At 40.1% G+C, this 72,089-nt stretch overlaps 1 protein-coding gene across 1 annotated transcript; it reads right to left on the bottom strand.

The window, feature by feature from the left end:
* Positions 1–13,936: 13,936 nt before the first annotated feature.
* LOC107076002 (zinc finger protein 391-like) lies at positions 13,937–26,688 on the bottom strand. The gene is made up of 2 exons (XM_015339279.2): positions 26,083–26,688; positions 13,937–15,617 (listed from the first exon to the last, which is right to left on the bottom strand). The coding sequence occupies exons 1-2, from the start codon at positions 26,456–26,458 to the stop codon at positions 14,311–14,313; spliced, it is 1,683 nt and encodes a 560-aa protein (XP_015194765.2). The 5' UTR covers positions 26,459–26,688; the 3' UTR covers positions 13,937–14,310.
* Positions 26,689–72,089: the final 45,401 nt, after the last annotated feature.

Below are 72,089 nucleotides of genomic sequence, written 5' to 3'. Positions count from 1 at the left end.
ACAGAATTAAGCGTTGGTATGCTCCTAAAGGAGGCCCCATCTCACCCTCCATCTCTGTGGTGCAGCCACAGAGAAAGAATTCATGCAGGCTGATTTAAGATGTTTTCGTTTGATAAGAAACAAGCTCCCAGACGGGGATGCAATTAGCTAAGCCTGGCTATCATGATCAATGGTGATCCATTGGCGCCTATCAGTCTAGGGAGTGCCGAATGGACATCTGGACTGCATTCCTAAGTGTCAAGAGTAAGTGACTTATATCTCACCTTGACCAACCAATCAGGGACTGGCAGGGCGTGGTAATACCACGTGGGTCTCCAATGCCCGCCAAACTCTCAATCAATCAGCACACATCTGGGTCTTGATCAAAAAGGGAGCGCAAGCTCAGTTCTGGGCTCTCCTTGGCCATTTTCGCACATCCTCAGAGACAATCACGTGACAACTGCTGTTGTCTGCAAAAGGACTTGGACTTTGTTCTAAGCGCGAGGCCGAGGATCCCGTACGTACTCAGAATTCTACCAACGTGAATGCTCCGCTTGATCAACGGCAGCCTACAGTTGGACCCTCGTCGACAACCTGAATAGCTTATTCAGAAGCAGTGCTGGACCGGGAACGAACCAGCTTCTTCCCAGGCAAAAGAGTGACTTGTGAGGACTCGCGGTCACACTCTGTGCATAGAGACTTTCTACTAGCCAGCCGGACTGCTGGTAGATCCCCTCGGAGCAACGACTGCCCTCCACGCCGCAGTTAGATTCCCCCGCCTGTCCTACTCCAAGCTGCACCTGGACTGGTTGGCCGGTAGCCAGAGGACGCCAACACAACGCCCATTGGACAACCGCTGGAACAGAGGCTGCAACAGAGCCTATCAGCTGGTTTGGTGTTCGTGCCGGGAAATTCCAAATCCAAATACAGTGGATAAGTAAACCCCATGTTCTACATTGCGTCTCGAGAATTTAATTGTACCTCAACACAAGTTGTTATCAATTTAATTCATGAGTAATGTATTTACTTCCGATCTTAGAGTAACAGTGGGTAATAACACTGATTAGCGATTTGGTAACTGAACGATATATATTGACATATATTCTCTGTTGTGTATCTCTTTGTGTTTGCATCTCTTTGAGATTATATACCTTGTATATTGATAACCCTCACAGTAAGGTCTGCCGCTCGTATCCAGGCAGACTAGTATATGTTTGGTGCACAGTTTATATTAATAAATGTATCCCGTGTATTGAACCCGTGTGTGTGCGTTGTTAGTTGTTCTGACGATTGATTTTCTAAAAGCCCCAACGAACAACCTCGTGATTACTGCTACAATTAATAATTGTCTCAGTAAACCCATCAAACCACTACAGTGTTATTATTTATGCATAAAAAAAACATTCTGTAACATGATAAGAACCCCCTAGCACCACCTAGTTAGGAGAAGTGAATAGCCATCGAGCTACATGTTCTGATTTACCTTCAGCTATAAATTCATTTCCCTTTAAAACCTAAAAAACTGTGTACATTATTCTCAAATTAATTCCAAATTGAACATAGTTTGAAGATGTTACATAACAGTACCCACCTATAACCAGACAGAACTACAGGAAGTGATAGCAAGAAACATGGCAGACACAGGAAGTAGTTTTTTAATAATCCATTTCCAATAAAATATTTGTACCGTAACATTTCAGTCCCTTTCTTTTGAAGTGATTACAAAAACTGCACATTTTTATGTTTAAAAACATTACCTTGAGCAGAAAAAAAACTCTCCAAAGAAATTATCTTTGCAGGAAAAACTGTGCAGAGGCCCCATGTAAGTGATGTGAATGAACAGCAATGGAGTGCATTTCAATCAGAGAACAGGAGAGACTTGTTTATGCCAAGAGTGGTGTGGAACAATCTGCCCAGGCCTGTTGCTGGGGTCGATATTCTGGCTTCTTTAGGAGATCCTGGTCTCACTAAGAGGCTCCCGGTGGTTTGCAATCTTTCTGTTGCTCTTTTGAGCTGCTTTGTAGTCGACAAAAAGCTCATCTTGGTCTCTCTGCACAGCCAAATTGCAAACAATCAGCTCAGTGTACAGAAGGAACAGAAGGTTCATTTGGTACAAGATGCCATGAAGGCACTAAAAACACATTAGAAACAAATGGTCTGTCTCTATGGACCTTTATGCAGTAGAGATGCTGTCTCAGCGAGGCGGTAGGACCCTATATGGTAGGAACGGAGCAAATGAGAGGGTCCGTCTGGGCTCAAGATCATGGGAGGAGTCGGAGTGAGACATAAGCTCTCAGGTAGCGGATGTGGGGTGACCTGGTAAGGTGAGCCTCTCGACAACCCATCCCAATGCTGAGCAAGGAAGAAGGAGAGACCTGGAAATATAAAGCCCCAGACACAAGACACACCGGAAGTACAAGGAAAGTCCAGGGAATCTAGGAACAGGAAAGAGCAGAAGCACCGTCCGGCTGTGGAGGGCTTGACAGATACATTTTCGTAAAAATGCAGTTGTGTTGGATGACATAGTCCAGCTGCTCACAGCTCCGGGGCAGGAAAGGCAGCCTCAGATGTGTCCACAGCCATGCCGGCTCGAAGTGGGGGAAGCTTTTTCCCCAAACTATCTCCGAGACTGGCGCCCTGAACTGTTCTGCCACAATCAGCCTGTGGAACACGCTGATTGGGGCACCCCAGGAGGCTCCCCCCACAGTCCCCCCACTTCACTGTCAACACCGGCCAGGCTGGGCCTGCTGTTTCATGCACCGGTCACAGCTTCCCCAGCCAGCTGTCCAGGAGGCTGAGCTTGAGCTGCTCAAAGTTCTGGCGGATCTAACTGCCAGACAACTCATCGTCAACCTCCCACACGGTGTTGACAATAGCTTGAACAAGCAGAAAGTCGTCCTTTGTTTCGTAAAGAAGATCCCCAAACTTAGACAATCCAGCCTCATAGAAATGTCTATTCCATCGAATCCTGACCATGGTGGGTGAGGATCAGAGGCTGCTCCAGCAGCTGGGCCCTTGTCTTCAGCATGTAGGAGACATGCTGAGACATGAACTCCCCCCCATGCCAGCAAGACTTTCCTGTAAAAGTGGGGCAGATGTTTCACCAGCCCTGCAGTCACCCTCAACAGGAGAGCCTTCCACCCCACGCCCCCGCAGGTTTTGAGGTGACGCCCCATCCAGATCTTCCAGACGCTATGATTATCCATGTCAAGGAAGCTCTTCAGCTTCAGGCCAGCATCAGACAGCCCCAGCCCCTTGAGACTTCTCCAATAAGAGTGTCGTAGGCTACCTGCTGAGGTGCCCCCCACACACATGAAGCCCACCACCAGCTGCTTAATCTCTCTTTCAATTCTCTCGGGATGAGGCGTCACAGATAGAGTGTACCACAGGAGGGACAGGCACAGGGTGTTGACACAACAGGACCCTTCCCTTCGAGGTCGGACCTGCGTCTCCACCTGCAAAGTCTCCAAGGACCTTAAGGTGACCAGTCTCCACCTTGAAGGGGTAGACAAGGAGCGGGGCAGGGTCTGCCCTCCCCACCGGCATGATCTCGGACTTCTCCAGGTTTACTCTGGTGCCCGAGGTAGCGCAGTAGGCCTGCACCACCTCCTAGATGGCCGGAATCTCCGCCACCCCTGTCAACGTCAGTGTGGTGTCATTGGTATACTGATAGATCAGTGAGCTGGTGGCGCCCCCAGGCAAGGTGACCCCATGCACCCCCTTCTTTCCTGCAGATCACCAGTTCCAACGGCTCGGCCACCAAGGAGTAGAGGAGAGCCAACAGAGGCCAGCCCTGCCACACTGACGGGATCGTTAGGGAACCGTTCACCCTGACACAGCTGTTCAAGTACAGGAACAACAATGAAAAAACACAAATTAAACACAGTTTTAAATTGGAACACATAGCAAGTACTGAAATCAACTAGGATGGGATTCTAACCCATTCATGCAGAGTACAATGGATTAGCAATCATCACCTTAACCACTCAACCATCTTGTCAGGACACTGCCACCGGATCAGATATGAGATGGCACGCTCAAGATGATCATCTTCCCCATACTAGAGGGCCATTTTCCTCTTCTGTGAATTTCCTCGCCTGTGATTTCAACATTGGTCCAAGTGCTTGTAGAAAAAAAGTCCAACCAATTTCTTTTCTTTTTCCTCTTTGCTAAAAGAGGTGAGAGTATAGTGGAGAGATGCAGAGTGAAGTGTGAAAGATCTGTATAATGTAACAGCGGGATTCTTTACTGGAGACTGAACTGTTTTGTCCGGTTATGGTGCTATCAACACCTCATTCATATTCAACAATTGTTTCACTGAATCAGTGTGTAATCCGACGTCATTAGGAAACAAAATGTATATATATTGTACATTGTATTGGTTTAGATTTTTATATACTAATGATTGTGCATATAAAAATTATTTTAATCGGTTTAAGTATTACAGTCCTCCAGGGTCTGTGTCTGTATTCATTCCTCTGGAATATTAATCAGGTAAGTGTGTCTGTATTAACCCCTCTTTCAGTGCAGTATTAATGTACTGTAGTGCCCAGTCAGTCAGTGTGTCTGTGTTAACCCCTCTCTCTCAGTGCAGTGTTAATGTGCAATAGTGTACAGTCAGTGTGTCTGTATTTACCCTTTCTCTCTCAGTGCAGGGTTTATGTACTGTTGTATCCAGCCAGTCAGTGGGTCTGTACTAACCCCTCTATCAGTACAATGTTAATGTACTGTAGTGTCCAGTCAGTCAGTGTGTCTGTATTAACCCCTCTCTCATTGCATTGTTAATGTGCTATAGTGTACAGTCAGTGTGTCTGTGTTAACCCCTCTCTCAGTGCAGTGTTAATGTACTGTAGTGTCCAGTCAGTCTGTCTGTATTCACCCCTCTCTCTCAGTGCCATGTTAATGTAATTGTAATGTACTTGTGATATTATTACAGTAGACTTACTTTTTTACATGGTTTCTGAAAAATCAGAACACCCACTTATTCCGCTATGCTTGTATAACCCGAATTTATTGGGTGTGTACTGGTACGTGTGTATGTGGTTCAAAACTTTTAAGATTACATGGTCTCAACTATCACTACTATGCTGATGGTACTCAAATATACATCCATACCAGACCTGACACTAATGTGGCTCTCTATTCTAATTGCATCTCCAACATAAAAACTTGGATGACTCAAAATTTCCTTCATCTTAACTGTGACAAGACAGAAGTCTTGCTTATTGGCACCACCCATCAAATTTCTAAAACAAATGCTGTAACCCTATCTGTAGATGGTCCTGTACTTGAGCTTCAGTCTAAAGTTAAAGACTTGGGGATGATATTTGACATTCAACCCACATGTGCAGCATGTTGTGAAAACACTTTTCATTCACCTCAGAAATATTGCTCAGCTACGTCCTATATTATCTCTAACTGTGGCTGAAAACTTTTGTCTTCTCCTGAATTGACTACTGTAATGCTCTACTCTTTGGGGCTTCTAAATCCACATTGAAAAAACTCCAGTATGTCCACAATTCGGCAGCCAGAATCCTGACCAGGTGTAGTACAAGTGTGTTCACATTACTCCTATCCTGGAGTCATTGCACTGGCTTCCTGTCAAGTTTTGTGTCAACTTTAAAATCCTCCTGCTCACCTATAAGGCTCTCCATGCCTTGGCACCTCAGTCTGAGTTATCGCCCTACTCCCCACCATGCAATCTTTGCCCTTCTGGTCTCCTTTTTTGAGTCACAGTCTGTCTACACTCTATGGGTGACAAGGCCTTCTCCTGTAATGCTCTAAGCTCTTGAACTCTCTCCCCAAGGATATCAGAGTCACTTTCTCTAAACTCCTTCAAATCTAGACTCAAAACCTTCTTCTTTAGAACAGCCTTTATTCAACTGTTCTTTACCCCTCTGCCCCTACTGTACTTAGTACCACCATCTACTGTCTCCTCTAACTCTGTATTTTCATCGTGCTTAAATTGTGTATTTTTTGTTTTTGGCATTCTGTAAAGTGATTTGAGAAGCCAACTTTTAAAGGCGCTACTAAAATAAAATGTATTATTATTATAAAGGTCTTGTTTTCTTGTCCTGTGTTTACAGGCTCAGAGGCCAGTGCTCTCCCTGATGCTGGGGAAAGGGCTCCTGGACTTTGCCCATGATGAAGACAGAACCTGAGAGTGAGACACCTGGGCATTTAGTTTGTGATGATTTTACAGAGAAGATTAATAAGCTGGACACAAACAATATTATACAAGGTTGTAATGAACTGGGCTGTGTCTCTGTACAAGAGCACAAAGAAGAATTGGGTGAGTTTAATCTTACAGAGCAGGACATGGAGCCTCAGTTGATTGACCCTGCAGAGCAGCAGACTGATGTACCTGGTGAAGAGAACAGTACTGAGTCACAGCATACAGAGAAGAGTCAGGACAGGGAGGAAAAACAACACCTCGATAATAATTAGGCCTTGTTTTGTTCAGGTGGAGAGACTTTCATGGCAGAGTCTAAAACAGTCATACGATTCCTTAGTATCTGATGACTTTACACACAGGTTTAATAATCTGGTTACTGAGAAAAGTGCTGAAAGTTTGAATGAACTGGAGAACACGTCTGTTCTTCGGCACAGAGAGGAACAACTGAATGTACTAGATGGTTTTAGTCTCAGAGAGCTGGAGAAAGAGCCCCAGATGATTCACACTGCTAAGCAGCACACTGAAGGATACGGTGGAGAAAACAAATCTCAGTTTCAGCACACAGAGCAAGACCATTCCATGGAGCATTTGCAGAATAAGAGACCCCAGCACGATCAGGGGATGAGGAAGAATCACTCAAGGCCTTGCTCAGACGGAGTGGACAAAATGCCATTACGGCACAGAAAGACACAGGGTTTCTGTCAGTCAAGCATTTCAAAACCCTACCAGCAACTTCACAAAGGAGAAAGACCATTCAGCTGCAGTCGGTGTGGGAAGAATTTTATTCAATTATACCACTTAAAACAACACCAGCGCATTCACACAGCACAGAGACCGTTCAGCTTTTAACTTATCATGTTAAGCAAGAAATGTGTATAAATGTCTTTGTTGCACAATCTAAAGTGTATTTATGCCCAGAGAGGATATATATCAAATACAAGAAATATTTATGTAATAAAGGGTAAATAATAAAGAATAAGATATTGTATGAATCTCTTTTAATAAGAAAATCTATTTTGGCACCATTAGTAATAATTGTTTTTTTTCAATGAAACTATTTTTTTAAACAAGACAGGACAGCAATATAAACAGTGCCTTCAGAAAGTATTCATGCCCCATTTATTTCTTGTTCTGCTGTGTTGCAAAGTCAAATTAAATCATGTTTAAGTGTTTTTTTCCCACTCCCGTAGAAGTAATTCTCTATAATGTTAAAATGAAATTAAGTATTTAGATGTCTTCAGAATTATATTAAAAATAAAAATGGAAAATTACTTAATTGATAAGTATTCACCTCTTTTGTTTTAACAACCTGAGGTATTCAATTATCTTGAGAGATCACACTCAGTACGTTAACAAGATACACCTGTGTTAATTTCAAATCCACCTGTGTTCAGTTGTTTGATTGCACAATAAAAATCACTGACTGTAAGGTCTCACATCTAAAACAGCAGATCAGATCAGTCCTGCTGTCATTAAGACCAAGGAGCTGCCTATGGAAGATGTTAGGAGGAAAAAAGTTATAAAAATGTTGGCAAAGCTTTGAACCTTCCTAGCAGCATTGTAAAGTCCATTGTAACAAAATGGAAAAAACATGGCACAACCCAGACACTTCTAAGATCAGGCCCTCCTGCCAAATTGAGCAACCGGACAAGAAGGGCAATTGTCAGAAAAGTGACCAAGAGAGCAGCTACAACACTGACAGAGTTGCAGAACTCGATGGCTGAAATAGGAGAAACTTCTGAGAAAGGCCAACATTACAAAGTCATGCTTTGAGTTTGCTAGAAGCCTTGTGACAAAACCTGAAAACTTGTGAAAAGAAAAGCTTGTGGTCTGATGAGACTAAAGTTGAGCTCTTTGACCTGAAAGCAAAGCACTATGTTTGGTGCAAACCAAATACAGCCCAACACCCAGGTAACACCATCCCTACCATCAGCCATAGTGGTGGCAGCATCATGCTCTGGGGTTGCTTTTCAGCAGGAGGAACAGGAAAGCTTGTTGCCATCAAGGGCAACGGATGGAGCCAAATACAGGCAAATCTTTGAGGAGAACCTGTTTCAGTCATCCAGAGATCTTCATTTAGGGCAAAGATTCATTTTCCAGCACGACAATGACCCAAAGCACACAGCAAAAACTATCAAGGAATGGCCTGAAAAAAAGAAGGTTAGTATTCTGGAATGGCCGAGCCAGAGCCCAGACTTGAATCCAATTAAAAATCTATGGTATGACCTGAAAACTGCTGTCCACTGACGCTCTCCGTCTAATTTGGCAGAGGTGGAGTAAATTCACATTGATGAATGGGCAAAAATTCCAAAATCTAAATGTGCAAAGCTCATACAGACATACCCAAGAAGACTCACGGCTGTAATTGGTACTAAAGGACTATGTACAAAGTATTGACTCGGGGGGTGAATACTTTTGTAAATGAGAAATGTAAGTCTTTCATTCTGGAGAAATGAATGTTCTCGAATAAAAAATATTTTTTGATTCATAAATGTGTCCACAAACAGCATTCTCACATACGAGTTCTTAGTGTCCAGGTGTTCCAAGGCTGTATGCAGAGCCAGGGAGACAGCATCATCCACTGATCTGTTGTTCTGGTAGGTGAACTGCAAGGGGTCCAGGGACTCTGTGATGGAGGAGTTGGTGTGTGACAACACCAGCTTCTCCAGGCATTTCATCACCACAGATGTTAATGCTACTGGGCGGTAATCATTCAGGCATGTCACTTTTGTCTTTTTGGGGGTTGGAACAATAGTGTTTTTTTTAAAGCAGGGGGGGACCATGGACTGTGACAGGGAGGAGTTAAAGATGTCTGTAAACACTGTGGTCAGCTGGGCTGCACATGTCCATAGGACGAGAGGCGGTATCCCATCAGGCCCTGCAGCCAGCAGGGTGGATTTTCACCCTGCTCAGAGTCTTCTGCATGTCCTGCTCTGAGAGTTTCAGAACAAACTCGCCCTGCACACTTGGGGTCTTCTCAGCATTGCCCGTGTTCAGAGCATCAAAGTGGGCATAGAAGTGGTTCAGCTCGTCAGGCAGGGATGCGTTGTTCGTGTCAATCTCCTGGCTGCAGCCCTTGTAGCCTATGATTGACTGTAATCCCTGCCACAGCCTCTGGGTGTCAGCGCACTGCGTTTCAAGCCGCACTCTGTAGCTCCTTTTGGCGCATTTTATGGCTTCCTCTAATGTATACCGTGATTTATTGTACAGCTCTTTGTCCCCCGATTTGAACGCGGTGGATCTATCTTTTATTTTGTCTGGTCGTACAGATTTTATCATTATGGAAAGCAACATACAGTTTGATTTAGTTTAATGCAAGTATTCATTTCCTTTCTGGATTTTTTTTTCTCAAGAAATTCATTCAACTTGCGAAAGATAAAATACAAATCTTGCTGATCAATGCAGAAGAAATATTGTCGGTTGGCAAGAAAATACCAGCTATTTTATCTTTCTTTAAACAAAAACCTGCAGATTGAGAAGCCCGACGCGTGGAAGTCTCTGTCTCACAATCAGTTAGCATGTTTAGCAAAATATTTAATGCTCTTGAGAGTTGCAGGAAATATGTGAACAACCACAACAAGTAAATAAATAAGTTCAGTCGTCACCAGGATTGCCAAGTAATGATCAACATTGGCATCTTCTAAAAAAAAATCATACTTACCCATGCCATTTGATCTTCGAATGGGTCATGAGAGAATTCATTTCTACGCACATTGCATCCTCAGCTGAAACATTTTAAAATTACGACGCAGATTTGTTTGGGAATTTGACATGCAAAAACGACAGACTGCTGATATTGTTAAGTTGGGATTAAAGAGTTCCATTTCAATATTTTTAATAGTTCCATTATAAATTTACCTGAGTTTGAATATGAATTCATGAATGTTGTTAAGTATATGGTAATATTGTTATATTTTTTGTATGCATCACTGATTAAATTGAAAGTAACCCAAGAGCAAATTTCTTTCCTTGTTTGAATAGATGAATCAAAAACTCTCCATTCAACATATTTACAACAGGCACTCTGACGCAGATAAACCCAGAGAAAGTCTTCCCGCATTTTAATCTGTAACTGCAAGAGTAAACAAATTAATTATCTCAACCATAAGTTTCAAACTTTACTTACAATTTCTCTGCTTTGGACAACATTTGATTCCGACACCCCGCAACACTGTACCGGACTATGTAGTTACTGAAACTCAGCTATTAAACCTTTACAAGGTAATGATAACACCCACCAGCCAGCACTCGACTGGCTCAGTCATTGGAGCAAGAGGCTCTGCATCTCAGGGATATGGATTTGAGCCCAAGTTGAGCAGTGGGCATCTTATTTACAGTACATTTACATACAACACATTAATGATTCCTGGCACTACATCACAAGACACAGACTGTGCAAGACTCTGTAAACAATAAATACACAACAGGTGCGTGGACACTGAAAAACACAGTGAAAATCTTCCCTTGTAAAAACATGTTACTGTGTGAGAGAACTGAGCTTTTATTTTTCTGCTTTCAGTAATCAACAAAGAAAACCACACAATTGAAAGACAGCTAGCATACCTTTTTCAAATTGACATCAGCAGGGACTAATAAACTCTTCAGTGAGTGCCAGACTAGCTCACTCAGTAGAGTATGAGTCTCTTAATCTCACAGTTGTGGGTTCAAGCTCTATGTTGGCTGATACAGATTTTTCTTATTAACGAAGTTTCCTGTTCATTCTTGACCATCTTTCACCTTGATGGTACCCAGCACTAAATTACAATGCACATATTTTGATCATATTGATAAAAAAGAACTCTAGCTCAAAGATTCCATTGATAACCTATTTGCGCCAGGCACTTGGACGGAATTAAGAGCTACAGCTATCAAAAATAGTATTTAAAATAATAATAGCCCGTCTATTTACAGTATAATTTACACTAGCGTTTCCTTAAAAAATGCTTGTAAGAATGCTAAGAAATTTCAAAGGTTTTCTAATAAAATAAATATTATGAATCTTTTCACCATAAGGGTTTCACTGTGACTTTTCAGGTAAAATAATGTTTTGAATGCGATCAATAACCACACCAAAATAATATCAGAAAGAAATGGTGAAAATCAAGAAAATAGTCTCTTCAACATGTGGAAATATATTCCTGAGAGGGGGTCCTTTTCTCAAAGGTCAGCACTCTCTAAGAGTCACTTCTCCCAACTCAGGACCACAGCTTTCCATAGTGTGCCTGGAAAGAGCAATTCATTTGAGACAGGCACACGTCCCGGTTTTATTTAACAAAGCCATATACACATTTTCTAATGCAGCCAATATTACAATAGACAGTTTATTTCTCGAAAGCTTATGTAAAAAATAAAAAAAATAAAACATGGATGACAATCTTTCAAAGCTGAAGATTTTACTTTTGAGAAATGGACATTTTATGTATCTAGATGCTTTATAAGCTCTGGTTTTAGAACTTCCAGCATCATTTTCAGCCTTACAAACTGGTTATCGAGTTGCTGATCACTTTGTAAAGTGGGTCCTCCAACTGATAGGCTGGAGCTGTTTAGGCTGCTCTTGCTATTTCCTTTAATAAGACGCTCTAAACATGTTTTTTTGTTTTCAAGTCTTGCATTAGGTTTGTTTTTTTCTAGCTTTTAAATCAGATACATGAAAATACTAAATAAGTGCTTAGACCCTATTAAGTCACCGCTTTACAAACTAGAATATTGAGGAAACACCCATACAAGCTGTGCGATGGGGAAGAAATCAAAATTCTTGTCTGTTCTGTGAAGGAGATTCTTAAATGCTTCCATCATATTGCTTTCACGCTAGGACATGAGTGCGCATATGTGTTTGGTTTTCGTTTTACTGATTCTCATTGAAGATTTGGAGATTTAAAATTAAAGAATGAGTAGGCTAGGAAAGTTAAACTGCAGGACTTGAGGTTTTTTTTCCATCGCATTTGTAAGGGCATAAAGCAAATCAAAGGCAATTCCTGCCTCTAACATGACTATAAATTATATTCAAAATACAACAGCTTCCGAACGCTTATCCACATTTCCCCGTGGTTGATTTTTTTTCTAACAAAGTTCCATTTTTATTTTCAAACAGGGAGACTTTATCATTCCAACTTTAAACCACCCTTAAATCCTCTGAAGCCTCCATCTGTTAGCATGTATTTTGTAAAAGTTTTTTTTAAATGGAAAGCGATTTTGAAACGTATTTCCGCCACCACCTCACATTCCATGTTAGATTTTAGCAAGATAGCAGCACTTGCTGTACACATGATCAAGTGTTTAATGTGATGAACTAGAAATCCCTTGGGGTCTCCCTGTGCAGGTCTGAATCCTGCTAACTACAGCAACCTTCTCATGGTGTTGTGTGCCTGCACAAAAAAAGCGCCCTTTCTCTTTTTCTTGTACTTTGAAAACGCTAAATTACTTTGACTCGCTGCATAAGAAAACAGAGCCTATGAACAAAATTTCACAGCTGGAAGTAGATAACAACGCTTTTTGCATGTACTTCCAGCCTTTGAAATTTATTTAATTAATAAATATGAAAGCACAGACTCCGTAGGTGTTCACACTGCACTGCACTCAGTGAGGATGGCACGGATGAAAACTTATTTTCTTCTATTAAAATAAAAGCCAAAACCGAAACAGTAGTAGTTGTAAGAGGAAATGCCTCCTAGCAGCAAGCAAGTGCTCCTTGTTAGTACAGTGGCAAGTATCCACACCTGACATGGGAGACCAGGGTTTTGATGCTCTGATAAGGGAAAGGGTAGCTTTTCTCCAATCACATTCCCATCTCTCATGTAAGAGCTTATGTAGTTTTTCTTTCCCGTCATTTTCTGATGACTGTTCCAAAGGGGAACCCTGTCAACTGTTAAATACTTTCAAAAATCTGCCTGTGTGTTTGATTACTGTTTTTTTTTCCCAAAAAGTTAAATATTGATCTCCAGCAAACAAAAAGGGGTTAAACATGCAAGGCATTTTTGAAGCACAGCTGAGCTACACGGGTATCTTTTCTGTGGTGGTCAGGATATATTGGTATTAGAAACCAGGAGGAATCGCTTCACTCCTATAAAGCATGAGCTGAAATAGAAAAGGAATGGGACATTTTATGTGTTCTTGTCAACGCATTACCTGTATCATAATGCCTTTCTCATTTGCATGCTACTAGAAAGACCATAGAGCAAGCTCTTTTTCATGAGTGGAATTCGAACCCACACCTCCAGTGTGACATCAGTATTGAAATACTGAAAAAGGTGGAAAATGTGTCAGCATTTATAATCCGTCTTCTTTAAGGTGTGAATGTTCTATTGCAAACTGCAAATCATATTCATACAAGGTAATCAGAAAATAATATATACTTACATTTAGTTATGTAGCTGTTAAATAATATGTACTGCTTCTCCTGTCTGTGGAAGTGTGGAATATGGAATTATTAGAAATGATGTATTGATTCATACAATATCTCTGATTCTTTATTATTTACCCTTTATTGCATATTTGTTGTATTTGATATTTATCCTCTTAAGGGATAAACACGCTTTAGATTGTACAACAAAGACTTTGAGCTTTTAGTAGAATTGAATTAGATTGATTTTTTTTTCTTATAGTGACAACTAAGGATCCTAACCGGTTTTATACACATTTCCTGCTTTACATGGTAAGTTAAAACCGTTACATAATTAAAAGCCTTTCCAATGAGAAGTCTTAATTGTAAATTAAACAGGGATAAACATAACATTTCAGGACTATAAAGAAATAAACTAAAGAAATAATTCAATCTAGACTGAATAAAACTAAAACCTTTATTCATTTGATTATACACCTAAATTTAACTGCATGACTAATTCAGTTTTAGTCAACCATAAGAAAGAGTAATTATAGTCAAAATTTAGTGGACTAGACTAAATCAAAAGTGGGTGACTACAAAGTGACTATGACTAATAAACATTTAAGGAACAAATAAAGGTTTATCCTGTGCTGAAAAGAGAAGAAAGGAAACACAATGTTTTGGCTGTGAAGCATTTTGCAGGTGTTACATGCTGACTCAGCTACCTACTTGAACCAATAGACATTTTAGTTGACTTGACTAAGACTATGATTAAATAAAAAACTGGTGACTAAATTGGTGTTTTTAAGTCACCTGACTGCACAAAACACTTCCCTCAGTGACTGCAGGTGAATGGTGTCTCCCTTGTGCTAATGCGCTGGTGAGCTCTTAAGGTACTTAGCCATCTAAAGCTCTTCCCACACTGACTACAGCTGAATGGTCTCTCTCCTGTGTGAATACGATGGTGGGCTATCAAGGTACTTAAGCGTCTAAAATTCTTCCCACACTGACTGCAGCTGAATGGTTTCTCTCCCGTGTGAATGCTCTGGTGGGCTCTTAAGGTACTTAAACCTCTAAAACTCTTCCCACACTGACTGCAGCTGAATGGTCTCTCTTCTGTGTGAGTGCGCTGGTGATTTCTTAAGGTACTTAAGTCAATAAAACTCCTCCCACACTTATTGCAGCAGAACGGTCTCTCTCCTGTGTGAGTGCGCTGGTGAGTTCTTAAGGTACTTGAGTCACTAAAACTCTTCCCACACTGACTACAGCTAAATGGTCTCTCTCCTGTGTGAATGCGCTGGTGTCTTTTTAAGTACTGCGAGTAACTAAAACTCTTCCCACACTGACTGCAGCTGAAGGGTCTCTCTCCTGTGTGAATGTGCTGGTGTCTTTTTAAATGGTGTAAGAGACTAAAACTCTTCCCACACTGACTGCAGCTAAATGGCCTCTCTCCTGTGTGAAGTGGCTTGTTGGTTTTTGGAATCTGAGACTGACAGAAACACTGTTCCTGTCTGTGCTGTAATGGCAGTTTGTTCATTTGCAAATTCTCCATGGAATGGGCTTGCTCAGATCCTAAGGGATCATATGACTGTGTTAAACACTTCTGCAATGACAGTCCTTCTACTTTAACAGAACAAGGCCTAATTGTTATAAAGTCCTGTTGCAGTTCCTGTTGTTCTTCTTTGTACTGCCTCTTGCCTGTGTGCTGTAACTCAGCACTGTTCTCTTCACCAGGTACATCAGTCTGCTGCTCTGCAGAGTTAATCAACTGAGGCTCCATCTTCTGCTCTGTAAGATTGAAATCACCTGGTTCTTCTTTGAAATCTTGTACAGAGACACAGTCTATTTCATTACAACCCTGTGCAATACTGTTTGTGCCCGGATTAATAATCTTCTTTGTAAAATCATCAGTTACTAGGAACCCAGGTGTCAGGCTGTCAGCCTCTGTCTTCAACATGGGCACAGAATCCAGATCCTCAACACTCTGTCTGCTCTCTCTGTGCTGCTCACTGAGTGTCTCTTTCCCTTCTGCAGCAGTGAGCTCTGTCTCCTGCATCAAACTGGAGCCCCACTCCTCCTCCCTGTGCTGCTGTTCAAGAGGAGCCCTTTCCCCAGCACCAGGGAGAGCAATGGCCTCCGACCCTGAAAATACAGGAAAAAAGGACAAGACCTCTAACATGGGCTGAGTAGAATTTAAAAAGCAAATAACACCATGGAGATACAAGAAAACAAACTTAAAAATATAGGGATTTTTAGCATCTAGACAGACCACCACAGAAAACTAAAACACTGCAATGTTCACTTTATCCTTTCATAGCACACATTTAGTCAACAGTGTTAATTTGGTCGACAAAACTTGACATAATGTTTTGTCAGCAACCCATTTTGCATTTTAGTTAAAGAAAATATAACATAAAAATAATCCACAATGATAATGACAAAGACTTGATTGACCTGCATTTCTGTTTCAGGGCACTAAGATGAGACAAAATGACCTACTGGAGTAAAACTCATATAAGAAATTAATTTCACAACACCATCTGTGTATCTACTTTGTCTGACAAATAGCAGGCTGGCCTTAACGGGTAGAATCCTAAGTCTGACGCTGTATGTGGACTGCGCGGTCGCAGTTATGTAATTATCAGGACGAGCCATTTTTCATCTTTTTCTATTTTCCAGCAGTCTCCCATTTGTGGATGGTCTTTTCAACACCTCATGTCATGAATTCTTACTGTCTGTTACAATGAGATGTATACACTAGGCTAATCAGATTAAAGAAAAATAAAAGCTGTAGAGAAGAAAGACATGCTTGTAGTGCTCCATGCTTTCAGCTGGAAGAAAAAGATCTGGATTCAGAAAGTATTTCATTAATAATCAAACCAGGAAAAACAGTACAACATTACTGAAGATAAACAGAACTCAGCCACATTATGAGTTGAAATCTACAATAAATCTGAAGCACCTTCTGAGCTGCAGTACCCAGATGCTTGCATTAAGATATCTCTTTTTTACATTGTAGCTAGAAATCAAATTAACTGGTAAACTGAGCAGGATTAAACTGTTCTACAGCTTGGAAATATAGAAATTACAATTTCTTGTCTTGTATAGAGATTATCGTGTAAGAAATAAGATACACTTTTAAAATCTGAGAGTATGTCGAACACGCTATATTTACTGCATTTCAGCTTCATAATGGTGCTCTGTCAGAAATGTTATTTTGGTTCAGATTTTATTTTCAAAATGTTAGTGACTCTGTAAAATGCCTTTTTGTGTACTGTACATTTCACAGCATGTAACAGCAAGTAGAAAAATTCAAAAGAATCAGTTTGTGTAGGTGGCTGGGTATTTAGCTAACAAAGAAAAAATTTTGTAGCACCAACATCATATAGCAGAGTAAAAATATCCTTGCAAAAATTCAAGGTCAAAATTCTTCAATGCGTAGGGTACCTTTAAGGCGGAGATGACTACACCAAACATTTTGGGCACTTCCTCTCTCTAAAGCCCTGGTCAAATACGAAGACAGTTTGAACAGTTCAAATTCAAACTGAATTTAAAACTACACATTCCTGTTAATGTGGCAGTGCATGTGATCCTTGCTTTTAAACAACTAAACAGGGCAAAAAATCAGTTACATGACTTTGGAGCTTTTGAGTTTTGAAAGCTATATGCAAGTGAACGTAGCCTATACAAAACAAAATATTGCTCTTTTTGCAGTATTCCTCTATTTAAGAATATGGCTGAGCATTTCATAAAAGAAAATGTATTCAAGATAATAATAAGGTCAAACTTTTTAGGTCATTTTTGGAAATGTAACTATATTGCACAAAATGAATTGAAATAAATAAAAAACACAAATAAGCATAGGTCTACATCACAAACTGTTAGCCTACTGGTGCTTTGCCAAGCCAGAAACCTGAGCTCTTTTCTCTGATGCAAGAAAGTCTAATCTTGGCATAGAATCCTGAAAGGCAACGAACGGCAAGTGAATACGCAATTAATTCGATTGCTTTCTCTGAAAGCTGTTCTTGTAGATCGTTAGCAATCTCATCCACTGGAGTAGCCATTGTATTTCTAGTGAGTGATGTTTGCAAGAGCAGACCCTGTCTCTGGACACACTACTTCATTGACTTTTAATAGGCACCACTTTAGAAAATCGCCTTGACAGTATGGTCTCTCTGATTTAGCCATTTCTTCAGCCACGATAAAACTTGCCTTCACCACAGTTATGTGTTACTAGCAAGATGATAGTGTTTTTTCTACTACTAGATTCACAGTGATATCTGTGTAAACGTAGCCAAGGGCTATGCCAAGGGCTCATGGGAACTGGAGTTCCTGCCGCCGCGGAACTCGTACAATAGACCGGGAAAAGTCTTGCAAGGGCCGGATTAAAGTGGCTTGCGGGCTGAATGTGGCCCGTGGGCCACGAGTTTGACGCATGCGGTTTCAACAGTGGAATTTCAGCTGCAAAAGATTGCACCAGAGACAGCACTAGGTCTGCTTGTCATACACATTCAGGAAAGGATGAATAGAGCAATAATTAGGTGATCAGTAATGACCGTTTAAAATGTGCATAGAGTAATATATAAATGCTGGGAACTTCACAATTAAAGAGCTCTGAAGGACAAGAGACAAAAGATAGAGAAACGTTGAGCTTTTTAAGGCTGAAACTAAAATTCAGTCTAAAAAATTGAGGCAAATGAAATGTAAAATGTTAGTGTTAGAGATGTAAATAAATGTAAAAATATAAAAATGAAAATGAGCAAAAAGTTAATAAATGGAGTAGGTGTTACTTTGAAATAAGCAAACAGAAAAACAAACATGACCACACAGTCAGAAGAGGGATGCAGGAACACTTGCAAAAGCTTAGGTAAACAAAAAAAAAATCACAGAAAGGTGTGTTACAAAAGAACATGAAAACATAAAATAGATTTGGTAGAGAGTGAGGGGCTTGAATAATCAGGTGCATTCCTGGCAGTATGAAGAGTATGAAGGTTTGATAGGATAGAAAGCAAGAAAATCAGCTCATATGACAAACAGAGCAATTTGGTCAGAGAGCCTTGTATGAATTATTGGCAAACATGGTTTCATGAAAGGCTTCTAAATCAGCTGGGCATTGAGGTATATTGCCATGGTAAAGAATTTATAAACAGATTTTGTTAAAGCAAGTCAGGTGTTTTTGCAACACATAAAACGGTTTTCCAAGCAACAAAGAGACATTTTTCCAAGAAAGTAATTTAGCCTTTGTCACTAATGGAACCAATAAATAAAGACATAAATATAGAATCTAAAGATTTTTAATTCAATGCTGGTAGCAGGATAAACTTAGGACTCGGCAGCTGTCAGGTTGTGTTCAGTGTATATTTTGTCACTGAGTTAGAGCAAGATGAAATCGGTGAAATCAGGTATTTAGAAATGACTTATTCCAAGAAGGAGATTTTCAGAATAATTATAAATCTAGCAGGATAGAGAAAGCACAGGATAAAGGTAGTTAGATCGATCAGATTATTATACAAAGCCATTTAGCAAAGTATACTTTAGATCTTTTTTCTGAACCAGGGAAAACCTGATCATGTTTCACTATAACAAAGTTTCGATTACTTAATATAACACCTTTAAAATTAGCATCTTAAAGCAATACAGTAGGTCTAAAAAGAGTTATAAGGACCACAAATTACAAAGCACATATAAGGTATAAGTATATATAAGAAAGACAAGCAGTTAGAAGTGCCACTGTAATTAGAAAATTAAGACGATACAGACACTAAATAAAAGCCTTTTATACGTTTTGAAATTAAATTTAAATGCGCTCAGGGTAGGTGACTCAGATATCACTAGGGATACAAATTTAGAGCTCTGGGGTGCAGCTAAAGAAGGCCCCATCACCCACAGAATGTAGAATATCCTGAACACCAGAGTCAGATGAACAAAGGTTGTAAGGGGGGAAGTAGATAGATAAACCAGATAAGTACTGAATGAGGATGAGGATATTGAAGTTGACTTGAAACCTGATAGGAAGCCAGTGGAAGGACTTGAAGACAGGCGTAATGTGATTGCTTGCTAGCAACCCGGTCAGGATTCTGGCTGCCAAATTCTGAATGTATTGGAGATTGCTCAGTGAGGATTTAATTACCCCAGTGAACAGGATGTGCATTTATTTATTCTAGAAAAAAAACCCTCTTAATTTCTCTAGTTCCCTTTAAAAGAAAAGGAATCAGTGTGATATTCCACAATGCAGAGTGCTACATGGCTGGTATTTACATATGATATTTAACAAATTAATACAAGTAGTTTGTGAGGATTTAAGTATAGGCCTAGTTATTGCATGATGCAAAACTAAAGATGTACATAAGAAAAAGATAATTTTGGGAAAGTTGAAGAATACACTGATAACAAGAACACTTCCTAAAATTTTGGACATACTGCAGTTTGTTCAAAGTAGATTTAGATACCCCAGCGCGTAGAACATTACAGTAGTCAATTCGAGAGAACACAAATGTGTTGATCAGCTTTTCAGCCACAGTTAATTAAGGCATAGGGCGTAGTCTAGCGATATTTCTGAGGTGAAAAAAATAATGTTTGCCAATATGCTGCACATGTGGGTCAAATGTTAAACCAGAATCCGTTTATCACTACTCCCCTACTCCCCACCTCGCAACCTTCGCTCTACTAACTCTGGACTCCTTACTGTCCCCCAAGGCATACTTTTGACAAATTGACAGGAGATGTTATAGACTGCACCAGCGGCCATGTCACCCTCCAGCTCTCAACTGGCTACCCACTGAAGCTGAACAGGTTTGAGCCTGATCAGTATGGATGAGAGACCTACTGGAAAGCTATGGATGCTGCTGGGAGTGGTGTTAATGGGACAAGCGGGGGGTACCCACTCTGCAGTCTGTGTGGGTCCTAATGCCCCCGTATAATGGCAGGGACACTATAATGTAGTGGGCGCCGTCGTTCGGATGAGACGTTTAGCCGAGGTCCTGACTCTCAGTGGTCATTAAAGATCCCCAGGCATTTCTCGAGAAGAGTAAGGAGTTACCCCAGTGTCCGGGCCCAATTTCCCCCCTTGACCTTTACTGTGTCCGCATGTATAATTTAATTGTTTTTGTCCTGCGATGGACTAGCACACCATTCAAGGTGTACCCTGCCTTGCGCTCGCTGCTTGCCTTTGCTAGGCTCCAGCTCTTCCCAAAACCCTGAATGGGATAATTTGGTTCGGTGAATGGATGGATGTTATAGACTGCAGAGGAAGATGATGAAGTTAACAGACTGGATGTTTACACAGCTACTGAAAAAACATACAAAAAGCAAACAGTTAACATTGATTAATCATTCAATTCAATTTCATAAAGCCAGTCCTGTAACCCTATCTGTAGATGAATCTATACTTGAGAAATTGAAAAACCTTGGGGTTATATTCGATTCTGGTTTAACATTTGACCCACATGTGCAGCATATTGGCAAACATTATTTTTTTCACCTCAGAAATATCGCTAGACTACGCCCTATGCTATCATTAACTGTGGCTGAAAAGCTGATCAACACATTTGTGTTCTCTCGAATTGACTACTGTAATGTTCTACGCGCTGGGGTATCTAAATCTACTTTGAACAAACTGCAGTATGTCCAAAAATCTGCAGCCAGAATCCTGACCCGGTCTAGTTTAAATGATCACATTACTCCTATCCTGGAGTCCTTGCACTGGCTTCCGGTCAAATTCTGTGAAGACTTTAAAATCCTTATGCTCACCTATAAGGCTCTGCATGCCTTGGCACCTCAGTACCTGTCTGAACTATTATCGCCCTACTCCCCACCTCGCAACCTTCGCTCTACTAACTCTGGACTCCTTACTGTCCCCCAAGCCTGTCTACATTATGTGGGTGACAGGGCCTTCTCCTGTTATGCCCCCAAGCTCTGGAACTCTCTCCCCAAGTATATCAGAGAGTCACTTTCTCTAAACTCCTTCAAATCCAGGCTCAAAGCCTTATTTTTTAGAAAAGCCTTTACTTAACTTTTCCATTCTTCACCCCTCTACTTTTCTTTTTAGCACCATCCACGGTCTCCTCTGTATATTGTAATTGTGTTTTATCTTGTGTATTCTTTTTATTTATTGTTGTTGTCATTCTGTAAAGCGCTTTGAGAACCCTCCTTTAAAGGCTCTATATAAAATAAAGTTTATTATTATTATTCATCAGGAAGTACAATAACCTTCTACAAAAATAAATGTAAATGGTGACAAATCTGTGATTAATGATTAGGGACTTAGAAGTCAAAGAAAATTTAAATTGTTTAATTGTAAACACTAAGTCATATATGCAGAAGCCATTGGCACTTTGCGCTATAGAATGTTCATTCTGTACTGCTGAGCCCCGCACCTCTTCTCTCTTTTGGTACTGCCCCCCTCTCTGAGAGCATGCAGAGGGCGGTGCTCTATTTTCCCAGCCTTTGATTTGAAAAAAAAGACCTGATGATCTGCTTCACACCACAGGAAGAGAGGAGAACTTGATTTTTTCTGTACGAAACGTGTGTTGCATTTATGAAATTCAAGTTTCGTAAATGTTTAGTTAAGAAGTAAAAACCCTACAGCATACACAAATTTTCTAAGCTGATCATAAAGAAGAAAAATCACCCATTGTTTGAACATACAAAGTGTTTTTTAATCTAAACCCAGTTATTTGTAGCTTTTAAAGTCATGCAATGTTTAAGTTAGGCAGGAACACATCATTTTATCTTATTTTTTATTTTAAAAATTGTTTGCCTAGCATGGTAAAGAGCACTGTGATAGACTGAAACACAGGCCTGTCATAATACTTATACTTAACATAATACTTATGTTATCATAATACTAGCACAACATGATTAACACTTACACCATTCAGACTATGGTAGGTTTTCAACTGAATTATTATGGCATCAAAAGACCCAGTTATTAATAATATCAGTGAGATAAAGAATGTGTATATTAATTTTCCTGTTCTGTGGTAATATTTTAAGTAACTCATTCAGTAATTACCCTACAGTTATTACAAATTGAGTACTGGTGGAAGCCTCTACTGAATAAACTTGTTGCTTTGAAACTTTGAAAAAACTTCCTTTGAAAACAATTTCAACACAACTTATAGAAAAATACAGAATTATTAACAGTTGTTAATAATAGATGTTATAAATAGATCTTTTTATTAGGAAAGATTCATTCGATGTCCCCTCTATGAGATTATTTATTACTAATCAAAAATAAATTACTTATTGTATCGATATTTGACATTTCTGTGGATCAATACTCTTTAGACTGAGCAACAAAAACTTGTGCTTTTTGACAAAATCTTATAAAATGTGTTAAATATTTTCTTAGCCATACATTTTATTATTTATTACAATTTAGTACTGATTATACCTTTATACATTTTATTATACAAATAAATTTAAAAAATGTGATTAAAACTAATGTAGTTTTAATCAGTTTAATTAATTTAATTAAGACTAATCATAGTGAAGATTGGGTTGAATGGACTAAATTAAAAATGGATGACTAGAAGGTGGCTATGACTAACAGACACTTTCTTTGACTTGACTAAGACTATGACTAAATCAAAATCTGGAGACTAAATTAACACTGCAAACAAGTACACAGAAAAATAACACTCAGAATAAACAACTTTTCTAAACACACATTACATTTGTTGGTTTCATATATCTCTATTGGCAGCAACAATCAGCATCGACCAGCAAAGTCTCTTAATAACCACATCAAGGTTTAAATGTGAAAATAGCATGGTGATTGGTTGAAGCCCAAGCACAGTCCTCAGAGTGATGTTTAAGGTTGAACTCTAGAAGCTGTGAATGGCTTAGACAGTGAATTCAGAGGGAAACAGTCTGATACAGAACTGTTTAATTACAGAGAGGCTCCCAGCTGAATCAGAAAGAGGCGAGCTGGTGATTCAGAAAATAAACCAAAAAGGGGGAAAAAGGCAAAAAGGCACAGAGATAACCAGTGGTTATATAATGCTAACACGAGTGCAAGACTCTCATTAACAACAACAGTGGATTGAATCATAATACTATATAGAAAACGTTATTTTATATAGCCCCTTTAAAAGGGGCTTCTCAAAGCGCTTTACAGATGGAAAAAAGTAACACAGTGGGAGGAGGCAGCAGAATTAAACCAGTACAGTGAGGGTTTGGAAGGGGCAATAAGGAGTTTGATTAAATTGATTGAGATTCTTACTGAAAAACTGGCAGTTTGAGAGAAAGGTGCCCCAATCTGTTTGAATGGCAGGGTGAGAATGTGAGAATGTTTGTGTTGCCCCTGGCAACCGCAGGATGTAGGTCAGACTCAGTCTTGGCATGACAATAAAAGGGCAAGGCCCCCAACAAAAGCAAAAACCCAAACACACAAATTAACTGAACCTGATTCTTTAGAAAGCAGAGAGCATATATTCTAAAAAAAAAAAACACAAGTATCACATTTTATAAAAAATATTAGGATGTTAATCTAGATATAATGGGTAACTCCTCACTATTGTAAACATTTCAAGTTTCAGAGCAAAGGGGATGTTTGCTTGGATGTGAAAGCCCCAGACTCACTGATTAAAGCAATTGTCAAGTTTACCTTAGTTTACATTAGTTAATTAAATTCTGGAAAAAGGATTAAGGGTTAATCAGCAGTCCAGGAGCAGTCCAGGAACACAGCCTAAAAGAAAAGGACAGAGATAAGAACAGAGGAGAAAAGACATGAAGGTGAGAGCTCCTTGTTCCAGATCATCCATATCATCAAGTATTTGAACCTTTTTAATATAGCCTGTTGTTCTGTAATTTTTAGAGATCTCTGACTGCTGTCCAGTTTAAAGAATCCCTTGGTTGAAACACCTGATTAGTGAATGGATTTTGAGAATAGGGAGATAAATTGCCATTAATCTGGTAACATAAGGGTTAAGAGAAGAAGTGAGATTTAACTGCAGGTAACAGTGTCTTTAGTTTAGAAGGCAGCTGATCTTTAAGATATTTAAGAGTTGAATACTTTGCAACAGTCAGGTTTTGCTGGGTAGACAGGAAGTGGGCCTCTGGGGCACTTTATTTATAAATTGCATAACTTGCATGTTGTATGTTTATTGTGTGTGTAGTTTAGTGTGTGTTTTGTCATTGTTAATAAATATTTGTTAGCCCAGTGTGTCTTACTTCTGACTCTTTTCTGTGTCAGAGCACAAAGAACCCAAGTGCTTCTCAATCTAATTATTGCTCAGTTATATGGGGGATAGAGTCATTTAATTTAATTCTTGATTTACTCTCTGGGCCATTTCAGGCATTTTCAGACCTCCCATTTGTAACAGGTTGTCAACGATATTCTGTGATGAACTGGTATCCTGTCCATGGTGTATCCCACACTGTGCCACTTGTATGCTGGGATAGGCTCCAGATCTACCTTTACTGTGCAGAGCAGTGAATTCAACTGAGAGGAAATGACTGTCTCTCTAGAAGACTCATACACATTCTGCTGTGTACTTAATCCAAAGAAGTCAGGAAGAAAACAGTGCACATTGCAGTGCTGGTACTTAACTCAACAGTGAGAGCAGACAACACTGGCCAGACAGTGCAACACAAACACACCAAGAGAAAAACCCTGGGAACAGTTTGTCCTTTCAATTCCTTCCAAATCCAGGACACTCCTTCTCCTCCAAGATCAATCAATACAGCAGAATCCCCAAACTTAAAACACCCAAATATAAAATGTGAACAATATACTGCACCTCACCAGAGACAATCCAATATTCACTTGAACCTGCACCTCAAACCCCTAACCACTAGAAAACATAAGAATGCAAATATCTGTCGACTGATTGACCACTTTTATCCTGTTTACAATTTTACCTATATTTCCAGATTTTAATTGCTTTTTTTAAACTTAAATCCCTGGAAACACATTTGGCCAAGATTATGTTAAAAATAAGGAGAATGTTCCAAAGATAAAAAACACTAAATAAGCAAAATACCAAAGATAACAATGATGTAAATACAGTAGCTCATCATTTTTTTTTACTCCGGTTTCTGAATGATATGAAGTCTAAACAACGTGTTCTCAGTCCTGTTACTGAAATACAGATGAGGGGATGAGGAGAATAAGGGGTTAATTCAGACACAATAACTGGACACTGCAGTACATTAACAAAGCACTGAGAAAGAGGGGTTAATACAGACACACTGACTGGACAATACAGTACATTAACACTACACTGAGAGAAAGGGATTAATACAGAAACACTGACTGACTTAATATTCCAAAGGAGTTAGTACAGACAGACCCTGGTGGACTGGAATATTTAAATAATAAACACATACAAAATCTAAAGATATAACACAATACTTATATTTTTCCCTAATGACGTCGGATTATACACTGATTTAGCGAAAGAACTGGTGAATGTGAACGAATTGTTTTTAGCACCATAACCAGACAACAACAGTTCAGTTTTCAGTAAAGAATCCCGTTGCTAAATCACACAAGTCTTTCCCACTTCACTCTGCATCTTCACTATATTCTAAACAGTGAGGAAGTTAAAGACACCGTTTTTAAACACACACACACTGACTTCATACAAGTCACCCCACTGACCTGACAACTGCACTTTCGTTTTTTTTATTCCTGCAGTGACTTCACGGGGAAGCTTGTGTCCAACATGATGTGTCTGTCTCCGATCTCCTGCTCCCGTCTCCTTCTCCCACAGCTGCAATCTCCACTTCAGGCTCTCGTTTTCCTTCTTCAGCTGCGCCATTTCACTCTCGAAACTGTCCTCCACACACTGTGTGATTTTAAACGCGGCCCGTCTCACCAGAATCTGGGAGACGCTGCGGAGCTTGTCTTCAAACTCGTCCTCAGAGTCAGACATCCTGTTTCGGAAAACGTCTGCCACTTCATATACGATCGATTTGAGTAAAATATCCAAGAAAGAATGAAGCTCGGTTTGTAGATTTAACAAGGACGCCGCCATCCTTCTTTAGAGTCGGTGAGAAACAAAGGCTACGGGGTTTAAACACAAGAACTTTCTTCTGTATTTTTATTCTTCACAGATCCTGTATTCAGGCCTGTGATCTGTTCAAGCATGAACACTGCCGACAAGTCGTGTGCGATATCAAAACTTGAAAAGTTACTTTAAGAAATGAATAAGTTTCTTATCATTTAGCTAAAGCAACTGATTCAATCACCGCCACGTGGGTGAAATATCTGCAGTGTCGCGCAGTATGATGACGTCACTCCAGCACTGCCGCGGCTTCTAGCAACTGAGGGCGGTGCTAAGAAAGAGGAGTTTCTGCAGCCGAACATAAACCTCACTGTACCTCCTATCGCCACCTAGTGTGGAGGAGTGAATCACCTACGAGTTTCACTATTCGTAACTGTCAATTTTAAATTTATGTACTGGACTTAATAACGTACATAATTTACAATGTAAAACTTTCATGTAAGGTTCATGCCCCTCTAGTTAAAAGGTTGCTGGTTCATATCCTGCATCTGATAAAGGAATCCTACTCTCCTGGGCTCTGGACCAAGGCCCTTAACACCAGCTGCTCTGGGGATGCTGTACAGTGGGTGATCCTGTGCTCTAACCCCAAGCTTTTTCACTGTCTGTGTATCTCATGGAGAGCAAGCTGGGGTATGCGAAAAATACATTTCTAATGCAAGAGATTGTATTTGGCTAATAAAGTGATCTTCACTTTTTGAGAAGTGGGTGCACACACAGGAAGACATTAATGTTTGTCTTCATTAGAGAATGTATATCAACAGTTTAAGCCAAAATGTTTGTAATTGTGATTTTGCTAAATTTAATAAATCGTCTATCGATGTTAGAAATTAGTCAGAAAGTTAGAAATAGTTTTATTTCCAAATCTATAAACTGTGAAGAGAGTTTACCAGATTATATTCTGAGCTTTGTTTGTAAAGAAAGTCTTTTTAATTGAAGGTGTAGGATTCCAGCCCATATGCGGACGGTTGTGTTCCCTGAATCTATTGTGATCCCCCCGTAGTATTAGTTTTTGTGTCCTTCAAATAAAACTAAGTATTTTACTTGCCCTTTATCGAGTTTTACCGTATGTTTTTTTAAATGTTTGATCATTTTGTATGCTCTTTAGTACTTTACAGGAGATGTTTTAGGATTTATTTAGCTGTCAATACATAAAGCAATTTTATCAGTATCGAACGCTAAATGTAGATCCTGGCAATATTAATGAAATGTTCTTTAGAAAACTGTTTTTTTTTATATTTCCAATATTAAATTTTTCCAATACCATACAAAAAGTTGAAAGTTTCGATTGCATGCAGCTGATGAAATCTCTCTTTGATGGAAGTTACAACTACATCTAAACTACTACAGAAACAATCACATTTACACGTTTCTTGTGGATCCAGAAGAAGATCATTATGAGACTCAAAACATGCCTCTTTTCTTTTTTGGAGGATGAATGGATTATTGATGTGTAAACATCTGTTCAAAACCAAAATCATCTCCTATTGCTGCTGCTTCTTTGATAGTTTCCTCAAATCCTTCAACTGATCATCGGTATCAAGGGATAATGTCATAAAAATTGTGGTTTTCTTTTAATTGCCAATTTTATTGTAATTACATTTTCTTTTAAAGATGTCTTGCATGTATCACAAGGTATAATAGTCCCTGTCCGTCCTCAGCTAAAATGTTTTTAAAAATACGAAAAAAGTACAATTTACTTAACAACATTTATGGTTACATCTATATTAAAATGAAGGTAAATATACCAAGATATTAAAATTTAATTGTACAGTCCTAACCTAATAATGATTGTGAAGTTTTCCAATACATCTGAACAGTAATTTTGAAATATTTTAGATGAGAATGTAAAGAGAGTACAAAGATCAAATTCAATGACTGAAAATAAACCAGTAGATCACTAAACTGAGTTTCTTCCTTGAAATGATTTGCTTGCGAAGCACTAAGCAACCTTGAATGTATTACGGGAATCAAATATACAGATGGAATCAGACCGTGCTTTCCACATTTTGTGTAACATTTTCCTTTGATAAGGCGGAGTTGTCTTCACAATCTGGATTAAATAAAAAGAAGTGACGTCAGTGTAAAACAGCTTTCCTTCTTGGGGAACAACGGTTGTGTTCAATATTTCTAATAATTTTGGTTTCAAGATCGAAATTTAGTGTGAAGCATAAGAGCCAGCTGGATAAATCTTTTACACGTCATTGACAATGGTCTTTCAACTAATAGTCCGTGCAGGGATCAAATTCCAGCTGCTGTTAAGAGTTGTGTAAGGCTCTGCAACATGCAGAGGAGAAACTAGCTCTGCTTCTTCATTATATACACAGTGAGCAATATTTGCGAGCTTACTTCCCCCTTCAAGCTCTGTATTCGAATGCAGTACAGGACCGGTCATGGAGAAATGAAGCGAGGAGGGTGTGTACATTAAAAGGCTCACAGCGTCCCTGGGAGGGCTCAAACAACCATCCACCCTTTTGGTTAACAACCGAGGCACAAAGATTCAAGTACAGCTTGACACTTCTCGGTCTCAGTGAGATCAATACACTCAGTGTATTTTCAGAGATTCATTTTTTTAAAGGAAAAAACCAACAGCGGCTGAGATCTTCTGGAATTTTTTCATTCTATACTGCAATTTCGGATGGGTACCCTGTGAAAATACGACTTTTGACAAGATGGGATGGACATTTAAGGTCAGCAGGCTTGGGGAATTAGACTTTGTGGTGAAGGCTGCAGGTTCAGCAGCAGCAGAACCTGATCAGTATCAGTTGAGTCTGATATACTTTGAAAACTTGACTTTTGGATTTAGAGTCAGTGTTCTCAGTGTTCCTGGATCTGTTATCGAGAACAACACCATTACTTCTTGACTTCCAATCTTCTTTCTGGTTCATGCCATGTAAAAAGACATACTCAATGGAGTCATGCCAAGCTTGTGAGTTTAAGCCTCACCTGGAGCAGCTCAGTTTTCTTTCTGGACTGTTAAAGAGGGTTTTGTGTTTTTTGTGAAATGAAGAGAGGATTCTCTGTTACTTGTGCTCCCCCTGGGAGAGGTAAAAATGTGAAGTTCATGAGGTGGTGGTAAATATCCTCATATTTAGGAATACAGGATATGGAATATCAGGGCTGTAGGCATTCAGATCTGTAGATGTAGTGAAAACATTAGAGGAGATGTGTCACTCTCTGTTTGAGAGCTGCGCAGGAAGAATAAAATGTGGCCTGGGAAGAAGAGATTCTCTTTGGAAGAGTGGCACTCCTCAAAGGGAAAGTGCAGGAAAAGTTTTCACAAAGCTGATTTTTGGGGGATTAAAAGTAGATTTTTGGTGTGCCATCATGGTGCAATGCTGGCACGTCTGACTCCACATCAGAAAGCTACGTGTTCAAATCACGTCGGGGTCAGCTATTAGCTTTTCAGGTTCTGCTTGTGCCAAACCTGGAATTCTCACCATGCAGTTGAGTTTTATCTGTGCACCACATAGATAATCTAAACAAAATAGAGCAGTACAGGACACGCAGTGAGGAGCTCATGCAGCGAATACCCTTGAACACGACAAGAGAATAGGCACAGTTCACATCTGCTAAACATCATGTCCGACTTTAGAGACAGCTGCATCAGAGAATGGAATCCTGGAGGAAAGAGATCATTTTTGTATTACAGGTTCAAGCAAATCTGAAAGTTGGGGAGTTTCGGGACACTTTGGTTTTATTAAAAAGTGTCTGAAGCCTGTAAATGTAATTTGAAATGGCTAACCCTATTGGACATTAGCTGGTGCTTTTTGTAACGATTTGCTATTTCATGCAGGAAAAAAAAAGGATACAAACCCAACGTTTGCTTTCAGGTGCAGTTCATTTACATAACGGACATTTATTACTGAGGAGTCTGATTAAAATTTACACGAGCCAGGTAGAAGTCGAACCTAGAATTGTTTGACCCCAAATCAGGCTCGTTATCTATTAAACCTCTGGCATATCATATAACCTGAATTGCACCATAGTAAGCTCAGTGCTGCTACTAGTAATACACCACTCCATCTAAAATTTCAAAGTGACAAATGTGTGTCCTAAATTTTTATGAGTTTTAAAATATCATCTCTTTAAATCAGACAAAATTGTTAATGTGTCCCACTGAAATTCAGATCGATTTAGAATTCAAAGAAAAACTGTTTTCTTCCACAACACCGTGAAATTATCACATCTACCAGACTCTCCAACTTCTCTCTTGTAGTTGTAAAGCAGACTTTGCTGGGTGAGCATTCACTCTTGTAAATTAGGTCACGTATCATGTTAAATCATTTCTTTTCAACACAACATTTCCTGGTTCACGTTTTCTCTATGAAAAAAAAATTCCCTTACACAATTTCATGTTTTTTATATAAAAGTGTCACAAAAGAACTCTTGGGAGATGTCAAAAGTATTGGACATGAAAAATTCCAGATAAGAGCCATTTCTCTTCAATTTTCAGTGTCGGGGCTGCTATGTAACTTACTCTGAGAGTAGGCTCAGTGCTTACTGAACACAGATGTCTCTTTTGACCAGGGACAAAGTATTTCTGATGGAGCGCTATACGCAAAGATTTAATAACTGTCACAGTAAGGTGAACCCTTGGGCGAGGAATGTTCCTGCCTCGTGTATGACTACGCCACCTAGCAATACAAACGGGGTGAAAGGGCCCCTCTACATTGCCACAGGTTCTGTTTATCTTCCAGAATCACCAATGCACACACAGACCAGCGACAATCATTTGTATTGTATAAATGGCTTTTATTTTCTAACTACATTCACATTCACTATCACCCAAAGACACAACGAAAACAGTATTCACAGCAGCAAAAGGTCCTTCCCAGGGTCATAATGAATCCGGAGGGACAGCAATCTTTCCTGTAAAGTACTGAAGAGAGGCCACTCGAACGATTCTTCTTAGTACCTGTAGTCTCTGATGGCCCATATGAAGGAGAGGGGTATCACCCAGTCCTATTTCCCCAGTCCACAGCCAGGTAACAGTAGAAATCCTCTGCGGGTTGTATTACATTCCTTTCAGTTTGAATCAGCTAGCTGGAGTGGTTTCCTTGTTCTTTGCCTTCAGGCATTAAAAGTATCTGTACAGTACCTCTGTTCCAATGCCGATGTCTCCCATGGTCGTCAGTTACTGAACCAGTACTTCCTTGCCTTCAGGTATTAGAAGTCTCTGCAAAATACCTCCATGGTCTCACACTCTGCAGCTTCCTTGTGCTGCCTGTGTCGTCTCCAGGGTCCAGTGGGAATATGGAGCCCCCTCTGTTCTGTCTCAGGTGTTTTTATTCCTCTCCTTAACCAATCCCTCTCAGGGGGTTTTCCACAGTCCCTGTCAGAATTGGGTTTCCCCAGCATTTTTCCAGGAGAAAGCTTGTGGTGTTTGAGGGGTGTGGGAGTGCCGAGCTATGTGTTATTGGCCCTTATAACCTGTTCACTCTCCAGCTCTCTCTCCTCCTCCCTTGGTCTGGATAAAACTGGCTCAGCAACTCCTCAAACCTCCAAGTATTGATACCTAATTGCTTCCTGAACAACTTGAGTATGACTGTTGTTACTGATTGTTCCTGCTAGACTGTATTCCTTAGAACTACAGTTGCCACCCTTGAGTGAGAAGCAACATTGACACCATCCTGGAAATCAACATAACCTAATCAATTACAGCCTGTTACTGCCTAAAGGACCCACATCCCGTGACACATGCATTCCTCCAATTTAATAGTTTTATTCCTGGGAAAAGGCACTGCAACAGAGAGTTGATATTCAAAGACTTCAGCGTCCGTATTGCCATATTGGACTGCTTGTATGCAGACATCGCTTTGATTTTGATTCTCCCGAATTCTGTTTTGCAAGTCTTTAGTGTTTTACTTAATTCAGAGGGTTTTGTATTGACACCGCTGAAGTAAACAAGTGACATAATCACAAATGCGACCAATTGTTCTGGATAAAAATGATTGATGCGAGAAAAATACAGCTTCTTGCATTAACAGCAAGATCCACCAACGCACTCACTTGTTGTGTTGGGGATGTTTCTGTAGTACTCTTCCTCAGAGTCAAAGTTATTTGGCAAGCAAGGACCACTGAGAACAAGTGTGAATGAATTAAGATCACAGTGATTTCTAATATTGCACTGTCATTTTGTGTACAGAGACCTGATAAGAGCACTTCTACTTCTTCCTTATTAAGAGTTTCAGTGTTTAAGAAGATGATTCTCACCTCAATTGCTAGTTTCAAAAGGTTTGTTCAAAGGCACGTTGGCTAGGAATCAAACCTGCTTGTGAGACAGCTGGGCTCACCACTATACCATGAACAGACTTCCAAGATCACCAACCAAATTTTACAATCCTCTCTCTCACCCTAAAAGATATGTAGACTAAGACGCCAAATGGAAACAAATTTTATTCACTCAAATTTCCACTAAATATTTTATTGTGATGTCATTTTAATTAACATTAGCTGTGACAAGGCGTCATTTTTGCCTCTTCAAGTTTAAGAGTCTGCTACTTTATTTGGACTTGGTAAAGGAACAACTTGTTCAATGTTTGCTTACACAGCTCCACCATAGTTATTTGTCCACATTCTAACAGGATGTAAAAATAAGTGATTCATTAGTGCAGAGTGACTGGAAGCTTTAACGTGATAAATATGATGCCTTTTTTCTGCTTATGTCTTAATTTCCATAAATTTACTCTGTAGTAAAGGAAACGCTAAAGCAGGAAATTGCGGGCATTCTTCATTCCTGGTTGATTGCTCGTGTGCAGAGGGCTTCTGCACGTCCCAAAATCAGTTCTGCAGTTGTGTTGCTGTGTTGTGGATGTAACTCAGTGGTAAAGCACATGGTTCGTATGAATGAGGTCCCAAATTCAATCCCCGGCATCTCCATGTCAAAGCAAGAAATGGTCTTCTGACTTGTTGTGGCTGTTCAAGAAGACACCTGTTGAATCTCACCAGGGATTTCTTGAGAGATTGTTCAGCGAGCAAAGCCTCCCTCTGGACTCTGCACTCACCTGAAAACTGTGTGAGCTCTCGTGTAGATTATCTACATGGAGAACAGTGACAAGAACACCTTTGAACTTTGAGAAGAGAAGTGCTAAAGAGCATTAAAAAAATATTTGAAACACTCATAGTACAACTCAAAAACCTAAGGAACAAAAGACCTTTCCATGTTCACAATAGTTTAATGAAAATCAGCCGCTTGAATAGGGACCCTCAGGTTAATAACTAGATCTTCTATTGACTGAGCTATTCCTGTCTACTTGGCTTCTTTTCTTAAACAACATTTCTCAAGAATTTCGTACAACTTGCGAAAGCTGACATAATTATTGCTTATAAATGCAGAGGAATATTGCCTGCTGGTAGGAAAATGGCAGTGATTATTATTATTATTTTGCTTCTAAACCTGCTAATGGAAAGAACAGAGTCGAGAGTCTCTGTAGTGCAATGTGTAGTGTGGTCGGCTTTAAACTAAAATAACATAGGTGGTTCATGAATACCTGAAAATCATTGACCATGCCAGTATTAGCAGCGGATACGAGTGTTTTGCACGTCGAGCTACAATACATAAAAATAAAGCTCCCGAGTCAATATCATTGGGAATATCCAATAATGACGAACATCAGTAACAGTAAGGAAAATTAGACTCACTCATGGAGTTTTATCTTCGAATGGAGGGCGGGAGAATTTGTTTCTAGCTCTCCACTGTTAATTGACAGGACTTTTGATGAAACTGTTCTCATACAACCAACATACAAATCACACATCTTAATGAACATGAAGGGAAATCCATGTTGTGAATAACATAAAACTGTCACTACCTATGATTGGGTCCTTGAGTCTGGCACCTAAGACCACTCAGCCATCCTGACAAACAGTGGAAGCTGGTGTGTTGAATGCACCCGTTGCTTTGTCAGGGAAGCAGGGAAGATTATGCTAGAACAACAGAAGGATTATTAACCACTACCAATAGTTCTTTACTTATTATTACAGAGATTTCTACATTGCAAGACAATTGACAATTTTAGATCAAGGAAAGGCATGGTAAACAAAACAGGTACAGAGAGAGTTTGAACTGGAAATCTTCAGTCTACAAGACAAACACCTTACCACTTGGCCACTGTGCCTTTGCTTCTGCTTCCTTTTCCATTAAGGCTAACACGTTTTTAAAATAAAAAAAAATAAAAAAAAATCTTTGTGCACAAATTGCCATGGTAAGAGGAATAAAACAAATGACTTTGTGGTGTTATGACGCGTGGAAGTGACTACACCTCCTTTTTCTGAGATGCTTCCTCTCACTTGGTGAAATATTCACTTCTTTGGCCCCCTGGATATAGTTCTTCTGTTAAGCAGGCTTCAGACTCTGCTTATAGAGCCCGTGTAGAGATTTTATTTTTACAGGAAGACGCATTCCGAAATGTATCTCTGTATTTTTAGAAAAGCTTTGAACGGCATATTTTATACAATGCACAAAAAGTATTCTAATTGCAGACTGCAGTTCTGTGCAGCAATTGTACTAGATTTGACTATGAATCTGAAATACTTTTAGCAAAGATATTCAGGTTTCCTTGAACCATTAATAAAAATCTACTTCGCTTCCAATCTCTGATGTTACTGTAAACTTGGACGTGATGTTCCTCAGGTGTGCAGTCTGCCTTTCCTCTAGTCGTATTCAAGAGTACTCACTGCGTGAGCTCCTCACTGCATGTCCTGTATTCTACTGTGATTTCATTTAGATTATATACGTGGAGTGCAGTGACAAGATCACCTTGAACATTTCCGGTTTGTGAAAGGAAACACTAAAGAAAATATAAGTGATGAACGTTTAAAATAACCACAGTACAGCTAAAAGAGTGAAAGATAAAAGACAATTTATAATGACATTCACAATAGATTTAAGAAAAGCACAACCACCCAAACAGGGAGTTGAACCCTCAGATTAGAAGTCTAGTGTTCTACTGATTGAGCTATCCAGCCTCTGTGAAAATTCAGACACTGGTGGAATCCTTGGAAGTTACATATCTCTTCTTGTGCCAAAGTGCAGTCATACTTGACCCGTCTGGAACAACCACTGACAGACTTTATCCAGAAGTGACGGCACCACTCCCAGTAGAATGAGAGAGAAATACAACACTGCATTTATCATTCCTCACAGTACTTATATTTTCACTACCATTTTGACCTTTTAACAATCATACCCTTTTCACATTTAATAAGATATTTTAACCATCAAAATTTATGAAAATAAAGAAATGGAACATTTTTTGGAACAATAATAATACAAAAAAAACTTTCAGTGCCTTGAATGCATAAATGTGCACACCCTTTATACAGGGGGTTGTAACTGTTAAAATTTAACCAGTCACATCCCAAATCATGTACAAAGGTTATTTGGCTTCCCCAGACATCAATTGTATTGATTCTGATTAGTCCTATTTAATATCAGCTGATCTCATATAAGGAACCAGATCTCTGAGAACAAACGTTCAAACTGCACAGCGGAACCTGAAGAGAAATCCGTCTGCTGATTGACACTGAATAATGTCATTACAAATTATCCTCCGAGCTGTTTTAAGTGTCCGGCACCTCTTCCTTTCCTACGCAGTTTCTTCTCTTGTGTTTTCCTCGCTATTTTACTGTCCCTTTCCCCCATGTGGAGATGGATCCAAAACTGAAACCCTGTTTTCTCCCTGTGTTTCTGCAGCGTCTGTCTGTATGAGAAGAAGGAGCTCCATAGCTCCAGTGGCACAATTGGGCAGTGTGTGGTACTTATACAGCAGTACACAGAGGAGTCATACTGAGGTTGTTAGTTCAAGCCTCACCTGGAGTAGTGTAGCTGCTCAATATGGCTTCATGCAAACAATCAGTGGAAGCAGAAGCAGAACAGTGTTGTCTCCAATTACCCAGACTGTAAGCATGGGAATAAAGCTTTGTTTGATTTCTGAAACACTTTCTTTACATCCTGTTTTCATTCAGGTAAGGGTCAACTATATTCACAATACTGCTGACAGCAGGAATATTCAAATATTCTTTACTCAGCAGCTTATTAAAAACAGCTCCCATGATATTCAAACTGATTTTTTACACAGAAGACTGACACAGCTTTGCGTTCTGAATCTCTTTTTCTCGTGTTTCTATTTGATGTGGCACTATGCACTGGGATAGGGGAATGCTGTTCACATGCCAATAGCATTTAAACCACAGCACCCACACTGATGCAAGTAAGTGTTTTACACACTAAGCAGGTCCTCTGACCTTTCCCAGCTTTGTTTTGGGCTGTGGAACCTTTAGTTTTTTATTATTTTTTTTAACATAACACTACAGGTAATACACTGGGATAGAGGGTCTTCTTCATGACTCAATAGCATTTCAAGCATAACAGCCACAGTTCTGCAACCAAGTGTTTTACACACCAGACAGCCCCCCTCACCTTATACAACATTTCTTTGGGTTGTGAAACTTTTCCTTATTTTTGTATGATTTTTTGACTGTAATCAAGTGTTGTGCTCACTAGGCAGGTCTCCTGACCTTTCACAGTCTTGCTTTCTTGTGTGAAACTTTAATTCTCTTTTTAGGATTTTTTTAACATGGCAACTTCCACCGATATGGCTGGGGGGTGGGGGGGGGGTGCTCTTCAATAGCTTTTTCATCTGTACACACAAATGGATGTAACAAAGACACTCAGAACCAACAGAATCAACCTGAACTCATAGGAAAACAAGAATGCCCCTGAGACACCTGCACCCCCCTCCTTGACCACTTTGGTATCAACACCCCCAAACCCATCCATACCAGCTAACAAGACTCAGAATAGGTATTTCCTTTATTTCAGTTCTCTTCCCTCCCCAGGATGCCTGCAAATTCACTATCGCATATTAGAAGCTGTACATGCATTACCTATAACATAGCTACTAATAAATATATACATTAAAGTTAATTATTAATAAATATCTCTTTTATTAATAAAAGTTGTGTATTCATAAGATTCATCGTGAATAGTTGTGGTGTCTAGAAAGCAATTGTAGTTAAATATAACAATAATTTTCTAGAGAGTGGTGCATAAACTCATTATTTAGTGACTATATTATTTCCACTACATTCAGGACAAATGTGATTGATTCTTCTGCTTAGTCCCCTACTGAGGGGTACAACAACTTGTGCCTTTAAAAAATAAGAAAAACAGAGTAGTAATTATTAAGGTAATTTCAGGTAGAATGTAAGAACTAAAGTTAACTAGTCCTACAGTAATGCGTGGGGTCAGATCAATAGAAAAAAAAATAGTTGTAACTCGAAAACACAACAACCACAAAAGGAGAAGTCTTCCGAGAACCTAGGTAAATCACTGTAGTAGTCTAACAACTACAAAAACAAAGAAATGAAACAACTTGAAAACAAAAAAGAACATTAAAAACATATCTGGAGAACAAGAAAATCACAGAATCTAATTGCGAGAGCTTTTTCAAGTTTTCGATCCATGCTGAAACAAGAAGGAAACACAACATTTTGGCAATGGAGCCTTCTTTGGGTGTGATACAGAATAAACCTTTACTTGTTTCTTTCATTTAGACCTGATCTCCAGCAAATACCTAAGAGCACCTAACCTCATCAGTTGCTTTCAGTAGCTTAAGACACAGGCTACACTACTCCAGGTGAGGCTTGAACTAACAACCTCGACATGACTCCTCTGTGTACTGCTGTATAAGTACCACACACTGCCCAATTGTGCCACTGGAGCTATGGAGCTCCTTCTTCTCATACAGACAGACGCTGCAGAAACACAGGGAGAAAACAGGGTTTCAGTTGTGGATCCATCTCCACATGGGGGAAAGGGACAGTAAAATAGCGAGGAAAACACAAGAGAAGAAACTGAAAGAATTTTGCTCACTGCAAAGTAGGAAGGAAAGAGGTGGCCAGATACGTAAAACAGCTCGGCGGATAATTTGTAACAACATTCTTTGCTGACAATCAGCAGATGGATTTCTCTTCATGTTCCGTTGTGCAGTTTGAACGTTCGTTCTCCCAGATCGGTTAGTTATATGAGATCAGCTGATATTAAATAGGACTGATCAGAATCAATACAATTGATGTCTGGCGAAGCCATATAACTGATGTATATGATCTGGAACGTGACTGGTTAGATTTCAGCACAGTTGCAACCCCCTTTATAATTTGTGTGCACACATATACAACCATTGAAATACAAGGCATTGAAAGCTTTTTTTTATTATTGTTCCAAAAATGTTCCATTTGTTTTCTTTCTTAAATGTTGTTGATTAAAAGATCTTATTAAATGTAAAAAAATCTGATTGTGAAAAGGTCATATTCTTAGTGAAAAAATGTGAGGAAAGATGGAGTGTGGGAGCCCCTTGACTCCTCGTGTCGTTCTGTATTTCTCTCTCATTCTACTGGGAGTGGTGCCATCGCTTCTGGATAAAGTCTGTCAGTGGTCATTCCAGATGGGTCAGGTATGACTGCGCTTCGGCACAAGAAGAGACATGTGACTTGTGAGGATCCCGGCAGTGTTGACGTTCAAGCAGGGCCCAGGTAGCTTAGCTGGTAGAACATTGAACATTTAATCTAAAGGTCCAGGGTTCAAGTCCCTGTTTGGGTGGTTGTGCTCTTCTTAAATCTCTTCAACTACTTTGAATCTGTAAAATAGATGGTCTGTTTTCCCTCAGTTTTTCAAGTTGTTCTACGAATGTTTTAAATGTTCAATATTTGTCATGCTCTTAAGCACTTTCCGTCACAAAGTTGATGGTGTTCTTGGTGCTGTGCAGCATGTAGATAATGTACACGAGAGCACAGGTCACAGTACGGGACAATCAGTGAGAAGCTCGCATACAGTAGCTTTCAACTCAGTGCAGCCTCCAGAGGGAAGTCTCGCTCGCTGATCGATCTCTCAAGAAACCCCAGTTGAGATTCAACAGGTGTCTAATAATCATGTTCAAAAAGGTGACAATAAGTTTTTTTTAACATATCCTCACATTTTCCCGTACAGTACTACATATTTTCTGTACCCTCAAATCCCCAATGTTACTACTTTCTACTGAGAAACACAAGTATAGTGTGAAATCACAATAAATTTTACAACAAATCTATTCAAATGCCCAGATATGACAGAACACATTTAAGACTTACATCCCCTTTGTATTTCCTTCATTTCAGTTTTCTTCCCTCCCCAGGATACCTGAAAATTCACTATCTCATATTAAAGGCTGGACATGTAATACAACTACTAATAAAGACGGACATTAAAGTTAATTATTAATTATTCATGAATTACACTTTTCACGAAGAAGTGTATTGATAAAATTAATTGTGAATAGTTGTGGTGTCTGGAATGCAATTTTAGTTAAATATAACAATAATTTTCAAGTGAGTGGTGCATAAACTTGTTATTTAGTGACTCTATTATTTCCACTACATTCACAATAGTTCAAATTTAGTTCAGGTGGGTAGCCGCGTCAGCATGTATAGGCTGCAGAGGAACAAGTAATAGGTTTATTCCATGCTGAAAAAAAAGAAGAAAGAAGGAAAACACAACGTTTCGGCCATGGGGCCTTCTTCAGGCACTTGAAGAAGGCCCCACGGCCAATACATACAGTTCAAAAGTGATCTCTTGTTCCTACTGAGTTGCTTAAACCCTGTGAAGAGGCTTCAGTAACATCTAATGGGCAGCAGCTGTTATTTTAGGTTTGTTGCAATTGAGAACAGCTTTAATACAAAGATGAAGACAAATTTCAGCGGCCAAGTTCGTTGCAGGTGACCTGTTGTAGATACCATTCTGAGTAATAATTAGAAAAGATCTATCAGTAGTGGTTAATAATCCTTCTGTTGTTCTAGCATAATCTGCCCTGTTTTTGAGTCGACAAAGCAACAGGTGCATTCAACACACCAGCCTCCACTGCTTATGAGGATTGTTAAGTGGTCTAAGGTGCCATACTCAAGGACTCTTATCTTTTCATGTCACTTATGTGCTCTTGTCTCTAATTGGAGGCGTCAGTTCAAATCACTCCCAATAGTTAAGCTTTCCCTGTCTTTCACTATTCAAGTCTTATATTCACTGACAATCACAGTTAGAGGAAAACAGAAATTGCTTAGCAAGAACATAATGGACAAGAAAATGCTTTCCGAGCACTTCAATGTCTTTGTTAGATAGGAAAATTTAGATATTAAGATTTGATTTCTGCATTAAGAACTGTTTGGGCTGTCTGTAATCGAGAACAGATGTATGGTAAGGTATGCATTAAAATGTGAAGGACTGAATTTTAAAAGCAGCAGGAGAAAGGTGCAGCACAATGCAATTTGTTTTTATTAAATTTATTAAAATTCACAGGTTTTTATGCTGCTTGGATTTCATTCAAGCCTATGAAGTGAGCCCCATTTCATTTTCTATTCATCCACTTATTTTGTAATACGCCTCTCAAACTTCAGAACCGAATATTGTTTCCACTGTGTATTGGGCGAACCTGAATGAAATATTTTAGTGCTGGCTCAAATGCGAAAAAATTCAGGAAACCTGGAAAAGCAACGTTTGCAGTAAATGATATAAATTTAAAGCGTGTAGTCAGCATGAATAGAACAATGCAGCGCTCAGTAAAAAAGCTCTTAAGCCGCAATTCCTCTTTAATCTCAGGCAGTGCATTCGGATACAGTGGCTCTGCAGAAGAAATGAGAAATGCCAAACACGTTGTTGCCTTTATTGCTACCCCTGCTGCTGTAGTTTTAAGCTCTAATCAGTGGATATGTTATGTTGTATAGAGTATAGACTACTTTGCGCAATCCAAATTCCACTATGTGAATTTAAGCTTTTTATAATAACAGCATTAACAATACAATGCATGCTCAAAAACTGTTACTTATTAGTTTAAGAAGCGGCAGTGTTTTGACAAAGTCTGGTTTTCAAACAGTAAAAGCTGAAGTGTTTAATACTTACTCGTGAGCAGATCTCCCTCGATTTAGACAAACTCTTGCTCCCCCGATGCTTTCGGAACAATATCTGGATCAAGGCCCAAAGTGGAAAGAAAGCTGAATTATGCAAAGGTCATAAGGCACTGGGGATCACTGTACGCCATCAGGTTTTGCTAGGAGGATTGGAGGGATCAAATGGATACAGAGGGACCCAACGTGGGGGCTGAACCCACAGTTCTGAGATTAAGAGATTCAAGCTCTTTCGACTGCGCCTATTTAATGCTTGTGCTACAACAGTAATGTTTCTAGCTGTGGATAAACATGACATAGTAGGCTGACAGCAGGAACATGTGTTCCACAAGCACTGACAGTATCACTATCAGATTTGGCTGGAGTATATTGTGTTGGGAGCAGCAATAACTTTCCTGCAGAAACAGGTGTGCCTGCATTTATACAGCTCTTTGAATCGGACAAAGTAACAAGAACCAACCTAAAGTCAATTCATGCTATTTGTTCCGATGATGATGTTCATGTAGAAATAGTGAGAAGTCAACATTTGCGTGAACCACCACTTCACTATTTTAGTTTAATGCCGACCACACTAACTGAATGCAACAGAGAGACTCTGATGACTTGGCTTTTTCCCTTTGCAGGTTTTTGAAAATCTCTCATTTTCCTATCAGCAGGCGTATTCCTGTGCACTTATAAGCAAGAATTTCACCTTTTGCAAATTGTACAAATTTATTTGAAAAACATTGTTTCAGAAATTAAATAGACCAGAAAGCTCAGTCAGTAGAACATCAACCTACTACTCTGAGGCTGATTTTCTTGAAACTATTGTGACCGTGCAAAGTAATTGGTCATTTGTCCTTCATTTATTTGAGTTGTACCATGAATGTTTAAAAAGTTCAATATTTTTCATTCTCTTTAGCACTTCTCTTCACAGAGTTCGAGGGTGTTCTTGTCGTAGAGCTGCACATATATAATCTACACGAGAGCACATGAACAGCACAGGACATGCAGTGAGGAGCTCACGTAGCTTTCAGCTCAGTGCGGACTCCAGAGGGAGGCCTCGCTTGCTGAACGAGCTCTCAAGAAATCCCTGGTGAGATTCAGCAGGCATCTTCTTCAACAGTCACGATAAGTCAGGAGACCATCTCCTGCTTTCCTGGAGATTACATGAAATTGGCTAAACTCATTTAAATCATTTTAACCAATTTTACATGAAATTGGTTAAAATCATTTAAATATTAACAAAGCTTAACCTCCTGTTACCTCCTTACTGATCTGGGGACGTCAGACACAGTCCTGTTACAGACACAGGCTGGACCAGACTCACAAGCACACACACCAACAGACACACATTGTCACATGCTAACACATATGCAGACGCAGACACTGTCAGGTACAGTCTTCTCTTCCCCAAGAAAGGACGGCAGGGCCCTGCTACTGTGAGTTTTAATTTCAGGGGAAGGAGGAAGAGGAAGAATCAGAATAATAACAGGAACAACAGTGGACTCACAGCTCTCTGGGCCTGGGGCCTGAGTCTCAAGCCCATCTCCAGTCTCTGTTGGGTCTGGACTGCTTCTCTGGTCACCTCTGTTGACATCGGTGGACAGGACGGCTCTGTTAGACAAATGAGCTCTATGAGACGTCACTCCCACAGTCAATCAATCAATCTTTTTTTTTTTTCTTGTATTCTGCCTCCAGAACTAGAGTTTAAATGTGTAATACTATATTTTCTAAAGTACTGCTTGGATAATCCAACTACCACTGCTGCTACTGCTGCTATTGCTGCCATCAGTTCTACTACGACCATGACTACAAATTCTAATACGAATTCTGATACTAATACTCCGCTACTACTAATCAGCTGTCATTACTACTAAGAGTGATAATAACGGAGCACTCACAGTTCTGTGGTCTGGACTCTAGAAAGTGATTCCATTCTCAAGCAGCTCTGGACCTCAACACCTGTTGATGATTCACTTCTGTGGAGTCCAAGCCCACCTACTCACACATTCACACACACTGACAGATATATATTCAATTCAATTCAATTTATTTTTATATAGCACCTTTCACAACAAGGTTGCCCCAGGGCGCTTAACAATACAATTGACGATACATTTTATCAATAAGGAACAAAGACCAGAAGACAATGAAGGAGAGGAATCAAAAACTCCTTAGTAAGGAGAAAAAAATCTCTAGGGGTTCAAGATCAACTGGTTGCCCAACCCCTTTGGGCATGCTAATATTATATAATCAAAAAAGGAAATGATGAGAGTATTAATCCATCCTTTCAGCATGTCTTCTGTGTGTTAGTACTCCATGCAGATATCTGCAGACCAGTAAATTCCTCCTAAACGATAGCTGTATCCACAATGTCCCTCTTGGATCCATGGCAGTGATACAGCCTCCAACTCAGATGGTACCCAGCCCGGGCACCATCCAGACATGTGGGGAGGAGATAGGATAGTTTGGTCAGAACAGATGTATCTGCCTGGTCCGCCAACATAGAGACACACAATGGCATGTACAGCAGCACCAGTAGCCATGGTTGCAGCAGGCTATAATGCAAGGTGTGAGTAGGCTTGGCTGAAGTAATAGGTCTTCAGTCTGGATTTGAATACTGAGATTGACTTGGCAACCTGAATATGGGGTGGGAGAGTGTTCCATAAGCTAGGGACCCTGTAACTAAAGGCTTTACCGCCAACTGTTATTTTATTAATTCATGGAATATGAAGAAGACCTGCATTCTGTGATCTAAGCAGGCAACTTGGATAGTAAACATTAATAAGGTGCCTGACCTCTGAGAGCCTTGTAAGTAAGTAGAAGGATTTTGAAGTCCACCCTGTACCTGACCGGGTACTGCTACTTTCTGCTCCTAGTTATAATTCTAGCAGCTGCATTCTGAATTTGCTGTAAGGTGTTGAAAGAGTGGTGGGTGCTCCCTGATAATAGGGCATTGCAGTAGTCTAACCTGCTGTATACAAGAGCATGCATTAATTTATCTGTGTCTTGAGTGGAGAGAAACTGCGGTAGTTTCGCAATATTTCTTAACTGTAGGAAGCATGTTTTAGATATTGTTTTAACATGAGAGTTAATATGACACCTAGGTTACGTGCTGACTCTTTGAGGCAAATTTTTAAATCCTATGAGTTAAGTGCTAAAGTTATAGTAATCCTATCAGTATTGTTTCCTCCAAACAACATAACCTCAGTTTTATTAGGATTAAGTAACAAAAAGTTTTCACACATCCAAGACTTTACTTCAGTAATACAATTAACTAAAGTGATAATAGAAGAGTTTTCGTTTGGTGTAAACAAAATGTATATTTGTGTGTCATCGGCATATGAATGAAAGTTAATATTATTATGTTTTCGTATTATCCTACCTAGAGGCAGCATGTAGAGAGAGAACACTATTGGTCCCAGCACTTATCCCTGTGGTACCCCCAATTGAACTGGTGACATTGATGAAACAGTACAATTATAAGATATTTGAACATAATGAAAACGATTACTTAAATATGAAGTAAACCACTTAAGGACGGTTCCAGATAAGCAAATCCCAAACTCAAGCCTGTGTAACAAAACAGAGTGGTCAACCATGTCAAACGCAGCACTAAGATCTAGAAGCACAAGCACTGTTGCATTCCCTGCTCAGTAGCTCACAGAATATCATTTACAACTCTTGTTAATTCAGTTTCAGTGCTGTGGCCTGGGCAGAAACCAGACTGAAATTTCTATATTATTTGAATCCAGATACGATTGCAGCTGGGCCACAACTATTCTCTCACAAATTTTTGATAGAAATGGGACGTTTGAAACAGGCCTGTAGTTGTTAAGAACCTGTGGATCCAAATTTGACTTCTTAAGGAGCGGTCTAACAACCGGTACCTAAAATTATTCAGGTACAACGCCAGATGCAAGGGAAGTGTTCATTATACTAATTATAGGTCCTGCCAGTACTTCGAGGGAATCTTTGACAAGCTGAGTGGAGATTGGATCTAGCGGACAGGTGGTTGACTTTGTCTTAATAATTAATTTCTTGAGTTCTAGTTCATTAACTAATTGGAAAACTCTAAAGAGGTGCTCATATTTTGTCTGCACCAGATTTCTTTGTGGGTTATTTGATTGTGTTTGAAGTCTGATGGTGTTAATTTTATTTTTAAAGAAGTTTATGAAATCATCACTACTAAAGTAAGATGGTGCTATAGAATTGGTCTTATTTGTTAGATTAGCTATTGTCTTAAATAAGTAGGTTATTTTTATTGCTTTCTATAAGTTCAGAGTACCAAGCGGACCGAGCTCTATGAAGGGCTTTCTTATATTGTTGCAGGCTATCAGTCCATGCCGACTTGAATACTTTCAAACCAGTAGACCTCCATTTGTGCTCTAGTTTTTGGAAGTCCTGTTTAAGGGATTGTATGTGATCATTATACTATGGAGAGTGTCTACCTTTTTTGACTACCTTGGTCAATTTCATCAAGGGGCAACGGGGCAATTTCATCAAGGGCCTGTCTGACAACTGTATTAAAATTATTTGTGATTTTATTAACATTTTTACTGGAGATGAAGCTAGCATTGTTCATCGTGTTCATGAAATTTAATGAAGTACCCCCGTTGATAAAGTCTTCTCCTTTGCAGCTATCAGGGGCAGTCGAATCTCAAAAGTAATTAAAGAGTGGTCAAAAACAGAGTTATTGATGGGATGGACTAGTACATGATGAATATCAGCTCTATGAGTGATAATTAAGTCTAGTGTATGATTGTATATGTGTGTCTATATTCATAACTAAATAACATAACAGTTCACCAAATTAGGCAATAAACAACACATATGGGCTTGGGGGTCTGTAGGCTAAAAAAAAGGTTTGTAGGCAACAATGTGTAAAAATACATTTCCGATTCCTAAAACCTAATAAAATCCACATAAGTCTCCCTTTCGTTCCCAGTGCACATAACTGAATATAAACCAGACAAGTCAGGTACTTTTCCGATGTATCTGAATAGGTCTGGCGCAGCTGTTACAACAAAGAGACTTACGAACGTTTTTTTCATATGAGCTCTTGCTGTTTAAAATTTGAATATTTTTTCAATTCACTAGAACACACAAAACACAAACAACACTCATCGTAAGCATCTGACCAATCATATTCCTGAATTTTAAACCCATTTAGTATTTATTTTTAACTTGTTTCATTTTTTTACACACCTGTTTTACATATTCTTACCATTTTTAGCAGGTTGTAAGTGGAATTTTTTCAAACATTTTTTAATCATATGAAACACAATCAACCCATTGTAACTTCCCATTGATAATTCCTGAGCTTTCTAGCTGTGTATTATTTCTTTTTACCTTGTCTTAATATTTATTTTATTATTTTCTCATTTTGCAGAGCTTTTTTAATATATAGTGAGCATTTTAGTGTAATTTTAAAATAGGACTATCGATGCTCCTAACTTTTAAACCTGTATTTATCTGTTCACCTGCAGATGAGAAGTGAGATATTTGATTTTAAATTGGTTGGGGGGGGGGGGGATGTACATTAATTTCCTTGTATGTATCACCAGTGGGAAACTTGGCATTTTTGGAGGAATTGCAATTTGTACTGCAAGGTCTTCAGACTGATATAGTAATGACTGGAGGAGATTTAAATGACACATTTGATCAATCAGACAGGAACAGCATAAAATCTAAAATGGCAGAACCCTCTAAATTACTTAAACATTTCAGACATATTAATAATCTACAAGATTATTGGTGGTTACTGTGTCCTGCTACATACCCTTTCATATTTTTATAGTGTGCATGAATCTGTCCCACTTCATTTACTGGTTTTTAAGGAATATTCCAGACACAAATGATGTCAATTAGTTGGAAGAAAGATACAATGAATTGAAAATGTAATGTGTTTTAAGGGATCAAAAACCTAATATGTCAGATACTCTCATATAAAAAACAAACTTATTAAGATGATTACATTACATTATTAAGTAATGTCAGGTATAATATTCAGAGATGGAATAATCTACCTATAAATATCACAGGAAGAATAAATCATTTTTATGAATAATATAACCATATTATAACCTAAATGTTTATTTTCCCCAATGTTCCCAGTAACTCTTTCAAAAACATTTTCATAGCTGCTTCTTCAGTAATCACTGGTTTTATATTGGCTAAATGATAGTTTAAGAAGGCAACTTCTACATCTGCCCAGCACGGAAAGTGGGTTAAATCTGCCAGATCTAGAATACCATCAGCTTGCAACACAAGGTTTTTATTTGTATTATATATTTTTAAACTCCAAACAAGAGCAATGTGTTAACATTGAAACGTACCCATGACATTGAAAAGGTATTCTCAGAATGTATTGTTTTGTTCTTAAAAATAGGTTTTAGAGCACAAACAATGTTATTAGTACTGTAAGTCTGTTGTTATTAGCCTAGTGCAAAACAAGTTGAATATAACATTTATTCTGGAATACTCATTCTGGTTATTGATATGGTGCTTGACAACAACTCTGACCTGTACCTTCTAACAGAAACCTGGCTTAGGCCCACTGACACTATTCCTTTAGTTGAAGTCTTGCCTAATGGTTATACTTTTTTACAGAAAGCTCTTTGCTCAGGGCGTGCAGATGGCCTAGCAGTCTCTGAGAATTGAATGAAAAACTATTACTGACTTTCACACATCTGAAGCAATGCTCCTTAAAATAGCACCCGAATCATCGACTTACATTCTTTTAGTGTACAGACCCCCCAGGCCCATATCCATTGTTTATTGCCGAATTTGGTGAACTGCTATCTTATTTAGTTATTAATTTAGACACACGTATACAATCATACACTAGACTTAATTATCACTCATAGAGCTGATATTCATCATGTACTAGTCCATCCCATCAATAACTCTGTTTCTGACCACTCTTTAATAACTTTTGAGATTCGACTGCCCCTGATAGCTGCAAAGGAGAAGACTAAGTCATGTGTACCTGGATTGAATATTGGGCATTTTGTACAAATTAATAATGTGAGCATACTAATATGATTGTGCTGAAGCCAAACAGAGAATCACTTTCAAAAATCTTCAATTTAACCTCTAGTGTCCGGTCTTGAAATGCTGAGCATCACCCATCTTCTGACTTCTAGATGCAAGTGTTAATGGATATTTCTTGTCATCTTTTTATCCCCATATGCTCTTCGCTGCTTCATTAAGTACTTCTGGTTCATCTCATGTACCTAGTGGCATCTTGGCTGGTGGTGAATGGCAGGTGGCACCTATAAAATGAACATGCACATTAATATGATTATGTTGAAGACAAAACCAAAACAATACATCTGTTTTGCACTTGCTTGTTAGATTTATAGTCATCAATTGATTTAGGCTGCTGTTCCTGTGAACTCTGTCCTTTGTTTAAGAGACAGGTTAAATTTTAAAACTTTACTTTAATTATAAACTAATGACATTATGGTAATCAAACTTGCAACTTCTTAAATGTTTTAAGATGGCTCTACAACTACTGTATGTTGTCCTTAACCTGTTCAAAACTACCACTGAAATTGTTCTTTAGACTCATCTTGTGGGCTCTGTTCTCGATGAATTGGAAGGGTGTCGTTCATGAAGTCCAGGACTCTGTCGATCTCTCTTACCAAGAGACTGCCCATCTAACGCCGCTGGAAACCCCAGTGTCTGGTTTGGGAGTGCTGTGCTATTCAGATTCTGTCAATAAATTTCAGAAATGGTTCGCCTCTCAAAACTTTATTTTTGTTTACACTATGTGGCATCTCTTTGCAGTAAGAATTGAGAGGCGTAGATATCGACCCTCTATGGTCATCAGAAAATCATGTATCTTTTTCGCAGTCCCATATCCCTTCCTTATATCCTTGCTGATAAGAATGAGAAATGCAATTTTCAAGACATTAACACGAATATCATTTTTATATTAATTTCAAAATACAAGAAAATGAAAATCTGCAAAACATGCTTTTAAAATTTGAAATGGGCTAACTAATCCACCACAATGCTCTTCTGTGCATCAGTTAAATTTTTTGTGGCCATCTCAAATGCCCTCCTGGCAACCTGGCTGCTAATGAATTGCAGGAGGTATCTACAAAATAAGGAAGCAAGAATGTCTTATTGTTTCCAACCCATGAAAATTAAAGTAATTAAATTGAATATATTATTCTGCTTACCTCTCGTGAAGTATTCTTAAGTCTTGAGAAGGACTGTGAATTTGCTCTCCAGCAGATGGAATGAAAAACTTCTCTGTCTCCTTTCCACAGCTGCTGTCTTTGGCTTTACGGCATAGTTTAATGAAGTAAGAAAGAAACTTCTCATAAAACACAAATAAAATGCAACTCGGGTACATTCCAATTTTTCTAAAATTCTGCACATGGGAGCTATGACCTATGCAGGTGGAGGTCTTTTCTGTATTAACATAGATTTTAATTCAATTCTATGAAAATTGGCATTGGTGCAAGTGTGTGGGTCCTGTAATGGGATGGTTCTAGTTCCACCACAACCCTGAATCGAGTGAATGCGATCAACTTGCATGTTCCCTTCTTCACTCAAAGCAAAGGAAGCCAGCAGCTGTGACGAGGTTTTGTGCTCAGCAATCATGCAGCAATTATGACCATTTTGGTTGCAGAACCAAGTTGCAATTACAGTGCAAGGTCTGCATTTTTAGTATTCTCCTTGAATATAGAAGCATTTCAGTAGAACTGATAACAACTCTTATTGAGTTTAAGGGTATTGGTAGTCCTGCTGCTGTATATTGTTAATATATTGTTATATATTAATGTTTTAAAATATTATAAGTGTTAAACAAATCAAATTCTTACAGATTTGGGCAGGTTTACAACAGGCTTTTAAAGAATTTTTCTTCTTTCTGACATAAAGTATCAGTCATCTAAGACAAAAAATATTTGTTATGGATTTAAATTCTGAATTAATAGATTATTCATTTTTAGTGGAAAAAAAGGGAATGTATTTTTGCTGCGAACATCAAAAGTCATGTATAGTTATTTCACTTCCTTGTTTTCAAGCTGCTGGGTTTTCAGAGTCTGCAGAAAATTAATCTGCATGTGCTGTTCTGATTCAAATGTACTAATTTATATACTGAAAATAAGGATTTTGTGAAAAAACAATTTGTTAGGAATACAGATCCTTGGTAAGGTCCTTTTTAAACCCAACAAGGACAGGAGCTCCAGGGGGTGTCTTCAATACAGTCGAAGTTGTGCTTTTAACTGCTGGGAGCCTGTAGGACTATAAGATACACATTTAAACATCTTAAATCTACAAGACAAACTAGAATACAAGTATAAAAAAATAGAAAGTCTTACTTCTGATACAGTTCTCCAGAGCTCGTCTTCCCCTTTTCTCTACTTTTACTTCAGGCTCTAGAGCCTCTGGCATCTCTTCCATGAGATGGGTAGCAGCCATATCACCCTGCAACTCACATCTGGCAGCCCACTGAAGCTAAGCAGGTATGAGCCTGGTCAGTGCCTGGATGAGAGACCTCCTGGGAAAAACTAAGGTTGCTGTTGGAAGAGGTGTTAGTGGGGCCAGCAGGGGGTGCTCACCCTGTGGTCCATGTGGGTCCTAATGCCCCAGTATAGTGATGGGGACACTATACTGTAAACAGGTGTTGTCCTTTGGATGAGATGTAAAACCAAGGTCCTGACTCTCTGTAGCCATTAAAGATCCCAGGGTGTCTTTTGAAAAGAGTATGGGTGTAACCCTGCTGTCCTGGCCAAAATTTCCCATTGGCCCTTACCAATCATGGCCTCCTAATAATCTCAATCTATGAATTGGCTTCATTATGCTGCTCTCCTCCCCACTAATAGCTGATGTGTGGTGAGCGTTCTGATGCAATATGGCTGCCGTTGCATCATCCAGGTGGATGCTGCACATTGGTGGTGGTGGAGGGGAGTCCCCATTACCTGTAAAGCGCTTTGAGTGGAGTGTAAGCAATTATTATTATTATTCTACCTGGACAGCAGCCTCTTGCTCAGGCATCTGGAACATGGGTATATACTTTTAACATACCTTTACATGAAATGTTCCAACAAAGCTTTTGAAAAGAAGCCTTATAAATTACGAATATATCGCCTTGCTGATGTGTCCTCAGGCTTCCCCCCCTCAAAACAGCCCTCCTGCAGTCATAAAGCCTGTTTCTTTTTTGCCTCATCAAACCCAAGCTCTATGCTCTTGTAATCCCTGATCTGCCTGTTCCTCGGGTGATTCAATTCCTGGAGAGAGACCTCACTGATCTCTGCTGTGGCTTGTTTCATACACACCCACTTTAGGTGAAGAGGAAACTGGGCAAATGTTTTCAGGTAGATCTTGCAGACCAGAGGAATCCTCATGGGTTTCCTTTGAAAATAATTAACATTTATAGGAACATCAGCCAAAACTGATTCCTTAATGTACTTTTTTCTCTATTAGCTTGATGGTGTTTATTGTATTTTCATCAGAATTATACTTTGTTCTAAAATAAACAGACTTTATATACACTGAAAGGTCTCAATTGCAGTTGTAGATTAAACCGGTTCAGGGACGCCAAATATGTAATCATAGTGGCTCTCTGAAGGCACCAGTTCTGTAGGGTTTGGGCATTTACTGAGACAATTATTAATTGTAGCAGTAAATCACAAAGTTGATTCTTTTGGTGGCTTTAGAATCCAACCATGCGATATAACTCAAACAACGCACACCCACAGGTACTAATACACGAGGATACATTTATTAATACATAGAATATGCATATAAACCTAACAGATCTTATCGAGAGGGTTATCAGAATACAAAAGATATATATTCAATCAGTTACAAAGAGTTACACATCAAGAGGACATACGTTCAGTATATCATTCATTAAGACCGTTTCGTAAAGTGAACTTGGTTACAACTTCTACATTAGATACTCAAACAAGTACATAACTCTTAGGAATTAAATTGATATCAACTGGTTTGGATAACAATTGAGTTCTCGAGCTGTAATGCATTGAAGTTGAATACTCATCCAATCTTTGGGGATTCAGATCTCCTGCGGGCACAAAGAAACAGTTGCAGGCTGTTGCTGTCCAATCCGCGCTCTCTGGCTCCGTGCCAGGCTGTGCTGTGCGGCTTGCGACGGTGCGGTGCTGATGCTCACTGACCGGCTAGTTAGTATTGGCTTTAACTAGCAAAGTTTGTGCACAGGAGAAAAGATGACTGTGGGTCCCAGCAAGTCAGGAAGAGGACCGGTTCGTTCCTGATGAAGAGCTAGTTCTGAATAGTGATTCAGCTTTCCACAGTTCCGACCTGTTCACGAGGCCTGCTGCTGGTTACTCTCTGGCAACCTCCACTCTAGACTCTTAGAACAAAGGAAAGTTCTGGCACTCGGACACACTGGCCGTTCCGTGGTTGTCCGGGCTGAGTCTCAGGATGGTCAGGAGGCGCGCTGCGAGAATGTCCTGCCCTTGGGAGCCTTCTGCTCCTGGGCCGTCCTGCCCTGGAATTCTCCTTTGAATTCCCTTTAGAATTGTTGAATCTGAATCTTGTCTGAATCTTGTTGAATCTGAATCTGAATCTCCCAGGCTCTCTGTGTTACCTGTTTTTACCTGGAGGAACTTTAGCTCATTGATTGGCTAAAAGTTCCATGGGCATCAGAGTCCCACGTGGGTTACTCGGCCCTACCAGTCCCTGATTGGTTGATCAAGGTGAGATATGAGTCACTTAGTCCTGACACTTAGGAATGCAATCCAGATGTCCAACTCGCACTCCCTAGACAGATAGGCGCCAATGGATGACCATTGATCATGATAGCCAGGCTTAGCTAAGTGCATCCCCCTTTGGGAGCTGTCCTTGGACCTTAAATCACCTTGCATGAATGGTTTCTCTGTGGCTGCACCACAGAGATGAACAGAGAAATGAGGCCTAATTTGGGAAAGCTCAGAAACACTTAATTCTGCCTTATTATTAAGCCTCGCCGCTACACAGTCTTTCCAGTAGAAGCCATTGTATAGTTTAAGAACTGCTGGTTCTAGAAGCTGCAAAGGGATGAGCTATAGAAAACAGGCGCACCCCCAAGTGGTTTTTACTGGAATTAACCCTCTACCTTGTCATAAGGCACAACTGTATTTTAAACAGAATTCTGCCATTTATTGTATCAAACTATCAATACATAACCATCAAAGGATTAATAAGATGCACAGTTATCTTTCCAAACACCTCAAAATCCTGCAAAACTTGGAGCTGCTGATATTGCTCAGTTGAACATTCTCACTTTTTCTCCCCTAGACAGTATTCAGACAATAACAGGTCATGAAGTATAGTAAGTAAAATATTGATATTTTTAACAATGTTTGTTGCCAATGTGGAATTTACTTAATTGGAGAAACAAAAACATATCGATAATGAATTCAATAATGAGTACCAATAATGAGTACCAATGCTATCGGGCCACAGTCAGATTTTTATTTTAATTGCTTGGGGGTCCTTCCAGGGTTTCATTTGAGGTTGCTGCCCAAACCATGTCATGAAGTAGAGGAGACACATTCAGACACACACTCAGCATCTTGTAAGTTACTGACACATATGATTAACTTTTCAAACAATCCTGACACTTTTTGGCTGTATGACGTATGAGCAGGATAAGTATATCCATTCCTCTAAAGAAAATATACCAGGCTGTTTCCACAGTACTGCAGCCCCATGTTGTGGAAGTCAGTGGTATCTCCCAGCTGGGAGGAGGGGTTTAAACCCCCTTGATTTTGTTGGAAATGAGATGAGATGCATTGGACATACTTGAATATCACTCACTTAGGGTCCCCGCCTAGCAAAGGGTTAAGTCTCAAAGGTGCGAAGAATGGGGTTTTGTGATTCCTGAGTTGCCTTTTAATTTTTTTCTTTCTTAACCATAATATAATATTGAAGAAGCATAACTTCAGCAAAAAGCAGTAAGGTTGCCCCCCTACAAATAGCACAAACATTGAAACCATCTCACTCGTTAGTGCTGCATTTGTGCTGCTTACGTTTCTGAGATATAGCACCTTGTTCCTCAGGGGTCATGAAGCTCCCCTTACAACATCATGTGACCCAACTGGTCCCATCGATTAGTACTGAATTTGTGCCAGACTGTGCCGTTGAAAGTAGCTTCCCAGCTGCTACCGTTCCCCAAATTTTGGGGGTTCACCTTGCCCCGCCCCCTTCAACGTCGTGGGGGAATCGGAAAGGTCTCATTTGTTAGTGCTGTATATGGTCTGGTTTGTGCCGTTGAAAGCAGCACAAATGCTGCTTTCATTCCCAAGATGTAGTGCCTTGTTTTTTGGGTGATCACATGATCATGCCTGGTGACCTTATCTTCCGAGTTCAAGGGCTCTGTTACTGGTGCAAGAGTAACAGTTCTGCAATTGTTTCTCTGTTTGCCTGGGTTTTTTGTGCTGGCAGCCGAGCAGAACGTAGTGACACATCTTAATTTGAAGGTCTCCCCATTTAACTTCAGGTTATGTGGAAAATCTGAAAGTTGACCCTCAATGATATTTTGTGACTGGTCGTGTTTTCTTCACTACTCATCCAATCTCCCTGTCTGTCGCAGTACCTTTACACAAGATGTGTTCTGATAAAGTTGAGTCATAAACTTGCATTTCTACCGGAGTGTTCTGCACATCTCTAAATTTAGAGAGACAGTTAGATTGGCCTAATTTGTTTCTGTACAGCCTCCTGTAGCTATGCTGCTCTTCTTGCTCTCAGTGTATTCAAATCTACAGAAACAAATGCAATATTGCCTGACACTCCACAATGCAGGGGGCAACTTGCCGATGAGCACCGACTTAGTATTATCACACTAGGCACTGTTAAGCATCCTTTTGCTATGATTTCTGAAACATTACTTTCGGCTTTCACCTGTTGTAGCCCTGACTCTATTTTCGTTGCACCAAAGACATGCCTCAAACTTTTAACTCTTAGACCATAAACATCTTTGTGCACACCTTTCTGCGCTAAATGTTTTACCAGTTGAAATATTTCTATGTTATCTACAGCCTGATTAACATAGCTGCTATTACAATAGGGACTGCACGGGTACTGACAAAACGCATCAAATATACAACTGTTCAGTACACCCACAGTGTCTACACTATCCTTTACTGTGGGAGGTCTCTGCTGTTTCCATTCTTCATCAGACCCACTACAGCCTTTTTTTTAGGAACAAAAGAATCTATGTAACCACTAAGAATGAAGTGAAAGATAAGATTTTCATGTTTTGGGTGGTGCAGCAAGCCCTCTCCAATTTTCCAAACAACTCAGATCTCATGGATACACCAGTTCTTTGTCCTTTTTGAGCTCTGTTTGTTTTCCAGAACTCATAACTTTAAGTGTTCTGCTCTGCTATTCTAAAGAGCTGGATGTCTGTGGCTCACAGGTGGTAGCAGTGACAACGGCATCCTCACACTACTAATATTCTCACGTTACCTCCTATGTGTGCTAGGTGCTTCATAAGAAACCTGTCAACTCGCATTGGCAGAGTATCATGCTTCAGCACTGATTGATTTAGGTTCTTGAAATCCACCTCCACACAAGCCAAGCTTACAGTGATGTTTACATTTTTGAAAAGTGGAAGCATTAAGCCAGTCCAGAGTGGGATATAGCAAGCAAGCCTTGGGAGATGAGAAACAATGTCCGGTAGGAAATGCGGGTTATCTTTATCACCACTGTCCACAGCAAGCAACCTGCATTCTTCACAGATTTCTGTTACCCAGTATTTCAGTGCTGTCTGGCATGCGTCAAGGGTACAGATTGGCTCTTGGTCCCCTGCTACATCTATTTCTTCAAGAACGTCATCAGGAGAAAAAGCAATGTATCCTTCTGCTGCTCTTTCCTCCATAAATTTTGTACAAAATGACAGGTTTTCCTAATTCATCCTTCCCTTCTGTCTCATATAAAGCTACAATAATAAGAGCCCTGAGGCTTTGTTTTCATCATCCAGTGACACAAACTGAATCAGCAGGGCTATGCTTCTGATGTAAAAGTCTGAGTCTTCGTCCCTTTTAAAAAAAAAAAACAATCACACCTGCTAACCAGTTTAATGCAGTGTGCTACATCCACTCCGATAAAACAAGGTGATAACTGTGAATACTCATTCCCCAACAATACATACAAAAATAAATGAATGTAGCTCTCAAGGTCAGGATATGGCATGAAAGCCCACTATACTCCCTAGCAATTCCAGAGAAAAATCACACACTGTTTCTCTGGGCAGTAGAGCTCCTGCACGTATCCATTCCAAGATTCAGAATGTGATTGCATTGATGTCTTGCCTCTCCAACAACATCTGAATTAATGCCTTCTCTCTGATCTGGTACTTTCACTCCTTAATATAAAAATATATGCCCTGACTTACCTTGAGGTTGTTTCAGTTTTTTAACAAGGATGTACCTGTAGCATCCATACCTGTGCATGCCAACAGACAAATGTGTTTTGGAATGTGTTTTATAAATATGCATTTGTGAATTTGTCCAATAATGAAACATTTGTCAAGTCTGATATCATGAATACCACCAGAGTAAGGAGAAAAGTACTTAATGTGCTGAATAGAAAGAAGAGAATCCCTGTCAGGTACCTCCTGCTACCTGTGTTCCTGTTTTGCTTTTTTTTTGCTCAGAGCCTCAGTTACGCCAGGAGTACGACTGAATTCTGCCTATGGACAGTTCTGCTAACATACGTAAACACAGGCGTCCTGACAGTCTCTTCTATGACTGGCCTGTGTAAAGATCTATGTTTGTGTGTTTCAGTTTACACTTCAGTGTAACCAATTCATTACTTTGTGGTAGATGTTCACAACAAACAGCTTTCCCTTGCATTCTGAACATTAGGCCTACATGTTTAAAAGTTACACATTACTAAAGGGAATACCTTGACCCTCTTTAAAACCTATTGTTTTAGAAACAGATTGCTTCATTGAGAACATGTGTCCAGAAACCACGTATCAAGTCCTTCTATTCTTGGCCCTCAGTGTACCTGCTCTCCCCGCACTTGTAAACAACACTCTGGCATGTTTTCCTTCTGTTGCTCGGCTGAGAAGGAGACATCAAATTTCTCTAAGTTTCTTGTTGTTCCTCACTCTGCACTGAACTGGAGCTAGAGGACCTCATCACTTCTTCTTTCGATGTTGATATTTGCAGGCTCTCTACACATTCCCACTCTAAATCCTGCCACACATCACTTCAGTTTGCCTTCGTAAATGTATAGAGAGCTTTGGCAGATACACTACTACTGAGCTGCTCACTCATTTCTTTACACACCCTGTCTGAAGGAACAGCGATTATCCCCCTCCTCAATACGCCAGGTTGTCGTTCTGCAATTATTCTCACAATGGATTCTCTGGGAATCTTTGGCCACTGAGGCATCTGGGTTCAAAACCTAAAACAATGGGCATGAGATCACTTTCACAAGGAAAAGCTTTTGGTTTTTTTTATCTCACTATTGCATCTTCTACAAACCTCTATGTGCAGCAGTAGTACAGGTTGGGTTTTTCCCTGTTTGCAGTGCACCAGACATTGTTGTTTGCATCGTGGCTTCAAAGATATTTCAGAGAATATGAAAATAGGAGAATACTATCATTTCTGCAGGACATTTCATTTTCACTTTGTGGAATACAGTAAGTGGTGGTAAAGAAGCCTTTTTTGCATAAAGATGTTTGTTGATTTATGCCTGGATAGCTCAGTTGGAAGCGCATTATCTTAATCTCATGGTTTTGCATTCGAGCCCAATTTTGCATGAGCTTGTCTCCTGCCAGCAGCTATATTACTCTGCAATTCACACCTGGCAACCTACTAAAGCTAAGCAGGTATGTGCCTGGTCAATGCCTGGATGGCAGACCTGGGAAAGCTAAAGTTGGTGCTACAAGTGATGATATTGGGGCCAGTAGGGGGCATGAACACTGTGGTCTGAGTGAGTCCTAATGTATAGTAATTGGGATACTATGCTGTAAAGAAAAAGTGCTGTTCTACATTCTTGAGACATAAAACTAAGGTCCTGACTCTTTGTGGTTATTAAACATCCCTGGATATTTCTTAAAGTGTAGGGGCTTTACCCTGGTGTCCAGGCCAAATTTCCAATTGTCCTTTCCCAATAATGGCCTCCATAACAATCCACATCTATGAATTAGCTTCATCACTTTTCCTCCCCACTGAGAGCTGGTGTGTGGTGTGAGAGTAATGGTGCACTATGGCTGCTGTCGCATCATGCAAGAGGATACTACAGATTGGTGGTGGTGGAGGGGAGTCCCCATTACCTGTGAAGATGAGGGCTTCTCAATATCCTGAGCCAAATGGATGCCTTTTGCCTGCAGGCATTGACCTTTGCCCTGCTGGTTCATACAGGACACCTGGGGCTTGATGCTGCCTGCTTTCCTATTTTTGATGGTTTTCAGTGGTCTGACTTTTTTCACCTGCTCCAAACCGCTCTTCTGAGGCTCCAGCCCATCTTCTCAGAGCTGTTAATTACTGTGAGATGCCAGCCTGTTAGAATGAGTATAGGAGAAAGCTGACTGTGTGGGAAATCAAGGATGAGGCTTTGTGCAGGGAAAGGTGTTAGAGCTCACCCAGGGCTGTAAATCTGTTATTGTCAATATAAAACCACAAATAGTCAGACTGTATCTTTACTTCAAATGTTGGCAAGCAGTGGGCGCATGGCAGTGTAGTGGCAATGCTTGTTAATAAGACAGAATTAAGTGTTGCTGTGCTTTCCCAAATGAGGCCCCATCTCTCTGTTCATCTCTGTGGTGCAGCCACAGAGAAGCTATTCATGCAGGCTGATTTAAGGTTTCCTTTGATAAGGAACAGCTCCCAAAGGGGGATGCACTTAGCTAAGCCTGGTCATCCATTGGCGCCTATCTGTCTAGGGAGTGCCAGATGGACATCTGGACTGCATTCCTAGGTGTCAGGAGTAAGTGAATCATATCTCACCTTGATCAACCAATCAGGGACTGGTAGGGCCGAGTAACCCACGTGGGACTCTGATGCCCATGGAACTTTCAGCCAATGAACGAGCTGAGGTAACCTCCAGGTAAAAACAGGCAACACAGAGCTCCAGGACAACTATTCTAAGGACTATTCCAGTAGGAGAATTATAAGGAAAAATCCAGGGGTGCGAGACAATTCCAGGGCAGGACGGCCCAGGAGCAGAAAGGCTCCCAAGGGCAGGACATTCTCGCAGCGTGCCTCCTGACCATCCTGACACTCGGCCCGGACAACCACGGAACGGCCAGTGTGTCCGAGTGCCAGAACTTTCCTCTGTTCTAAGAGTCTAGAGCAGAGGTTGCCAGAGAGTAACCAGAGGATCCACCCGAGGTTAGCATCAGCAGCAAGCTTCGTGAACAGGTCGGAACTGTGGAGAGCTGAATCACTATTCACAACTAGCTCTTCATCAGGTACGAACCGGTCCTCTTCTTGACCTGCTGGGACCAGCAGTCATCTTTTCTCCTGTGCACAAACTTTGCTAGTTAAAGCCAACACTAACTAGCCGGTCAGTGAGCATCAGCACCGCACCGTCGCAAGCCGCACAGCACAGCCTGGCACGGAGCCAGAGAGCCCGCAGGAGATCTGAATCCCCAGAGATTGGATGAGTATTCAACTTCAATGCATTACAGCTCAAGAATTCAATTGTTATCCCAACTAGTTGATATCAATTTAATTCCTAAGAGTTATGTACTTGTTTTGAGTATCCAATGTAGAAGTTAACCAAGTTCATTTACGAAACGGTCTAAATGAATGATATACTGAACATATGTCCTCTTGATATATGTAGCTCTTTGTAACTGATTGAATATATACCTTTTGTATTCTGATAACCCTCTCGATAAGATCTCTTAGGTTTACATGCATATTCTATGTATTAATAAATGTATCCTCGTGTATTAGTACCTGTGTGTGTGCGTTGTTTGAGTTATATCGTATGGTTGGATTCTAAAGCCATTAAAAGAATCATTTCGTGATTTACTGCTACAATTAATAATTGTCCCAGTAAATGCCCAAACCCTACAGAACTGGTGCCTTCAGAGAGCACACTACAGCAGGGTTCACCCTGGACAAGACACCAGTCCATCTCAGGGCAAAGACACAGACACACTCACACCTGGGCTATGTTTCCCAGAAGCCAATTACCAGTGTGTTTTTGTGTCGACTGTGGGTGTATGCTGTGGCACCCAGAGGAAACCCACATGAACACAGGGACAACATCCAAACTCCACACAGGCAGCACCCCACAAATAGAACCCAGGGCCTCAGGACTACAAGGCAGCAAAGCTAACCACTGCACCACATTGCTTCCTATAAACATGACAAAATAAAATTTAAAACTTTAATTTTAATTTAATAACAGTGCTGAAAACAAGTTAGTAACATACAGAAAATATTTACACATTTGACTGCATGAAAGTCCTCTTCTTCCTACCTCTTGCTGGTGTTAGACGTCTGTGATATTATGCTTATATTATAGAATAAAACTGTGTTAGTTTAAGAGCTAGAAATCCAGATTTCTTTCTTCACACTGTTGGGAAATAAAAATGTCACTAGAAAACATGATCTCAGATAAACTCACAAACCAACATACACAACTCTCCGCCTTCGGGGCTTAGCACATCACTAGATGATTTAAATACAGCCCACGAACAACACATCCACATCCTTCCAAGTGATCAGGGATCAAGAGGTTTAAACCCTTCCTCCCCGCTGGAAGATACCACTGTCTTTCACAAAGTGGGGCTGCAGCACTGCAGAAAAATCCCAGTATGTTTTCTTTAGAAGAATTGAAATACTTATCAGCTCTCGTATGTCATATAGTAAAAGATTGTCCAAGGATAACTCACTAGTATGGTATTAAAAATATTAATCACTCACAAGACGCTTAGTGTGTTTTGGATGTGCCCCCTCTACTTCACTTTGTGGTTTGGGCGGCGCCAAAAAAGAAACCGTTAGCAAACTCCCGCGAGATTTAAAAATCTGGTTGTTGATCGGCTGCTTTAGGAAGGTAAGATCACAGTTATTAACATGTATATGTAAAATAATCGGAAACAAATCTTTTCATCACTACTGTATTTTTAGGTTTCTGTAATAATACGTGTTCCGCATTGACTACCAATAGAGAAATCTGTATTCAGTTCAGTGCACACGGACCACTGATGCTCAAGAAACTGATAATGGTGTTTTAACAATAAATGTTGTTAAAATGGTAATGGTAAACTATAAAAGATAACATTTGAATAAACACATTTAATTTCCATATATTCATTGTAGGAATATGAGAATTACTTGTTTTGCAGAATAGGTGAGGTGTTTTTGGTTTGAGAAAGATGACAATGGTGTTATGGAAGTAAAATTGGAAGTTTAAATTTTGCCAGCTTCACGCAGCTTTTCCAAAGAGATTTTTTTTATCTTTTGTTTGCCCATTTGGCGGTTTAGTATTTTTTTCGCAGGATAAATGATGTGCTTGTTTACAAAAAAAACTGCTGAGCTTGTGGGGGAAATTCCACTTCCGCTAGGGGCAAAGGGGTACTTCTTGTTTGAACATCTTTGAGCGACATAACAAACGGTCAGCATGTGTGGTATAAACATTACTTTGTTTTAAGCCTCATAGCCGGCATTTAATTCCTTAAATTGGGTAGAGTTTGCCTCTTAAATGTTATTCATTGTTTCTTACAGAGTCACAAGTAATAAGTAATAGGTTTATTCCATGCTGAAAAAAAGAAGAAAGAAAACACAACGTTTCGTCCGTGGAGCCTTCTTCAGGTGAGGTGCCAGTGGTGTTGAGGTATTTTAAAGTGCTTCATCACAAACTGGACCTCTCTCTTTTTGCCAGTGGTGTTGAAGCTTTGCTCTTTGCAGTAGAGCAACACTGACAGGATTAATTGGCATCAAACAGATGCACTGCTGTAAATGTCAAACATGATAAGTTTGTCAATGGCAATGTGAAAAACTTGATTCACTTGTATGCTTTGCACTCATGAAGCTCACATACTATAAAAAATTGCATCTTACATCTTCTAACCTCTAATGTGGTTTTCTTTTTGACCAAAATGAAATGTTAGTATAGTTTTTCTCTGCACTTTAAAGCACAATTTAAATTAATTCAATTCAAACAAATACAGCACAAATGTTAAAGAACATGATTATTAAAAGCAAGCTCTGCCATTTAAGAATTAGCACTATTTTATAATACATGAAGGAGACTGGAACAATTTTTTTTGTAGAAATTCTATTGGTAGTAGAGTGATGGTAGTTGTAAGAAAAAAGGACCCAAAACTATTGAAAGCATAGAGGAAATTAATACTTGCCATAGTATAAAGTACATTTCTAAACACAACCATAACACACCCGTGATTTACGAAATGTTTAAGTAATAACAATTGGAGTCAGTGTTGGATAAACAGGGCATAAAATACATCATTCAGACTATTCTTGAAAACAGTAGGGGTGTAACCCCGGCGTCCTGGCCAAATTTCCCATTGGCCTTAACCAATCATGGCCTCCTAATAATCCCCATCTATGAATTGGCTTCATTACTTTCTGCTCTCCTCCCCACTAATAGCTGATGTGTGGTGAGCGTTCTGGCACACTATGGCTGCCGTCGCATCATCCAGGTGGATGCTGCACATTGGTGGTGGTGGAGGGGAGACCCCATTACCTGTAAAGCGCTTTGAGTGGAGTGTCCAGAAAAGCGCTATATAAGTGTAAGCAATTATTATTATTAATTATTATTACAAATGCTTACAGCACTCTCCCCCCCCCACCCCCCCTTCACTCGCTGGTGTCTTTCAACATCCTCTCTGAATATCTCCTTCAGCAGGAAGGGCAGTCTGTTGATCCCGGGAGACAGAAGCAGATGCCCAGGGCTCTGGCAGGCTTTGATTCCCCGACTCCATAGCATCCCTTAATCTTGGATTCTGAAGTCCTGTAGAAAACCAGGACCCACCTGAAGACATCCTGGCAGTGTTGGTCTATGCTGAGAGCCGATCTTCAGCCTTTGGCGGGGTTTGGCGCAGTAGGACTTCAATTGCAGGAGTTCACAGTCTAGCCTTGTGCATTCCCTTTGTAGAAGTCTTGGTCTCCACAGATTGGCCAGTAGCTCTCATCATGAAGCACAGAATATTATTGAGCATCACAGCCTCTGATTCCAGGATGTCTTCAGTACAGGAGTGCTGTGGAGGAGGGAACCATGCAGACTGGTCTGGAGACCCTTAAGACCTCATCCCACTCACTCACTCTTGTATCCTTTCTTGCTGAAGATCAGGGCACTCTGATAAGAACAGTTTTAATTTTACAACTTTAATGTATTTACACAGTAACATGGAGTACATGGTTCTTCATCCAGTCAATTTCAGGATCCAGACACTCTTTTCTGTTTGCAATTACCATAAGAAAACTTGTTTAGCACTGGTGTATCTGTTTGATTTCTCCTGGCTCTTAAACAGTGAGGGCCAATTGTACCAAACTTTTGGATCTAGCATTCAGCTGCATACAAAATTCTGGACTTGTTAATACAGTATTTTCTGGAGACCATTTACAGTTCTAAGCTGAATTGCAAAACAATCTATTAGAGACCAGCTGAAATGGTGCTGAAAGGGCATTGCAGGACTGATCACTGAGCTGCTGTATTTTTGGACACCCTTGTCATCTGATACCTCTGCCCATTTACTCAGAGTCTTGATAAGGACAGCAGCACCAGGGATCCCTCTGACTGCAATATGCCTGACAGGAGACCTGTGATGAGTGGCTCTGATGTTTGACGCACAGAGAAGAACCAACATCTCATCAGATCTCCAAGAAACCATGAGGATTGTTTGCCTATGAAAATACTGACCAGCACACATACCTCTAATCTCTCTCCACATGATCAAGAACAGTAAAAGTATAACTACGCTTGAGAACCTCCTGGAATTAAGAAAGCCTCAAACTGAGAATAACATGTCAAAATTTAGAAGAATGCCACAAACCTGAGGTATGTTTCAGTAGATTTCCTGCACCTCAGTCCAGTCTTACCTTCCAGTGACCCACCTGCTGTGTGAGAGCCATGCTGTGTGGTTTTCCTGATTAGATGTCATCAGGTCCTGTAGTTTTGTCTCCTGATTCTCCACTGATAATGGGTTGTGTTGTAACAGAAAGAATAAGGTTCTGGATCCCAAGATGAAGTTAAACAGATGAGTGTATTGCATGCAAGGAACAATAAAGCCGAAGTCTTGTTTCCTGCAAGAAACAACAAAACCGAAGTATTGTTCAAAGTGCCGGTACAAACTTTAGGTTTGTATAGTCTTTCCTTGCTGCTCTGACATCTTTCATTCTTATGGTAAAGAGGGGGGGGGGGGTCATGGTATTTGGCCAGTTAAGAGACCCTGGCCAAATGGTCAGTTTAAGATTACATCCCCAGGGGGTTTTAGCTCGCATCTGGAATCCTTATCAGTTAACCCCCTTTCCTGCCATAAACTCCAGCTTGTTGATTAGAAGTCTAAACCTCATACAGAAAAGGATTTAATTTAAACTTCACATCTTTCTTCAGTTGGTACTGTGGGATACAGCAAATTGTATTCTGGACAGAACACAATTGAGCTTGACTTCACCTCCTGCAGGATCATACAGCACCTCCACTGGCTCTCCAGTGAACAGAGCGACAGACGGAGAGGCTCCAGGTGGCAGAGACAATGTCGTTGTGAGCTGAAATACAATCAGGACAGAAGGATAAAAACATTATTTCAGGAGTATATAAACTTCTAGTATCCTTACTGTAGACCCTGCTCACCTGGTGCAGTGCTGATGCAGTTTTTTGAAGGTCCATCACTGTGTAGAACCTCTGGTCAGCTGGTGTGAGTGCAGTGTCAGAGCGTGTCAGTGCAGGATGGCTCTGTGCTTGTATCCTGGGCCAGGGATCCCTGCACTGCTCAGTATTACCCTAGGAGACTCAGTAGGTCCTTGCAAGACAAAACAGCACCTCCACTGTGTCAGGGAGTCGAGGACCGAACCAAATTCCTTCACTTTCTATGGCTTCTAGTGGTGACCAGGGAAGTTTCAGCTCAGTTGATCTCAGCTTGTCAGTTGTGGCACAGCGGTGTGAAGTTGGTTCCCCCCTACAAATGGCACAAATGACTAAATCCCCCACATTCGTTAGTGCTTTATTTGTGCCAGTTTGTGCTGTTGACAGTAGCTTTCCTAGCTGCTTTCATTACCAAGATTTTACATCGTGGCTGTACGGGCAGCACTGCTCCAGGATGCCCTTTTCCTCACAGTCTCTTGCTGTAGCCTTGTGTGTTCCCTCTGTAGAAGCCTCAGTCCCTACAAACGAACTCCAGATTGACCACCAGCTCCCGGTTACAGTGTGACTTTGTGGCCTCGCCCCTTTGCCGCAGCATAATGAAGCACAGAACATTATAGAGCATCACAGCCTGGTTCCAGGATGCCTTTAGTGCAGAACTGCTGTTAGGGAGCCATAGGGACTGGTCTGGAGGCCCTGAAAATGACCTCATTCAGTTAACCCATCCCCTTCCTGGCAGAAGATCAGACACTCTAGTAATAAGTGCTGCACTGATTTTGGTCCAGAGGTGGAGAAGTGATGCAAAAACCTGGCCTTGTCTGGGAGTGCCGTTTCCCAGAGTGGGTTTTGGGGTCATTAGGGAGCCAGGCAGCAGGGTCGCACACAGACCTATGAGAACCCCACTCCACATCAGTACAGCAGGTCCCCTTACACCATGTCAATCCATGAATCCTCAACTCTTGTTTCTCTCTCATACATCACTCTATCCTTCCCCTCTTCAATGAACTCATCCCTCTCTCTACAACTGAGCCTACGACATTAACCATCTTGCCACATTCAGGTAATTCCAGACTCCAGTCCTTCCCATTTATCACTCTCACAGTCTCTCATATCTGAATCCATGCAAGTACAGCTCATCACCGCATGATGACATTGCTCACATCTATTTATTTTTATAGCGTGTTGCATAATGTTTGTCTACATTCATAACATACAATGTTCAGACTGGTGTCACTGGGGGAATGTACATTCCAACTCGGGAGAATATTGTCTGAAATGCTCACACCATAGAGTTTTCATTTTTTATTTTCTCAGATACACCACTGTCACCACTCCTTTTCCTGTTGTTGATTAGATGCTTTCACTATTTAAGAAATCCATACAACCTATCCTAAATAAAAATCTATAATTCATTATATGTTTCATTTCCAGTCCGTTGTCCTTAAGATCCAAACTCAATTTAGATTAAACCAGTATACTTTATTCCACTGTACACCCACTACTTCCTCCTTGTTGCTTCCGCCCCGCTGAGTCTTTCTGGGTCATTTATATATTGGGTTCAAGTTTAGTCATTATACTCATACACAGGTATGTAGTATAACGAAATGCTATTTAGCTAGCTATTAAGACAGTAGGTAGTACAAAAAAACAATACAAAAAGAAAAGAAAGACAAAGACAACAGGCAATATGCAAAACAACAACAGGTAACTGATAATGTGCAAAACAACATCAGTTGTGAAAAATCATACGTCAACAGAATGAAATAAAGGATAGAAAATTATTTGAACTTTTTCACATGTGAGATAGAGGTAGATTTCAATGTGTGTTTGAGTTTTGATAAAGAGAAGGCACTGTAGGGGTTCAGATCGTAGGTGAGAGAGGCTGTTCAATAGTTTAATAGTGCAGGGGTAAAAACTGTCTCAGAGTCTAGGTAGTCTAGGCCCGAATTAGGGTATTAATCCATGCATCATGTCTTCTGTATGTTAAGGACACTTCCAGATAAGCCAACTTCAAACTCAAGCCCGTGTAAAAAAACAGAGTTGTCAACCATGGCAAAAGCAGCACAAAGATCTAGAAGCACAAGCACTGGTGCATTCCCTGCATCAGTAGCTAACAGAATATCATTTATGACTCTTGTTAATGCAGTTTCAGTGCTGTGGTCTGGGCGGAAACCAGACTGAAAAAAAGTGTATTATTTGAGTCCAGATACGTTTGAAGTTGGGCCACAACTATTCTCTCAAGAATTTTAGATAGAAATGGGACATTTGAGACAGGCCTGTAGTTGTTACGAACTTGTGGATCCAAATTTAGCTTCTGAAGGAGCAGTCTAACAACCGCTACCTTAAATTGATCAGGTACAACTGTCAAACTGATGCAAGGAATGTGTTCCATCATACTAGTTATAGGTCCTGCCAGTACTTCGAGGGAATCTTTTACTAGCTGAATGAGGATGGGATCTAGCTTACAAGTGATTGACTTTGTCTTAATTAATTTCTTGATTTCTTGTTCATTAACTAATTGAAAAACACTAAAGAGGTGCTCATTGTTTCTGTACTGGACCCTTTGTGACTTATTTGATTGTGTTTGAAGTTAATGGTGTTAATTTTATCCTTAAAGAAGTTCATGAAATCGTCACTACTAAAGTTAGATGGTGCTATAGAATCGGTCTTATTTGTTAAATTAGCTATTGTCTTAAATACGTAACACAGGTTATTTTTATTGTTTTCTATAAGTTCAGAGTAGTAAGCTGAACGAGCTCTATAACGGGCTTTCTTATATTCTTGCAGGCTATCAGTCCATGCTGACTTGAATATATGCAAACCAGTAGACCTCCATTTGTGCTCTAGTTTGTGGCACTCCTGTTCAAGGGATTGTGTTTGATCATTATACCATGGAAATGATTTAATGAACATTATTACTGGAGATGAAGGTACCATTGTTCATCGTGTTCATGAAATTTAATGTACCCCCCATTGATGTGTTGTGTTGTAATAGTCTTCTCCTTGGCAACTATCAAGGGCAGTTGAATCTCAAAAGTAATTAACGAGTGGTCAGTAAAACAGTTATTGATGGGATGGACTAGTATATGATGAATATCAGCTCTATGAGTGATAAGTCTAGTGTATGATTGTATATGTGTTTTGGTCCTGTTATATGCTGACTACAACCTACAGAGTCAAGGAGAGAGAAGCAGTTTTTACTGAAGGTGTCTGTCTGTATATCCATATGTATGTTAAAGTCACCCAATATTACAACTTTCTCTAAATTAATAACCAAATAAGATAGCAGTTCACCAAATTTGGCAATAATCAATGCATATGGTCCTGGGGATCTTTATACTAAAAGATTGTATGTAGATGATTCGGGTGGTATTTTAAGAAGCATTGCTTCAAATGTGTGAAAGTCATTATAGTTTTTCATTCAATTCTCAGAGACTCACTGAAGATGGCTGCTAAGCCACCTCCACGCCCTGAGCAAGGAGCTTTCTGTAAAAAAGTATAACCATTAGGCGAGACTTCAACTAAAGGAATAGTGTCAGTGGGCCTAAGCCAGGTTTCTGTTAGTAGGCACAGGTCAGAGTTGTTGTCAAGCACCATATCATTAACCAGAACCGATTTGTTGCCTAGTGAGCGGAAATTTAACAGTGAGCATTTTATGGTAGTTTCATGTTTTAACTAATTTAGGTTTACCAGTGGAATGGTGATTAAATTGTCAACACAGGAGCCCCTAAAGGAATGTCTTATTTCTAATGTTGGTCTAGTGATAGTTGCAGTACTCTGTCTATTCACACTCATATCTGGTTCTGAATAGTTGTGTGATTGATGGGATGCTGTGTGATAGAGAACCTGGGTCAGTACAGGAGGTGAACTAGAGGTGGGAGTACAGACCACACGTGATTTAAGATCACATGGCTGAGGACTGAGTGGTGCTCTTAGTAGTCAACCAAGCAACTTCTCTTCTATATTTTGGGATAGAATTAATGATCCCCTTTTGTTAAGGTGGAGTCCATTTTGTTTATAAAAACCAGACTGTTCCCAAAAAATGTCCCAGTTATTAATAAATGTTATTCTATTGGATGCACACGAAGTCCCTAACCAGCTATTTAGGGAGTATAGCCTACTATAAGGTACATCCCCTCTGTATAGGATTGGTAAGGGACCAGACACGATTACATTCCGACATTTTCTTTGTGCTCTTTTGCACATAGAAATGAAGTTGCTCTTTAACACCTCGGATTGTTGGTACTTTATATAACTAGTTCCAGCATGAGAAACCAAGGCGGAGACTTCACTGCTGGAAAATATGTCTAGTTTTGCCTGAATGTCAGAAACTGTGGCCCCAGGGAGGCATTTTACAGAGACCGCTGCTTTTTGAAGGTTAGGAATTCTAACATTCCTGATATCAAGTTCCCAATAATGAGCACCTTATCTGCATCGACAGACACGCTGCCTAAAGCAGAAAACCAGGTCGTTGCCAGGTCGGATTGGTGACTGGTGTGCAGGGAGTCTAGTCTTTGAGCTCTTAGACCTCCATCTGACTGTGACCCAGGGCTCGCCTGTGGTTGCTGCTGGTGCCAGCTCCAAGCTAGAGACAGCTGGGCCGGGAGGGCTTGAATTCTGAATTGACTGAGTGCTCCGACTAAGCTGAATCTATCCATTCCTCAGTCTGCTTCATAGCTAATAGTGTGCTAATGCGCCCCTCTAAAATGCTAATTCTGTCCCCCAACTCTACTATAACTAATCATTTCTGGCATTTAAAATTATCTATATTGTTGGTGGGACAGTCTACGCTGTACATGCTGCAGGACTCGCAAAACACAGGAGTGCTCTTGGTGGAAGACATAATCACCACTCACCCTTTGTAAGATGCACTTACAAATGTAAGTGTAAGATGTTGGAGATTGTCCTTATCCTGTCCATCAGCAGTTTGTTTTGCGGGGAGATGCCGAATGCCTAAGCCTGTCGCTGAAAACTATGCTTACCCTGCAGTCAATGTAGTTAATCAAAAAAGCAAAGTAAAACTTTATATAAAGGGTGCTAGTTGCTATATTATAGATATATCTTGAAATGTTTGTAATTCAGTAGTAGCAGTAGCGGCGTGCATGGTCCTTCTCACTCTGACGGCACTTCCATGTGGTGATGCTCACACTATTTCCAAACATCAAAACAGGCATCCATTACCAAAGTAAATTTCAAATTTCCCTTAATAACAATATTTTAATACCTTATTGAAACATTTGAGTTATTATTTTAAAACAGATGGGGAGACCTGCTCCCCTCCTGACTACAAAAGGGCACAATCGGAAACAAGCCGGTCATCCGGCGATTGCTTCCCAGGGTTTAAATCCAGCCTTGCCTCTTAATGTGGTTTTGACTGTTAAACCAAAATGAGGTGAAGTGGCTACAACCAACCAACAAACAAAATAAACTAATTTACAAAAAGTTAAGAATTATATTTTCTTCAAACTTACAGTGTATGGGACAAGGCACATCACAATGATCCATCAGCTTTTGGAAAGTAGCCAAAGGGAAGGATGCAATATTGTAATAATCCCTTGGGGGAGGTGAAAGCCCTTTGGTTTCAGCATCTTCAGCTAAGGGAACCTGCCCATAGTAAGATCCATGGTACTAATGTATTGAGTATTACCCAGTCACTCAATTAACTCATCTTAATGAGTTAAGGGCAAGTAGGTGGGTTGAGATTTTGTAATTGCAGTTCAATAGGTTCAAAAAGCTCACAATGTTTCTTGTACACTTGTGAAATCCCCACCCTCCACATGGACAGGCTCAAGGACCCAGTCTTTGCAATCTACTCAAACACCTCCAGTAGGAGGGGCCCCAGGAACTGGAAGTGCATGTAGAATTCAAAGGTAAGCCCTTACCACCCAGGGCTCTTGTTGAAAGTTGCACCCCACAGGGTATCGCTCTGAGCTTTTTAAGCTCAGCTCAAGCTCAGCACTCTGACACAGCTTCCGATTGCTCTGTCTGACAGCTGTGTGCTCCCCCCAGCCAACAAAGCCTCCCATCCACCATCACTTCAGATTTCTTCATGCTCACCTTTGTCCCCAAGGCAGCACAATCCACACCCTCAGACTGAAACAGGGTGCTGTAGGAAGAAAACATCCAAATGCTTGGAATATTTGGAGTCATGGAGGACTTGGAACTACTGACCCCCTTCCACTGTTTCAAAGCAAGTGCTGTATGGGAGTGACTTTCTGCAGGAAGCACACCTTCATGTACCTGCTGCAATCCATCTTAGTGTTCCCCGGATAAAGGTACCTTCTGAATTCACTTATAATAACCCAGTCCATCCATAGTGGGAGCAGAGGATGTAGTAGCCATCCAGAGCCAACTGCATCAGCAGGGATATGTTATATGTTAACATCCTCCTGGGATGCTGTCAGGTTGAACATCTGGTAGAAGCTGAACTTGTAGCAGATCAGTTGGTCCTCTCCTCGGCCTTTGTGAGACTGGGAGACACAGGGAGTGTGAGAGGGCAGAAGGTCAGTTCAAAGGGTGCAACATGGGAAATTTGGCCAGGACGCTGAGGTAACACGCCTTTCAAGACATTTAATGACCACAGTGAGTCAGGTCCTTGGCTATACGTCTCATCTGAAGGACAGCACCATTTTTGCAATCTAGTGTCTGCGTCACTATTCTGGTGCATTAGGACCCCACAGGCAACAGCATGAGTGCCCCCTACTGGCTCCACTTACAACACCTCCTGGGAAAACTAAAGTTGCTACTGGAAGTCTTCCCTCCAGGTACTGACGAGGCTTACACCTGCTTAGTTTCAATAGGTTTCAGTTGTGAGCTACAGGTTGATATGACCACATCTAAAGACAACAGTCCAATCCAGCCTGGAGAGTCTCAAACTGCTCTGTTAGTGCCAGTGTGACTGATTATA

Source organism: Lepisosteus oculatus, chromosome 14 (assembly GCF_040954835.1).
Source record: "Lepisosteus oculatus isolate fLepOcu1 chromosome 14, fLepOcu1.hap2, whole genome shotgun sequence".
NCBI classification, from domain to species: domain Eukaryota; kingdom Metazoa; phylum Chordata; class Actinopteri; order Semionotiformes; family Lepisosteidae; genus Lepisosteus; species Lepisosteus oculatus.
The sequence above is the reverse complement of the archived record's forward strand: the minus strand, read 5'-3'. Positions and strand labels throughout refer to the sequence as shown.

Excerpts from the sequence above, each read along its gene's own strand:
- LOC107076002 (XM_015339279.2), bottom strand. The coding sequence starts at position 26,458 with ATGGCGGCGTCCTTGTTAAATCTACAAACCGAGCTTCATTCTTTCTTG. Across the intron at positions 15,618-26,082 it reads AACGAAAGTGCAGTTGTCAG|GGTCGGAGGCCATTGCTCTC; the intron begins GTCAGTGGGGTG and ends CTGTATTTTCAG.